The 72,089-nt window shown below is 36.4% G+C and overlaps 3 protein-coding genes and 1 non-coding gene across 4 annotated transcripts; 1 reads left to right on the top strand and 3 right to left on the bottom strand.

Annotated features, from left to right (window-relative positions):
- The first annotated feature begins 23,726 nt into the window (after positions 1-23,726).
- LOC122291899 (probable apyrase 6) lies at positions 23,727-57,634 on the top strand. The gene is made up of 8 exons (XM_043099937.1): positions 23,727-24,600; positions 25,512-25,624; positions 29,123-29,230; positions 30,129-30,183; positions 30,833-30,991; positions 46,904-47,001; positions 56,403-56,599; positions 57,166-57,634. Exons 1-8 carry the CDS (start codon positions 23,976-23,978, stop codon positions 57,434-57,436), a joined length of 1,626 nt encoding a protein of 541 aa, XP_042955871.1. The 5' UTR covers positions 23,727-23,975; the 3' UTR covers positions 57,437-57,634.
- LOC122293077 lies at positions 33,734-33,861 on the bottom strand. Its single transcript, XR_006237134.1, has one exon. It is a non-coding gene; the product is annotated as a U11 spliceosomal RNA (small nuclear RNA).
- Positions 57,635-59,617: 1,983 nt separating the features above from the next.
- LOC122292866 (2-oxoglutarate-dependent dioxygenase DAO-like) lies at positions 59,618-61,152 on the bottom strand. Its single transcript, XM_043101408.1, has 3 exons — positions 60,761-61,152; positions 60,262-60,576; positions 59,618-60,143 (listed from the first exon to the last, which is right to left on the bottom strand). The coding sequence occupies exons 1-3, from the start codon at positions 61,118-61,120 to the stop codon at positions 59,895-59,897; spliced, it is 924 nt and encodes a 307-aa protein (XP_042957342.1). The 5' UTR covers positions 61,121-61,152; the 3' UTR covers positions 59,618-59,894.
- A 7,157-nt stretch (positions 61,153-68,309) lies between these two features.
- On the bottom strand, positions 68,310-68,849 carry LOC122291050. Its single transcript, XM_043098702.1, has one exon. The coding sequence runs from the start codon at positions 68,847-68,849 to the stop codon at positions 68,310-68,312; it is 540 nt and encodes a 179-aa protein (XP_042954636.1).
- Between the last annotated feature and the right edge of the window lie 3,240 nt (positions 68,850-72,089).

Genomic DNA, 72,089 nt, shown 5'->3' with positions numbered 1-72,089 from the left:
ATGAATATAGTGATTTAACATGTTACGAAGCTTAGTTTTAGAATGTTATTAAGTGCTAAATCCGAGTAAGTCTCCATTGGTATGCAATTAGGCCTAAAATCACACTTAGTGTAACTTAGGGTTTTAGGTGTTTCGGCCATATTGGGTTTTTTATAATAGATGAATGATTAATTAATTTCTAATTTCAAAAATGGATTTAGAATTTTAAAAACAAAAAAAAAAATACATGAAGTTTGGTAAAGTTTGGGGCTGAACTAAAATTATTCAAAGTTTAGGGACTTATTTGTAAATTCTAAAGAGTTAAGGAGCAATTTTGAAAATAGTGCTCTATGAGTGTCGGGTTTTGATTTTTATTTCTTAATGAGATTTCTTAACCTTAGTATATCTCTCATTTAAAGCCACGTCAATTTATTAAATGTAAGGATTTTGTAAGTTAGCTTCTAACTTACTTTTGATATGTAACGCCTTGATCCCGCAGGGGTTTGAGAGTTACTTCCTACCACTGAAACTCATATTTCAACAATATAATTATAAATTCTAAATTCCCAATATCATATAAAAATTGTGATTCAAACTAATTTCCTCAATATAATTAATATCCCAAAATGCTAAGTCATCAAAAGCACAACAAAAATTTCTTGATAAACTTCGCCAATACTCATATAAAAATTCTCTATGCTTAATTCACCATTCTTAAAACATCTCACCCAATCCTTCATAATCTGACCATCAGCTGAAATATCCAAATATCTGAAAATATTATGGAGATCAGGAGTGAGTTATCAACAAGTTAGTAAGCAAAACACATATACTAGTATGTAAATATAAGCATTTACAGAGTACAGTATATAGAAAAAAATATTTTTCCAAAGTTATCATACATACCAAACATATTTTCAAAAGTAACAGAGCGATGGTTTTAAGACATATAAAACCTAGAGTACTTTGGCATAACATAACCTGAGTATCATCATCATATCAAAACAGAGAATCTCACAAAGCAGAGACCATGTTTCACCTCCGTTGATGTGAATCTGCGGAATTGGAATACATTGAACCCATAATCAATTTGAAAACTCACTCAAGAAATCCAAAATCAAGTCAATTGGATGGAAGAATCTGGATCCATTGAGGAACTCGTTTCAAGAATCTAGATTATATTAAAATCTAGACCATTGAAGAACTTGTCGCAAGAACCTAGATTACAAAGGAGGAACGCCACAAAGGTTGTAATTTACTTTTGATAAGTTCAAAATCTCAATTAAGAATAAAATGAGATAAACTCAACTCACAATGAATAAAATTCATCAATTTTCATAAATTTTTATATGTACATTAAAATGAGGCTATAAAGAGTATTTAAACTAAAACCTCACAAAACCTTAGGTAAAATAAAATCTCATCTTCCAAAAATGCCCCTGAGTGAATAGTATCACGACTACCGTGCATGGCTACTGTGATGACCCGCTTTCACGTGTTTTTTTCACTGAAGGGTTATTTTTAATTTAATTAATATATTGTTTTATTTATTTTAAATTATTGCGTTTTAAATTTGGTTTTTATTTGTTGGATATTGTGTTTCATTTATTTATTTGTTTTACGGTTTTTAATCTCATTCTCGGCGGATTTGTTTTGTTGTCCGGAGTGAGGATTGGACCTCATTTCCTCCTACATCTCTTTTTTTTTCCTTTTTCCCTTTTTCTCTTTACTTTTTCTTCTTTCTTTTTCTTTTTCTTTTTCTTTCTTTCTTTTCTTTTTCTTCTTTCTTCCTCTCTCCCGTGCGTCGACTCTCTCTCTCTCTCCTCTCCCACGCCAGAAGCCATCCCAGCCCCGACCCACCGCCGTCCGGCCACCGTGGGTGACACCACCCCCACCGGTTGAACCCCCTCCCTCCGGCGCACCATCCCACCGAATCTCAGCCCCATCCGGCCAGCTGTTTGGCCGGAAAATGCCCAACAAAGCCCCACAGATTTTGCCCCGATCCGCCGCCATCGCTCCACCTCCGGCTACCACCTCTTCACCACTTCATCACCGGTTCCCTGCCATCCTAACCCACCCATTTCCGGCCTCTAATAGCCAACGGAACAGCTCCCACGAGCTAGCTTTCTATTTTGGGAAATCCGGCCATCAACCACCGTTTTCGCCGCCACCCACGGCCAAACTTCACTTCCACTAGCTTCATAATCATCCTTAGACCATTCCCTATCAATCTCAAGCCTTGGTTTGTCCCCGTTCAAAAGTGGGTATTTTACAACCCACGGCCACAGTGAATTTTCACTTTTACATTGCTTTTTCTCCGTCGTTTGCAACGCCGCAAGCTTTCTAAAAATATCGTATAGCGCTGTAAGTATTTTCCAAACCCTACTTTTAGATTTAAATATATTTTGCTCTTACAATAAATTATTGCTGCTGGTTGGTTGATTCCGGACTGAGTCCGAGGAGTTCGGGGGTCGGATGGATGGAGGACGGAGTTGCTTGATTTATTGATTTGTGGTTAGTTGATTGTTTTGTGCATTGAAATTGCATTTACATGGTGCACGCACGTGCATTTTATTTTATTTGAGAAATCCTGTTTTGCTGGCGTGAATGGATTTTCGGGTGCGTATATCTCACGAGCCCAAGTCGGGATAGGTTATTATCTCGGTGGAGCTCCTCTGGTCACTCAGGAGTGGATAATACTGAGTGACATCCCCTAAGTTGTCGCTGGGCGACGACGGGAGCGGGGCTAGAGGATGGCCTAGCCAGGTACGCACTGGGCGCGAGTCTGGGCATTACTCTACTCACCGACTCCGTGGCCCTTCGCTGGCGAGGGCTAGAGGATGGTCTGGCCAGGTACGCGCTGGGCGCGAGTCTGGACATCACTTGTTTAGGTATCACATGCGTAGTCGTTACCTGCGGTGTGGCACAGAGCCAGGGTGTGCGGGTAATCCCTAGGGGAGATCATGGTGCATGCATAACCGGATTGTTTTTATGGTTTTCGGATGTGGGCCATTTTCTGGGAAAATGGCGATGTTGGTTTTCGAGGCATTGATCCATTTTCTGGGAAAATGGTGGTTTGGGCCATTATCTGAGATAATGGCGAGGTTTGGTTTTAAGGATATGTTTTTATGGGCCAAATGGGTTTTTGGCGTGCGTGGTAAAAATGTGGTTTTGCGGGACATGTGCATTGGCTTTTCTTGCATCCATGTTGTTTGAGTTTTATATGTTTTTATCTAGTGGTGTTTGGAGTCTACTTACCTGCGGCACCATTTTTGGTACGGTAGATTTTGATGCAGAGATCGAGGATGAGGAGAAGGAGGCTGAGCCCGAGGATGCAGCTCCGCCGGGATGCTGATGTTATGTTTTGTAGTTGATATTAAATTATATTCGTGTCTTGTAAAATTTATTTATGTATGTTTTGAATAGCTTTGTATTAAACAAGAAAAATTCTGGTACTTAGTTATTGACTTGCTTTTCGCTGCGTATTTCTCGTGCATATTCGTCACTTATACACACACTTGGCACACGTCGATAGGGTGATGACCCGTGATGTCATCATCCGGACGTCTCGATTTTCCCGTGTCCGTGCATGGGGATTTGGGGGCACCACAGCTACAGTACCGCTACAGTAATTTTACTTTTTGAAACCCTAATTCAACAAAGTAAAACATATATGGGCCAAGTATTTTCAAGCCCAATTATTCTAGATTAATTCCTATAACTAATACAATAAGCCATTTTAATGAGATAAATAAGTCCAATTCCTTCAATCACATAAACATAATAATAGACCATAATTTATGTTGCACTCTTTCATTGCTTGTATCACGTGAATGAGAACTATATCTCCTTCTCTCAAGCCCATCTTGAATATTAGGCTCTTGCTCGACTAGTCCCAAATGGATTTCACTCATCGTTGCATAGCTTCCTTGATCTTCCTAACTCTTGATTTTGTAATTGACTCATCTGGAACTTGCAAAAAATCTTTACGACTTGGTACACTTTGGTGCCCATCATTCTCCCTCTTCTCAAAAGGATTCGACCTCTAATCTTCACCTGCATCAATGAGAAAAAGGTTAGTAACATTGAAAATAGTAGAAACATGATACTTACCTAGAAGATCCACTTTATATGAATTATTGTTAATTTTATCAATAAGTTAGAAAATTCCATCCAAGCTACTTCTGTCATCAATAAGTAAAGGCATTAAATCAAAAGGAATAAGTGGATTAAAGCCATAAACAACTTCAAAATGTGAATAAGAAATAGTGGCCCTATTATATGCAAACTCTAATAATGACAAATGATACTCTCGCAAACATTCATACAACAATTTAAGGAATGGAAAATGATACTCCCATCAAATCGAAATTGCTCCTTAAATCCGAATAAGACTCCATTGGTATACAATTAGGCCTAAAATCACACTTAGTGAAACTTAGGGTTTTAGGTGTTTCGGCCGTATTGGGTTTCTTATACTAGATGAATGATTAATTAATTTCTAATTTCAAAAATGGATTTAGAATTTTTAAAAAAAAAATACATGAAGTTTGGTAAAGTTTGGGGCCGAACTAAAATTATTCAAAGTTTAGGGACTTATTTGTAAATTCTAAAGAGTTAAGGAGCAATTTTGAAAATAGTGCTCTATGAGTATCAGGTTTTGATTTTTATTTCTTAATGAGATTTCTTAACCTTAGTATATCTCTCAATTAAAGCCACGTCAATTTATTAAAAACAAGGATTTTGTAAGCTAGCTTCTAACTTACTCTTGATATATAACTGCCCGGTCCCGCAGGGATTTGAGAGTTACTTCCTACCACTGAAACTCATATTTCAACAATATAATTACAACCTTTAAATTCCCAATATCATATAAAAATTGTGATTCAAACTAATTTTCTCAATATAATTAATATCCCAAAATGCTAAATCATAAAAAACACAATAAAAATTTCTTGATAAACTTTGCCAATACTCATAAAAAAATTATCTATATTTAATCCACCATTCTTAAAACATCTCACCCAATGCTTCATAATCTGACCATCAGCTGAAATATCCAAATATCTGAAAAATATTATGGAGATCAGGAGTGAGTTATCAACAATTCACTAAGTAAAACATATATACTAGTATGTAAATATAAGCATTTACAGAGTACAGTATGCAGAGCAAAATATTTTTCTAAAGTTATCATGTATAACAAACATATTTTCAAAAGTAACAGAGCGATAGTTTTAAGTCATATAAAACCCAGAGTACTTTGGCATAACATAACCTGAGCATCATCATCATGTCAATCTCACTTTCTCTCTCTCTCTCTCTCTTTTTTTTTTTTATCAATCTCACTTTCTCACTTTCTCTTCTGATCAACCTCATTTTCACTTTTTCTTTTTTGATTAACCTTACTTTTCAATTTCGGTTAGTCCTCATGGACCTGTATTGGAGTTAAAGGAGCAAGTTTAATTGTTTTTCCATCTTTTTCAAAATTGTACATGTTACTGAACCCATCATGGATTACTCTCCTATCATACTGCCATAGCCTCCCCAACAAAATATGGCCAACATGCATAGGCACTACATCACAAAGCACCTCATCCTTGTACTTCCCAATTGAAAAAGAAACTAACACTTGTTTATTTACCCTAACCTCCACACAATCATTCAACAACTGCAACTTGTATGGTTTAGGGTCTTTCAAGGTAGATAAATTCAAATTTTCAACTAAGGTAGTGCTAGCAATATTAGTACAACTCCCTCCATCAATGATCATACGATATACCTTGTTGTTGATATGGCATCTAGAATGAAAAATGTTCTCTCTCTGTTACTCTGTGTCATCTACCTTGATTTATATATTGAGAGCACGTCTGGCAACAAGAGACTTATTATACTCTTCATTCTCATACTCATGTTCAACACTAGGCTTACGTCTTCTTATATCTCTCACACTTTGCAGATTTCTAATCAATGCACATTATTGATCCATCCTATCCTTTACTTCCTCTAATGCCAAATTTAACTTTTCAAACTTTTGTTGCACGGACTGCAACATAAAGAATGAATTGTCTATGACCCCTTCGGTGTTGAGTCACTATTATGAGACATAGTAATGTGCTACACAGAAAGAATGCTAGTGGTAAAAAGCCTCACACACTCTCTTACGTGTTTATGCTTGAATAATGGCACTTCACTCATGTTTCACTAATAATTGGCTTTTTCTCGATAATGATCTCATATTCTCTTGCCTTTTACTTCAAGAGTTTTCCCACTCAAGTTCTATAAGAACTAATTGAACTCAATCAAGACAATAAAACATTGTTTTATTCTAACTAGTAATTAGGTCCAAAAAATAAGAGTAAAAAACAATTAAGGAATAAAATAACACGAGACTCAAAAATATATGAGGGAAAGAGTAATCACAAGATAAGATACCGACTATAATGAAATGTATGTAGCCCCTTGATGATAAGGCTCGATCAATTTTTTATTTTTTTTAAATTTTCTTTTTCTTTCTTTTTCTTTTCCTTTCTTTTCCTTTCTTTTCTTTTCTTTTCTCACTAATTCAATCACAAACAATAATATTCAATTGTGTAAATCAAATAATTGAATTGAAACACACAAGAATTGACAAAAGTAGAAGAAAAGAATGAAACGAAACTTCAAGCAATTGACAATTCAAATATGTAAGAAGTCCTAGCATTTAGAAATCCTAATGAAGCAAATTTCAGCAGCCCAAGAATAAAGGATTTCTGCACTTTTTTTTTTGTTAGCAACCCTAGAACAATAAAACTCTAGAATTATATTTAAAAATGCAGAAATGAAAAGATAGAATCAGACTTAGTTGGAATCCGTTGAACCCACAATCAATTTGAAAACTCACCCAAGAAATCCAAAAATCAAGTCAATTGAATGGAAGAATCCAAACTCGTTGAGGAACTCGTTTCAAGAACCTAGATTATATTAAAATCTAGACCGTTAAAAAACATGTATGAAGAACTTAGATTACAAAGGAGGAAAGTCACAAAAGTTGTGATTTACCCTTAATAAGTTCAAAAGTTCAATTACGAATAAGAGGAGATAAACTCAACTAACAATGAATAAAATTCATCAATTTTCATAAACTTTTATATATCAGTTAAAATGAGGCTATAAAGAGTATTTAAACTAAAATCTCACAAAACTCTAAGTAAAACAAAGCCTCATCTTCCAAAAATGCTCATGGGTGAATAGTATCGCGGCTACCGTGCACGACTATAATACCGCTACAATAATTTTGCCTTTTGAAATCCTAATTCAACAAAGTAAAACATATGTAGGCCAAGAATCTTCAAGTCCAATTATTTTAAACTAATTCCTATAACTAATAAAATAAGCCATTTTAATGAGATAAACAAGTCCAAGGCCTTCAATCACATAAACATAATAATAGGTCATAATTTATGTTGCACTCTTCCATTGCTTGTATCACGTGGACAAGAACTAGATTTCCGTATCTCAAGCTCATCTTGAATATTGAGCTCTTGCTAGACTCGTCTCAAGTGAATTTTACTCATCCTTACATAACTTCCTTAATCTTCCTAACTCTTGATCTTGTAATTGCTCCATCTAGAACTTGCAAAGGATCTTTATAACTTGGTCCACCTTGGTGCCCATCATTGATAGGGTTGTGCTAACCCTGGCAGCCAAACAGGCAGAGATAGAGATGAAATCTTTCCCTTATTATTCTCGGAGCCTAGAGTGTGCATACAGGAAAGACCACATAATAACCACTTTTGTTTCCAAAATGGGTGCACTCAGAGATAGAGAAGTTGGTACCAACCCAAACAAAGCAAAGAAAAACAGAGTAGAGCAGAGCAAAGCAAAGAGAGTCAAATATAAAATCAATACACCATGCCAAAGGTTTTCAGATGCCATATCAACATAAAATAGAGTATCAAAAATATTTAGATCTTTCTCACATACTGAAAAATAAGGTCGGAGCATCTTTCTAAATAAATGCACAAATTTTCATATTTTTCATATCGCTTTTTTCCACATTTCAGAAATAGCATGACAAAAATATAACTTATGTCTATACAATGCATGTCAGAAAATATTTTCCCCTTTTTTCATACCAATTTCATGAGTAATGCAAAGAAATGACCAACATTGTTTTTCCCAAAATTCTCATTTCATAACAAAACATACAAAGTTTTCAGAAAGTCAACCTCAGTCTCAAATATTTGTGTAAAACCTAACATATGAACCTCCTTACCTGTACTTCTTAGCTTTTCAGCATTTACCCACAACAGTGCGAAAGGAAAATCAATCATCACCTATAAAAATGACAAGGAACTTGAATAAATTTCCAATTGAACATGTTACCTCTTATTTACACCTAAAATACTCAAATCGCCTATTTAATTCCTTAAAACCTAAAATCCTCTTAACTCTAAAAAAATACCATCACTTTCTAAATTTCTCAATAGCTACTTAATATAATTCATACAGTAAGAAATAATTGAATAAATAATCCGTTTAATATGATTATCAATTAATACTAAATAATATAATTAAACCTTTAATATTTTCTGCTAAATCAAGTATATGGGCTATTTAATTATCCGAGTAAAATTATACTTTATGAAAAAAATATTAATAAATAATACCAAGTAACCGTAGTTTCTTGCTATAATAAAATAAAGTCTATTAAAAGTTGCTAACGTTGTTTCTGAAAAAATGCACCAACCAGCTTTAAACATCAAACTTATAAAAGAAAACCCGTTAAAAGATATTCCTATAGTTTTTGAATTATAAAAACTCAACTCAACATTAAAACAAAGTTCATTTAACAATATGGCCAACTGATAGAACTTGAAAAAACATCATTCACAAATATTTGGCTAAATCTTTCAAAATAAAAGGGGCATCAAAGTAAATTAAAAACCACCCTCTTGCACACTAGGGTTACAGAAGTAAACGACAGCACAAATAGAGGAAAACGTTTGAGCGGCGGTAAAACTTACCCATGCAAATAGACTTTACGGACACCATACGAATTCTGTCCTAGGCAGCCATACTAAGGTCAGCAACAGTGGCCTCCGTGTGTGGTGGTGGAGCTGAGAGAGAGGGAGACAGAGAGAGAGGAGAGATGAAGAGAGAGCTTGGCATGAGAGAGACAAAAACTCACTGTGAGACAGCGAGGAGGCATGCGACAGTATGGGGTGGCGAAAAACAGACTGGGGGTGCTAGGAAGTTTGTGGTGGCATTTTTTGTGGCAGTACTGGTGGCTGAAATGTCCGTTCAGTGAGGGCCGTGGATGGCTTTGGGGTGCTTTATTTCGGGTGTAAGAAAAACAGAGGCTGGGTTGGGTTATGCATGATAGAGTTCTGATGGTGGTTCTCGCTACATGGTTGTGACGAAGGAAAGGGTTGGGTTGTTTTCATAAAGTCTTTGACTTGAAGCAGCGCCTTGCGAGATGATTGAATAGAGGAGAGATGTTGTTGTCTAGTTCGCGGAGGAGGGACGCTAGACAGTGCTAATTACTTTTTGGCATGATCTTGTTTGGTTTAGCGGAGGCTAATGAATGCGTGGGATAGGTTCTCGTTGAGAACACAGAGGTGCTGGGCCGTGGGGGTTGACCAGTGGTGGTTGGATGGTGGCATTTTCAAGTGCCTTGTGACTATGTGCAGAGAAGATATATATATATATATATATAGAGAGAGAGAGAGAGAGAGAGAGAGAGAGAGAGAGAGAGAGAGAGAGAGCATCTACAAGGTGAAGTGTATTGAGAAATCGAAATGCCTGGCATCGAAGGAGTGCGTGGGAAAGGGAAAATAAAAAGGGGAAATGTGGTTACGTGCAAGGGGGCAATGGTTACCATGTAGTTGCCAAGCTTGATGCAAGGAATCCCCTAAGGGGATGCTTGGAGAATGAGATGAGATGATAATTTTATGAATAGTAGTACGATGGTTTATAAATAATAGTAAGATAGTTTGAGTTACATACTTATTGGGTTTTGAAAAATGAGAGAGAAAAAGTTTAATAAAAAAATTATAAATTAAAATATTGTTATAATATAATTTCTTAATATTATTTTTGTTTTAAAATTTGAAAAAGTTGAATTGTTTTTATTTAAAAGTTTGAGAAAGTTGTAATAATTAGTTTTAAAAAGTTGTAATAGTTAGTTTGAAAGTATTTGTATTTAAATGATGCTTGAGAAAGAAATGAGATGGGATGAGATAAGATAGGATGAGATAAAAAAAACTTTTCCAAACATCCCCCAATTGACAAAGAACTATCAACGGGCATCAAATGAGACCAGAAGGTTTCCAAAGTGAAGTCATAACACCTAACGCTGATGAGTGCAAAATATGATGCTTATAGTGAAAGCGTTATGATCTGCTAAAGTAGCTAAGAGTTTTTGGTGAAGGTGATTCGATCTATCAAAAACTAAAGGGTAATAATGGTGAAGGCATTACGATTTGCCTGGGTATTTCTTCTTTGTATAATGTATTCACAATTGATCAAGGGGCTTGTGATGTGGTGTAGGAACTAGCAAAGCACACGTTGTATGGGGAACCTCAAGGCATCCACACTCTGTAAGAACAAGAACAAGAATGAATGATATTTGACAAAAGCAAGCATGTCATAAATGCATGAAGTTTCAATGATGAAAGTAAGCATGTCATGAAATATGAAATTTCGATGATGATATTTATTTTAAGAAGCAAGTTCATGTCAATCATATATATACATCATGGTTATTATTGTGCATGCCCTGTAAATTGTTAGTAGATTACTAGTATAACTTGCTGAGATATGTGAACTAGCATTTTCACCCAGAATGGTAGAAGCTTTACCATGTTATCATGAAGAGGGATGAACTAACCTTGACGAGACTGATTAGTGAGAGACTAAGCCTAGAGGAACTCTAGGAGATGATCCTCCAGTTTGTTAATTTCATTTTATTGTAGATAGTTGAGTTATGTGAGTAGCTCAATCTGTAGTTAGGAAATTATATAGACATCTGTAACTAAGGAGTTCCTACTCCAGTACAATGCTTCTTTTGATGTGAGACTATGCTTTTGCTGGATGTTGAACTAGTATCTATATTAATGTTATGAAAAATATTTTTAGATCTTAATGAATTTTGGTACAATTTAAAAATGTATAAATTTTTCGCTGCGATTGTTGTATATTGCTAAATGTATAATAGGTGCATTGCATATTATCTATCATGAACGAGTGTATGACCCAACGCTTCAATTTTCATTAAATCCCAAGCAGAAGGTGGGAGCATCACATTTTATCATTTCACTTGTCAAACCTACTCTTTTAAAATATAAATATCTAAAAACCCTCGTATTGTGTACTACTTAAAGCCAACCACATTGAGTCCTTACTTCTACCTCTTTAGATATTTATGCTCATTGTTTATCAAACCTACACACTACAACATTAACCAACATAGGAATGAGTTTTGAGAAAAAATATATATATACTTTTGTGTTGCAATCGCAAGTCTTACGCAATCAATTATATATATATATATATATGTATATATTTTTTCAACACAGCATGGGTCATCGAAAGGATCTCTGAGACCCACCAAAGCACAAAAGTTAGGATTTTTAGAAAATGAATTTCTATTCAAAGAGTGCATAACTGCATGGATAAGCTCACATTCATCCATGAACTACCATCTCCCACTTTGCACTCCTAAGTACTAAAATATTTAATTTATCACATAGATCAGTTGACTCTTCGACCATAAGTCCATCATTCCAAGTGACTATAAATACATTGACGTTTCAGCAGTACTCTTGAGTTTTCGAAGGGAACAATTCTCATCATTCGATTAGGGCAATGTCAACTTAATTTTTAATAACGTTTCATTAGATTTCCTATCTTTATTAGCTTTAAGCCCATATATCAAATAGACTGCCATAATTGTTAATTTGATAAATCATATCACATGAAAAAAATATGTAGGAAATATAGTGTACCATATACAATTACATAAAAAGAAATAAGTCAGCTCAATATACGTATGCAATAGAACAAAATATAGGCTTGCAACCCGATGGCCCAGACCTGAGTTGGGACCCAACCCGAAATAGTTAGAAGAGACCACCAAATTGACCCAGTATGGCACGATCAAATCGGTTCAGGTCAAAATTCAAGCTTATCCTTTTTTCTTCTTTCGCGTGAAGGAGAAAGAGTAGGATACTTGACTTTTTATGTTTTTGAGACATATCATTACTTGCAAGTTGACACCCTTCATTTTAGTTTTCCTAGCAAACTAGTCACTCTTGAACCCTTGATTTAATACGGATGCAAATCTTGGACACTAAAAAATTAAAAAAAACTAGTTTTCCTAGCAAACAACTAGACCACTCAAGAAAGAAAGGAAAAAAAAAAAGATAGAATGTTAGAGAAGAAAAAAAAATTAACCACCCATAGTTTTCTCAACAAACAACAAGACAACTCATGAAGAGAGAGAAAGAGAGATGATAGAAAGTCAAAGAAGGAAAAAAAATTATGAAAAAACTAAATATCATTGAAGAAGTATAAACCTAACCCATCACAGAAGAAAAGAGAGCAATAAGAAATCGTTATGCTCCAGATTTGACTGTCAATCAAAGAGCGAGGTTTGCTAGCAATGTGAGGAAGGGTGAACCAATAAAAACTACATTTAAATCTAAAACAAGGAAGAAAAGCTTTTTAAAAAAAACCCAAGAATAGAGCCAATAGGACCTACAACTTTACAATGAATGGAGGTGGCAACAACTACAAAGAGAAGATAGAAGTTCGGTAGTGGGGCCAAGAAAAGTTGGGTCTAGGGTTGGTGTAGGCATAAAAAAATGTTTTTACATGTCGATTCCATTCGACATTTAGTGGGTTGGATGATATTCAACCTGACTTTATCAGATTAGGTTGGATTGGATCGTGCAGGTAGATCAAACTAATGGCTTTTTTGCATATGCCTATATGTAAATAGTTATTTGCTTCCCCTCTTTATGTCACAAAATTGATTAATTATGATAAATGAAGAAATATGTATAATGGAATATGAAATATGATGTGCACTCAATGGAAAGATATGTTCTGTATATCAAATATTGTAAGAATATGAAATCTATAAAAAAATCGAACAAAACTCATCCAATACAAAACAAATCATTTTCATAAGTAAGTAAAATTGAACCAAATTCAGAAAAATAAATTCAAAGATCTTCGCTAAATTCTAAAATCTATATTCTCTTTCAAGTATCCAAGATTAAAATAGATCAACAAACCAAATTGTTTGACCTTGACAAAATGTCATATAAATTTATAAATGACCTTATAAAAAACCAAATTGTTTGACCTTTTTTATTTAATTGTTCTTTTACCTTTTCTTCATCATTATTTTTCTCTCATTAAAATCTTAAAAAATTAAATCTATATTCTTTCTATTCTAAATTTATTATTAGTATAGTATAGCTTGTTTTTATCTTAAGATTACTTTTTTATTTTTTTTGTTTAATGGGTCAAATAATCTTTTAAGTGTATTTTTTTTTTTTTTTTGGTTGTCTTTGCACCTTTTCAATTTTCTAGTTTATTCTCCTTCCCTATTTCCCTTTTTCTCTCTATTTTCTCTAATCTCTTATTTTATATCCTATTGTGATAATCGAGAGAGAATATAACTCTAATTTAATACTTGACCGAGTAGGCTCAAAATGCAGCCCACCGATCAATAAAAAAAAAGGGTGCAATACACCATATTGACCGTAGGGTTTGAGTTTTCCCTTTCTTTCCCCCTCCCATTTCTTTGTTTTGAGAAAAAAAATAAAAGAACAGAAGGACAATGTTTTAATATGGGAGGATAATCTTCTTGGGATGAGAAAATCTTAAAATCTTCCTAGAGTAGAACAAGAAGAATAAAAAATCCAGGTCCATAATATTCCCATCACAGTAGAAATCATTGTGTGAGCATTTTAATTTCTTGTAATTTATCAAAATGAAGGAATCGGTTTTGTTTGTAAAAAGTTTTTGTTCGTAACTTTTGATAATCATAGTAATTAAAATATGGAAGGCCATAAAGTTGAGAAAATCTTTTCAATAAATAAGGACTAATAAGGACTCTTAAGGGTAATAATTTGTTTAATGGTAACTTTATCAAAGTCAATAATGGGGAGTTCATGAGAAGAAGGTTGAGGCTATAAACTACAAGGAATTTTAGAGATGATAATTGAATTTGTGTCCACCAATATGAATTCATAAAAATGTTTGGTTTTCTTAATATCATGTGAGATATAGTGCCAGCCTAGCAGAAGAAATCCCCTTGGTGATATAATTTTCCACTATTTTTGTAAACATTAGCAATCATAGTTATTTCTTGAAAATGATTTAATATTTCATATTCAAATAATCTATCAATATTTCATTCATATAGTACATCTCGTGAGATAATAGATGTAAAACATTTAGTAGACATACTTGATTTTATTGAAATCATACTTACAAAGAAGATTAATTCACAACGTTAGGAGTGGAAGACATGAAGGTAGAAGATTACCAAGAAAGTATGTGTTTTCGGAATGATAGAGAAGGGAAGAGCATAAGATGATATTTTTCCAAATACCCTCATTTGATTACAAACTATGATTTTATAGACACCTAAATAGTAACTTTATATATTAATGTGATAATGGACGCTCAAAAGTCCTTTGTCTCATGCATCGGCGAAGATAATGCTACTCCAAGTGGGAGAAACCATAAAAATTGATGCTGTTAGTAATAACGAGATATTATATAACTTGCAATAATAGAAGCTAGATTATAAATAATCTAACAACATATAATTAAAAAAAGAAAATACAGCTAACATGTAATAATAAATATAACATATATAATACTTATATCATAATCTTTAGAACATGTTCAAACGAGCTAAATCAAGCCCACATGAGCTTTTATTATGTGCTTAAATTGAGTTAAGTTAAAATTGTATGAATTTGTTTCGTTTAACACTCAAACCAATATTAGCATTCGCAAATAGTTCATTTATTAAAAGAGATTACTGATAATATTCTAAGCCTTTTATACCACACACTACTTACATGGTATGATTTAATTTGAAAGATAAATTTTAAAATTTAAATTTACAAATCAAATCTTAACATTTTTTTTTTTTTTGATAACAACTCTCATTCATTCATAAAATAGAGTCATCTAGAGAATTACAAGCTGGCCTCATGCCAAACAATTTGGGAAATACACTCGGGAATTGATTCCCACCAAACTGTTAAATCCTCTACAAATCTTGCTAGTTTTGCTAGACCATCAGCTGCTGCATTGTGCACTCTGCCGGCATGTTGGAATGTCACCTTTGGTAGCTGTTTAGAGAGGCTGAGTATGGAATAGATCAAGTTACCATGGGGAGACATGGACTCCCCTTCTGCTGTTAAGGCTCTTACACTGAGCATTGAGTCTGTTTCCACAATCAACTCACCAATGCCCAACGGGATACACAGCTGTAGCCCCCTCAGGATGGCAAGAAGCTCCACTTCCATAGGGTCAGAGAACTCAGGTTCTTTTTTACACGCAGCCAGAATTACCTTTCCTTTTTCATCTCTCAAAATAACTCCCACACCTGAGGTACAGCATCCCTGAAACATAGCCCCATCCGTGTTGATTTCTAGAGCTCCTATAGGGGGGGGGGGGTTTCCACCTCATATCCCTTACCATGTTCCGTTTAGTGCTGGCTTGAGCTTCTCGAGACTCCTTAAACAAAGACATGGCATGATCCACAGACTGTTGTGGGTGCTAAACCTGCTCTTCAAAGTAAAAAAGGTTCTTTCTATACCAAAAGGACCAGGCCATAAGAAAAAACTTCTCAAGATCTCTTGGCTGCCCTTCCTTTGTCACTCTCATGGCTATCTCCATAAACCCCTGCTGGTTTCCTCCCCGAAATAAAAAACCAAACAAAGACTTCCATAAGGGTAAAATGGATGGACAATATATCAGAGCATGACTTGTGTCTTCCCTTCCCTCATGGCAGAACTTGCAGGTATCTTCAGAAACAACCTTCCTGACCCTCAGGTTTTGCAAGGTGGGCAGTCCATGCTTGCATGCTCTCCAAGAGAAGACTCTAACCCTGTGTGGTATTGGCATTGACCATAACTGCTTCTAGAATCCCCGCAGTGCCTGATAGTTTGAGCAACCCCCTTCTACCCTATGGTTCTTTATAGACCAGAACAGCCTATAAGCACTCCTCACTGTGTATTCTCCTGAGTTTTCATAGTGCCATATGAGCTTATCCTCTCTAGGTGAAGGTCCTAGGGGAATCCTCAGAACATCAGAAGCTTCTCTTGGAGGGAGAGTTCTCCTAACTATCTCAGTATCCTACCAACCTGTCTCCCCATCAATCAATTGTGCAACACGTTGACAACTGCTTCTACTTTCTTGATATAGGCCTAAAGGGGTTTGATTCTGTCCTGGTAGCCAGATATCAATCCAGATATTTATGGACTCCCCATCCCCTACTCGCCACCTGCACCCCTTCACCATTAGTCTTGTAGATTCCCATATCCCTCTCCATGCATATGATGGGGCATTTCCCAACTGTGCGTGCTGGATGCATGAATTGGGGAAGTACTTGGACTTGTAGATTCTATGGAGGAGAGAAGACTTTTCATTCATTATCCTCCATGCTTGCTTTGCTAATAGGGCCATATTAAAACTATGCAGGTCCTTAAACCCCATTCCCCCATCTTGCTTAGGAGCACACATTTTTGTCCAGCTCACCCACCTGATTTTGTTTTCCTCCCTCCTTTGGCCCCACCAGAACTTTGCCATCATATTCTCTAGCTCTTTACACAAACTTTCAGGTAACTTGAAGCAACTCATAGAGTATGAAGGGATTGATAGTGCTACTGCTTTAATTAGTACTTCCTTCCCCCCTTGTGAGAGTAGCCTCTCCTTCCATCCTTGAAGCTTCTTCCAAACCCTGCTCTTGATATTTGCAAAGGCCCTTTTCTTTGATCTTCCTACCACTGATGGGAGGCCAAGGTACTTTTCATACTTCTGAGCCTGTTGTATCCCCCAAGATGCCATAATTTCCTGCTGCAGTTAGGGGTTAACATTGGTGCTGAAAACCATTGTTGTCTTCTCTTTATTGACTTTCTGACCCGATGCCAGTTCATACTCCTTTAGAAGTTGGTGGATATGTGCATTAGTTTGCAAAGTGGCCCTGCAAAAAAACAAACTATCATCTGCAAAGAGGAGGTTGTTGATCCTTGGGCTGCCTCTACAGATTTTTACTCCTTCCACCCGCTTGTTCTCCTCTGCTTGTCTTAGCATAGCTATCAACCCTTCAGTGCACAGAAGAAAGAGATAAGGGGAGAGAGTGGATGGTATGTGGATGGTATGTTTTCCATTTAAATCTTAACATTTAAATAATGTGGATGGTATGTTTTCCACACTGACTTGAAAATAAAATAACTCATTAAAAAGGAAAATTTAAATTAAATATATATGAGTTGAGCTTGAATATTGAACAAATTACAAAACATCATCATTTTACGAATCTTCATATCTCTCTCCCCTCCTAGGAACTTGCAATTTCGCACTTATATTTCATTCTTCTCTCTAGAAAGGTTGAGATGAAGTTAGTAGGATCGCTTAGATTCTAACAGAATTGAGGTGGATGTGAGGCAGAGTTGGTTTTCTCTGTAGGTAGCTCCTTAGCTAAAAGAATCAGAAGGTGGAAAATTTGGTGCAGAAGGATGAATGAATTAGAAAAAAAAAAAACAGAGAAATCTCGTTTAACAGAGGAAGAGGCTCTGAGAATAGAGTTTGATAACGATTTGTAGGAAGAATTAAATTACAAAGGAGAGTAAAGCTTGGTAGGGAGGGTTTGTGTTGAAGGGAGTATCAACCAAGAAGTGATTGAATCTACAATGGCTAAAGTGTTAAGGATAAGAAAGAGAGCAAAGTTTCCTAAACTCATAACAAAGACTTTCATTGTTACATTTGCTATCAAGCTTATAAGAATTGTGTATAGGAGGAGAGGCCATGGCTGTTTGATACCATCTATTTGTGATAATGATGTTTGATGGTTATATTCCACCCTAGAAGATGAATTTTAATCTGGAATGATTTTGGGTCCAAATGAACAACCTACCACTAGCTTGTATGAACAAAGAACGTGGGGAACATATAGGAGTTACCATCGGTAGGGTGGAAGAAGGGGATGTGCAAGAGGATGACAGTGGATGGAAATTTTCTAAGGGTACTTATCATTCTAGACCTGTCAAAACCTTTGGCAGGAAGAAGAACTATTAAATTCAAAGAGGAAAAAGCTCTGGATTCCTCTCAAGTATGAAAAGTTGCTATAGTTTTGTTTTACATGTGGGTGAATAACCCAAGGGTCCTAAGGATGTCTTAGGAAGAAGGTAGGGGAAGCTTAATTTAGAGTGTGGTTGAGAGCGAGGCCTAGAGTTAAGAAGAATGAGTCACCTAGAAGCTCAAATTGGGAACAAGTGAAAAACAAAGTAAGTTTTAGAGATAAGAGTTGGGTGATTTAAGAAGGGGACGCATTGGTGGGAAAGAAAATTTGGGTGGGGGGTGGGGGGGACAGAGGGGATTAAGTGAAAAGTTAGGTATGAGATTGGTAGTTGTAGATGTTAGCCGAATGGTGAAAGGGAACATGGGAAAGGGGAAAGTACCATAGATTTAGAGGTGTGAAATCAAGAGATATGGGGAGCAGTTAATGAGGTACTAAGCATAATATGGAAAAAGAAAACAAGACAAAGTAATGAGAAAGGCAAAGGAGTAGATGATGAAAAGACAGGATGTAAGGGGCTTTGCATGAGTTCATAGTATGTTATGTTAAATGATGTAGTGAAGGAACATGAAGTTGCATTACCACCAAACACATGTGACACAAACAAAAAAAGCCCAACTTAAAGGAGCATGGGAGAGACGAGCTAGAGAAAAAGGTAAAGGAGATGCAACTTTAAATGTATGTACTCTTTTAAAAAGAATTATGAGTGTTGATATGGGTAGGGATGAGGAGAAACTGGGTAATAAAAAGTTAAAGTGACTTGTGATGTAAATGAAGAGGCCCAATCAGATGTATTGGTAGTGGTTGTTGATTAGCCCCACCAATCCCAATGAAAACACTAAGTTGAAATTGCCAAGGGCTTGGAAACTCTCGGACAGTTTAAAACCTTTGTCAAATGGTAAAGGACAATAAACCCAATATAGTCTTCTTGATGGAGACAAAGTTGACAGTTGTGAAGTGCACTAGACTAAAGAGAAAGCTTAATTGTGAGGGATGTTTTGTGGTTGAACCATTTGGAAAAAGGGAATACTGATGTGGGATTAGATGATGAACGTATAAGTTTTGAATTACTCACAAAGACACATAGTACTGCCTAGATCACAAATGAGGACATGAATGTGAAGTGCTTGTTGACGTGGTTCTATGGACAGCATGATATTAGAAGGGAAAAGGCATGGAATTTCTTAACATCACTAAAATCTAATGGACACCAAGGATGGTGTGTGATAGGGGACTTCAATAAAATGCTAATTCATGATGAAAAAATAGGAGGGAGACCAAGACAGGAAAGACAAATGGTTTGTTTTAAAGAAGCTCTTGAGAAAGGGAATTTTTTTTACTAGGATTGGAGGAGGATAAATACACATGGAGAAATAAGCCTGAAGATGATACTTTTACAAAAAAAAAGGCTGGACAGGGTAGTGGCTAACTTGAAGTGGTTTGAAATTTTCAAAGAAAAATGGGTGGATCTGATGGTGGCAAGAGCTTAGACCATAGGCCAATACTATTATTTATGAATCAGACTGGGGAAAGAGGCTGGAAAGTGAGAAAGGTCTTTAGATATGAAGCAAAATGGGCTCTTGAGGAAGATTGTGAAAAGGTGATGAAGGGGGTCTGGCAAAAAGAAAAGGAAGGAAGAGAACTATTTCACAAGCTACAAAGCCTGTTGGAGAATTGCAGAGGTGTTGTAGTCAGATGGAGCAAACAACTTGGTGTGGAGAGGGGGAAAGAAATAAAAGAAGAGACAATCCTTAAAATAGTTACAATTAGAAGATGGCAGTTACAACTCAGAGGTAGGGGTGTAAAAACAATTGATGACCTGGTAAACTGGATAGGACTGGACTGGACCTAACCGGTGAATTTGGTCTGATACCAAGTTTGTTTTGGTCTGGTACTAGTTTTATTTTTCTTAAAATCGATCAAAATCTGTTCGGTTCTGATTTTTCTTTTTCTAAAACCGAACCAGACCAGACCGGTTCATATATATGTATATATTTTCATTTTTTATATTTTATATAATTTATATATATAATATATAATTATATATAAAATAGTTTTGTATTATATGATAAATTACTAATTAATATTATATTAAATTTAAAAATCTTATATCACTATAGTTTATTAGATTAAAAATTTTACTAATACTATATCACTATATATTATAATATATTATGATATATCACTATATTATATATTATAATATATCACTATAGTATTATATACTATAATATATAATATAGTATATAGTATATTAAACATGAAAACTGGACCAAAAACTGGTAAAAACCGGAGTACTGGTTTAGGAGAGCAACCAATACGTAATCGATTTTGGAAAATATAAAACCGGTGTATACCGGTTCGATCCTAAATTTTGTCCAAAACCGAACCAGACCAGACCGGTTACACTCCTACTCAAAGGAGATTAAAATAGTTCAAAAGGAGATTGGGGCCATGCTTGACAAGGAGGACTTAAAATGGAGACAATGAGCAAAGAGAAATTGGTATTAGCATGATGATAGAAACACTAAATTTTTCCATGCCTGTGCTAACCAAAAGAGGAAGAAGAACACAATGAAGCAGATTGTTTATGAACAAAACAGAAGTCTCACGAGTCCTAAATAGATTGAAGGGGCTTTCAAAACCTATTTTGAGAAGTTATTTACTACCACACAGCCAGGCATAATTGACATTGGAAATTGTTTAAAGAACTTAGAGCCTATTAGTCTATATAATGTCATTTGCAAAATTACATCAAAAGTATTGGCTAATAGATTAAAAAAAATGATAATATATATCATATCTCCCAATCAAAGTGCATTCATCCCAGGGAGACTAATAACGGATATCATGGTGGTTTATGAAGTTTTGAACTCAATGAAGGCAAGAAATAAAGGAAACATGAGAAGTATGACCATTAAGCTTGATATGTCTAAAGTTTATAATAAAATAGAGTGACCATACCTAGAAGCAATCATGAAGAAGTTGGGTTTTTGCAACAAGTGGATATAATTGATTATGAATTGTGTTTCTTCATTAACCTATTATGTGTTGATAAATGGCAAGCCAGGTACAAAAATCTATCCTTAAGGGACTTAAGATATGGAGACCCCTTATCACCATACTTATTCATACTATGTGCAAAAGGATTAAGTTCACTACTCAATAATTCTGACCTCACGGGTGAGATAAGAGGAGTAATAGTGGTGAGGGGAGGAACCAGAATAAACCACCTATTATTTGCAAATGATTGTCTATTTTTTGGAAGAGCCAAAGTGGAAGAATGGTTAAAAATGCAACACATGCTCCTTAGGTATGATAAAACTTATGGATAGTTTTTGAACAAAGAAAAAACTACATCTTTTTTAGTACCAACACAAGAGATGAAGACAAAAGGGAGATCCTAGAAGGAGGGGGGCAGCACTGGGTTAAAGTTATGAGAAATATCTTGGATTATCAACCATGGTTGGAAAATTGAAGTACAACACCTTTAGGTGTATAAAGTACAGAGTGTGGCAAAGAATAAACACTTGGAAGAACACTTTCCGTTCTTTAGCAGGCAAGGGAATTTTGATAAAGGCCGTGCTTTATGCAATCATCACTTACACAATGAGTATGTTCAAGCTTCCTAAAAATTTGTGCAAAGAATTAAATGTAATGCTTACAAAATTTTTATGGAAAAATCAACAAAAGAATAGCAGTGTGTAGTGGAAGAGTTGGGAGAAGATTGGGAGAACATAAAGGGAAATGAAGCTTGGGATTCGGGGACTTAGAAAGCTTCATTTCAGCCTTGCTAGCCAAGCAAGGATGGAGGTTTATCAATAGTCCCACAACTTGGTTGCAATGATGTTTTGAGAGAAATATTTTTAGAACATCTTTGCTGGAAGCAAAACTGGGCAATAAACCATCTCTGATTTAGAGAAGTGTATGCAATACTATAAAGTTATTAAAAGAGGGTCTAAGATGGAAGGTTGGAAATGGCAACAATATTAAGATATGGGGCCATAAGTGGTTATCCTCCCCAGTTTCATTCAGTGTACAATCTCCTAATAGAGCGTAGAATTGATAAGTATTTTTAAGGAGGAGGAGGCAAATCAAATTTGCAATTTTCCATTAAGCTAATCAAATGTAGAAGATAAACTTATTTGGGTTCCTTTAGAAAAGGGAGTATTTTCAATTAAAAGTGCGTACCATGGGAAAATTAAAAGGGAAAAAGCCATACAAGGTGAACCTTCAGGAGAGAGTGAGATGGGCAATAGATGGAAGAACTTTTGGCATATGAATGTGCCTGGGAAAGTGAAGATTTTCTTAAGGCAAGTGGGGAGTGACTTGTTAGCTACAAGAAGGAACATGTTTCATAATAAAATTGTTGAAAATCCTCAATGCCTTATTTGCCTTCAAGAAGAAGAGACTAAGATTCATGTGTTATGGCAATGCCTTGCAGCTAATGATGTTTGGATAGTGGCTAGGAATCCAGTTCAGAAATGGAGAATTGCATAAGAAGATTTGCTTAATCTATGGGTGAAGCTAAACAAATCAGAACTGGAAGAAATAGCTACAATAATGAGAAGCTTATGGATAAGAAGGATTAAGTTAATTTTCGAAAAGAAGTTCCACAGTCCTAGTAGAGTGATCAGATTAGCAAGGGAAGGACGGTAACAAGTCTAGTTATCCCAATAGTTCTTAAAGAGTCCCAAAAGATCAACAAATGCAGAGAAGAATGATCAGCAATGGAGAAAAACAAGGGTGAGTTTTATAAAGGCTAACTGGGATTCAGCTCTGGACCAAAAAACCTAAAAGAAGGGGATAAGAATAATCATTAGAGATGAGAAAGGGGATGTGATGACTATAGTTTGTAACCAAAGAGGCAATGTACGTATATCAACCAGCCTTAGCAGAGAGCTACGCCTTATGAAGAATAGTGAAAATTTACGAAGTTCAATAGTGTGATTTTATAAGGGGATGCAAAAATATCATAAATGCAGTTAATGACGAAAATGAATACCTTTGTTACCATGGGAACATTATAGAACACATAAAAATTTTTTTGCATGATATAACTGATTGGCAATTGAAGTTTGTATATAGAGACAAAAATACAGTAGCACACACTTTAGCAAAAGCAACATTACACTTGACTCTAAGGCTCTGTTTGAATATTGAACTGAGTTGAGTTGAATTGAGATGAAAATTAAATAAAATAATATTAGAATATTATTTTTTAATATTATTATTATTTTTAAATTTGAAAATATTAAATTGTTTATTATATTTTGTATTGAAATTTGATAAAATTGTAATGATTAAATTAAATAAATTGAGATAAGTTGAGTGGAGTTTGGACGTTGGGTTAAGATGAGTATATTTGAGAGTGTAGATAGAAGAGGTTCGGTAGATAACAAGTTGTCTGGAATAAACATTTTAAGGAGTATACCGTGCGAATACAAATGGTTGTTTACCTAAAGGTTCACAATTTTGATTACTAAAGAATTAAAAGGTTCCAGTAATTGTCTTTTCTTTTTATTCTTCTCTTTGAATGGAATTAGCCACCTAACTCTTGTGGTATTCCTGGTCTACTCAAGAATGATATTCTACTCGTGATTCAAAATCGGAGTAGCCGGTAAATGGAAGCCAAAATCTGAATTATGAATCTCTGCAAAATCCTGGGCAAAATCGTTCGATGCAAAAAGCATACTCATCAATGGACGTTTCCAACCTCCAATCTAGATCTTCCACCTCCTACATTCCACCCCATCGCACCCAGCTTCACCCTCGCATGCACCTCTTCTCCCCTGCTCCCCCTAATCCTAAACCTTCCCATTCCCAAACCAAATGGCTCCTCCTCTTCGCTTCCCTCTTCACCCTTCCTTTCCTCTTCTACCTCTTCAACACTGCCCAGAAGATCCACAAATCCTCCAAATTCTCCGAGCCCAAATCCACATTCTTCGGCGTGGTGATCAATGCCGGCTCCACAGGTTCCCGCGTCCGCGTGTTCCAGTTCCTAGGTGAGGGCCGGATCCCGCTCATGGACGGGACTGGGTCGAGCTCCATGAAGATCCGGCCGGGGCTCGCTGGATTCGCCGACGACCCAGAGGTCTCCGGGGAATCAATTGGAAAGTTGATCAGGTTTGCGAGGCGTCGCGTCCCGAGGAAGGAGTGGAGCAACACTAAGATCCAGTTGATGGCGATTGCGGAGTTGGAGAATTTGGGTACGGAGCTTAGGGAGAAGATTATGGAGTCGTGTAGACGGGCTTTGAGGTCATCGGGGTTTCTGTTTAAGGACGAGTGGGCGCGTATCATTCGAGGTAATGCTATTTATACCGGTTTGGCAGCATGGATGATGTATAATGTAATCTTTGATTGAATTACTACTCATTTGCCTCAAATACCTGTATAATTCTTGGGTTGAGATCAGATTCATAGATGTTAGGTGAACAGACTAAGATGATTTTGTTATTAGGAAATTGTGAAATTTGAGAACTTCTATGCATGATGGAATACAGCTCTTATTAGTCTTCTTTTCCCTAAACTGAACTTTCACGAATTGAATTTACTGTTATAGCAAGTATTTTCAAACAGTTAACTTCTTGTGATAGAGACCTGGGAAGAAATGGTTCCTCTTCCTTAGAAACTTAATTTTGATAACACCTAATGGTCTTGGGAATCGAGCTTTTATGAAGATGTAGTAAGAAATAAATCATTGATTATCTCAATCAATCGAAAGAGGGATGTTTATATGGATATATTAGAATGCATTAAAGATCATTGTGTTGGATATTAAATTATTCGATGAAATGAATGCTGATACATGTAAACTCATCTCCGAAGTGTCATCATTCACTTTCAACCTTTTAGGATGCAGCACCCTGCCCATAAATATTTTAAAAATAAGGAATGAGTCCATTTATCCAATTATCGTAGGTATCAGCTGATAAACATATCGGACTTGTTAAAGTGAGTCCACTTATGCATATCCTAATTGATTATGTTATGTATCATGCAAATGTATTGTGGCGTGATAAATTCAGCCTGTTTGGTTACCAAATTTATCAGCCATATTTCAACTTCTATTAATATGTTTCTGTATATTTTGTTTCAGATCATCAGTCTATAGAATGATATTTTGTTATCCTAGGTTGAAAGGCCGTTGCTTTTTATGCTTGGTGTTTAGGAGTTACCTTTCTTGTAAATCACAAATGAGATGATCTGGAAACAGGTGAAGAAGAAGGTTTTTATGCCTGGGTTGCGGCAAACTATGCTTTGGGAACCTTGGGAGGTGAACCTCGTGAAACCACAGGGATAGTTGAACTTGGTGGAGCTTCTTTGCAGGTTATGCACCAAATGTTTATTGACCTCAAGTTTAATAACTTTTATATGTAAAATGTATGCTTGCTTATATGGCTATAAGTGTGGTACCCTTCTTCTTGTTGACAATTGGCTTGTTTAAGTCATATTCGGAGGGCTATTATAACTTGTCCAACACCTATATATATATAGATGCTATGAGAAAGAGTCTAGCTGTTATATAGAAAATGGGCAATATTTATATGCTGTCTTCTTCTTGATCAAGTATGTAAATTTTTTTTTCTTTGTTTTGACTCCTGTGTGTTTATGGAAAGTTAGCTGTATATATGTTCAGTATGGTACATCTACAACATCCATGCACTTTGTCCCTAAATATGCAATTTGTGGAGCTGGCCTGATGATATAGCTGCATCTAAGATTTTCTATTTTGGACCGAATTACTTTGTTTACATAGGATATAAATGAATTTTTGGTCCACAACCAGCACATGGTAAGAAACTCGTTTCAATATGTTGAACTAAAACCCCATGGGGTTGGCCCAAGTGGTGAAGGCCTTGGTCTTGGGGTATCACTCCTATCAAGTTTCAAGGTTCAACACCTCATGGGTGCAAACAATCCTTTAGGGCCACACCCCCTGGTAAAAAGCTAGCAATTTAACCAGTTCCGTGGAGGGAAACTTTCGAGGGTGTGGTGCACGGGACTGGAATTTACTCTGCAGGGGTGGGTCCAAAGGGCCTTGCCTTGGAGAGGTTCCCCGATAAAAAAAAAAAAAATGTTGAACTGAAGTAGTTATTATGTCTTCCTATTTTTATTGGCTGTAACCTGAAATAATACTTGGTTATCTGATTTTATTTATCTTTAGCTTTCTTTGCTCCTCCAATTTGCTTTGTTATGATCAATTTGGCATGTGGATGTATCTTCTGCAGTTTTACTTTATGTTTGAGTTGATATAATTTTGTTCATGGACCTGCATGCTTTGTCTTTTGTCTTTTTTCTTTTTCCTTTCTTCTTTGTGATGTGGATGGTGGCTATAATATTTATTAAGAGGATGCATCAGTTCCTCTTCTTAGTACAAGAATTATTATCTTACCCTGGAAACAATTGCATGAAGCTGTATAAAGTTCTGAATTGCAATGGCCAAAAGAAGTTCACATTCAAACCCATAATAGTGGAGCAATTGAAAAAATGTCCTTACCATCCTGTTAGTGAGTCTTTATTCACCAAATTACCCCACTTTTCTTAAGTATACCACCAAAACTTTTTATCACTGCAGCTCACCCCTTATCAGTGTTTTAGTTTCATTTAGCCCCTGTCAAATTCAATAGATAATTTGGATTAAAATGTGGTAAACTTGTTGCATATGCATCTGGAACTATTGTGGGGATGTATGGGTGCGGTGAGGATGGTAGCACATCTTAGAATATGGTCTTTGGGCTTTTTGGGGTAGTTTGAGTTTATGCCCCCTCAAATGGTTGATCTTCTTCCATGTTGGAAAGGGCAGTTTAGTAAAAGAAGTATTCACCAAATGAACCATTGTGCCCATCATGCTTATTGTGGAGTATTTGGAGAGAGAGATGTGCATAGCTTTGAAGATTGCAAAAGGTCAGCGGTGGAGCTCAAGTCATACTTTCTTAATACACTCTTTCAATGGGCCCCTCAAAATTGTTTATCTATTTTTCTGATTCGACTTTTCTAAACATCCTTCTTCTTTTCCCTTTTCTAGTTGGGTGGATTTTGTGTATATGTCTTGTCTATTGGGATTCATGCTCTTGCTTGTCTCGATAAAGAAATCATTTCTTATAAAACAATATGCATATGAGTGGCTATCAAATCATCAAAAGACCCAAGAAGCACCATCAGCTACGATGACTCACTCCAAAATTTGTATTGCCCAAATTTCTATTCAGGAAATTTATAAAGGTCTTGATTGTCTTTATGCTGGCAGGAATCTATTTGGTATTGCAGAATGGAAATCTTATTACGGGAGTCTAAAGACTTGGTATAGAAACCAATTTGGACCAGTCAATAAGTTTGGCAATTATTACCTCAGAAACATAACTGGAATAAGGCTACCCGCTTCCTCAAGATTACTTTGGTCAAGAACACTCTCTCCAATTTGCCAATATATTTCCTGTCCCTATCTCCCTCCCAACTAGTGGGGTCAATCAAATAGAGAAACTACAACGAGATATTTTATGGAGTGGGCCAGCTGATAAGTATAAATTTCACTTAGTAAAATTGGGCGTTCTCTTCACTTTTTGATGGAGGTTTGGGAGTTTGAAATTTGCTTTCCTTTAATCAAGCCTAACTAGGGAAGTGGCTTTGGCATTACTAATATGAGAGTGAGGCCTTGTGGAAAGCTGTGGTGGATTCGAAGTTTGATTGTGCTTAGGGTGAGTGGTTTTCGAATGATGTACATGGGCCACATGGTGTGAGGTTGTTGAAAAATATCAGAAGAGGATGGGAGGTTTTTTCAAGTAATACTAGACTTAAGGTGTGGGATAACTCTAGTATCAGATTTTGGCTCTGCTTTTAGTATGAAGACGAGACCTCAAGGAAGCTTTCCTAAAGACGTACAGTATTTGCACATATGCAGGATACTTTGGTGGTAAACCTATTAGAATTCACTAGTAGCTCCTCAATGGAATGCCAGTTTCTTTAGAGTGGCTCATGGCTGGGAATTGGATATCTTCACAGAATTTCTCAATAGAATTTTTCAATGTATTGTACTCTCAACATTTTGCCTTGAAGATGTACATGAGACCCTTTGAACCCATCCAAGAAAAAGAAGTTTACTGTACATTCTTTCTATCATATCTTTATACCTCAGGAGAAGAACTTTCCATCGGAGGGGTGATTGGAAAACTAAGGTGCCTAGAAAGGTATTGTATTTCCCTTGGATAGACTCCTTGGAGAAGTTCCTGAGCATGGATAACAGTTTTTTTTTTTTTGATAAGTCCTGACCATGGATAACCTAAGGGAATGTCATATTATAGTGGCTAATTGTGCTGTTAGTGCAGAACTAGTGTGGTCTGTAGAGCACCTTTTAGTCCACTATGAGGTGGCAAGAACCTTGTGGAATGACTTAATTGGCAGTGTTTGGGTTATGCCAAGAAGGTTAGTAGATTCTATGTAAATTAGAGAATGTTATATAGCTGTTTTCAAATTACAGCGATGTGAAAGATGGCTACCATCTATTGGATGTGTGGTTTTTGGTGGGAAAAGAATGATAAAAATTTAGAAGACCACTGGCAGATGGTGCAAGAACTTAAAATTTTCTTCTTCAATACTCCACTGTGGGTAGCCGCTAAAGATTTTAACGAGCCTAGTCTTCACGATCACCTGTGTTGGATCATATGTGACACATGTAAACCTTGCCCCCTCCCCACCTTTTTTTAAATAGTATGACTATGTATGGTTTTTTTAGAATTTTATAATTTATGGAGTGCTGCTTCATCTGTATATGAGAAATTTTATTACATGTAGAGATGTTGAATTGATATTGGAACTACTCAATTGCAGGTTACATTTGCTACAAAAGAAACAGAACGACTACAATCTACAAGATTTGTCAAACTGTCTGGAGTTATTTATTATCTCTACACTCAAAGCTTTCCGAAATTTGGTCAGGTGTTTCCCTTTATTACAATTGTAAAAGAAAAATACTTTAACCTATTCTGATTAGTTTATTTTTGTGTGTGCATGTGTGTGTAGAATGGTCTCTCTGACAAAAGTCTTGGGCTGATGCTTGTCACTTGGTCCTTCATATAATAAAAGGAAAAAAAGGAAACAAACCCGTGAGTTGAAACTCCTTGATGGAAAGAAAACAGAAAAGAAAATCCCAGTTGTTAAATGTTTTCAACATCTTACCTATATAAAAGAAAAATGTTTTCAACGTCTCAAAAACGCTTTGTATTTATCCCTTTCCTTTAATATCTTTCATTTTTTTTTATTTATTTACATAGATCTAATTTTCTCTATTTTATTAATTTTTTTTAATGAATAATATTGTTCCTGTTTGAAGATTATATGGGCTTAGTTGGGTGATTCCTTGTTGGGTGGTAGAGCTGTTAGCTTGTTGGATGGGGTGGGTTGGTAACAATCATAGTGAGACCCTGTTGAAAATGATCCCAATGTTTGAAATTTTCTCAGTTTCTTTAATCAAGCATTGAGTTGATATTTGATGTCATGGAACTATTAAGTGCAACTAAAATGTTAAAATGTTTGAAATTATTGATTATTTTCTGTAAAATTAATTACATTGCACTTTTACTTGTATAAAGGGTGAATGTAAGCTTTTATTTGTGTGATGTACTTATTCATCAAAAACTTTGTGTGATGTACTTGAAGCTGGAAGAAAGCTTGGAGCTGGCATAATAGCAATTTTTGTTAGGGATGTAATGATGTAGTTTTGACAGCTGAAGTAAGATACCTAGTTCGAGTGACCTTTGGATACTTGCTATTTTTTGATAACATGGGTATTGGAAGGTTCTTTTACAAAAAAATCTAACCATGCTTTCTTGTATAGGATGCTGCTTGGGAATCATTTCATGAGGCTCACAATTCAAGACAACTGGCATCATGTGAGTTGAAACTTCCCTTTTTATAGCACTGTGAAAGAAAACATGAGTTCGGCACTTGGATATTGACATTTAAATAACTGCTATGGGATAGTCGCAAGACCTTCAATTACTTGCATGATAATTAGTCCTGAAGCTTGGTTTAGACTTAAGATTGATAAAATATTTTGTTTTGCATATGAGGGAGGTTGGCATAATGTGTGAATATTATTCTTGTTCTTGTTCACCTTCTTACAGCCCCTAAATGGTCAGAAGCTTTTCTCCGTAGTTTTTCCTCTTTTCTATCCTCAAATTAAGCCCTTTTTGTTACATAGAAAAATCCTAAGGCCAACCATATGTTCTCAAACTTGGCTGTTGTCCTGGTATTCCTGCAACCTATTTGCTTCGAGAAACAGCTAATGTTTATGGGTTCCCCATTACCCTAGTCAATCTTTGCATCCAAACGCTGCCTTCCAAAATCCTGAACCCATCTACACATTCTCTAACATTTAGCCCACCACAATCACACATGGACAGATGCCCTAAATCTATCCCTTTTCAAATCATCTCAAATGAACTTGAAACTTAGATGTCATGCATAATGTTCTATTTGAGGATTCAATAATGTTAATAAATTGTTGCTAATTGTTTATTTATGTGTTTTGTTATGCAGTTTCAACTTCTAGTGATGGCATTGCTGTTAACCCCTGCATTCCCAAAGGATATAAGTTATCCTTGAATGCCAGCCATGCAAACCTTTTGGATCTGCATCCGGCTGGAAACTTTTCTGCATGCAGATATGAGGCACTGGCATTGTTGAAGAGAAAAGAAGGTAGCAATATTTTTTGCTATTTCGGCACGATGTACTTGAATTTTTGTCATTCAAATTTGATTTTCTTCCAAATATTATTTTCTGTTGACCTGAAGTTTGAATCTTTGATTTGATACTTTGGCTGAAGATGGGCCTTTATCCACCCTTTCTTTATTGCTCAAAAATAGTGTTTTAATGTGTAAAGTAACGTCCAGCTGGTTGTTTATTCCCCCTTTGGCAGAGGTATTATGATTTAGAGACCTTATTGATAGAAAATTAAAGAGAGGAAGTGAAGTACTCACATAATGTGGTCAATGTTGATGACGAAAACAAAACTTGTCTAAGAATTTGCCTCATGCTCACTGCCACTGTTTGGCTTTTCTTTGTTTTTAGCTTATAGAAGGATATTGATGTTGTGGAGATGGAACATTGCTTAGCTTGTTGGAAGCAGCTAACTTATCCAAAGGCGGGTAGGTTACTTTATTAAAAAGTATTCTTTCTAACTTGCCAACTTATTTCCTCTCTCTTTTCCCCATCCCTGTTTTTAGCACCTCCTTTCTATAGGGTTAGGAATATCACATCATAACTATATATAGCACCAGGTATAACAGATCCATATTTCTAATGCCTCAAACATAACTGAAAGTTTTTTTTTTAAAAAAAAATTAAAAATCATAATTTCAAATGTAGCATGCTCAAATAAGTTGAAACTGACAAATTCCCTCAATTTCATCATTTTCACATCAATCGAATTATAAGTGCTATGTGTTGAACACTTATAAGAGCTTAGCTTGGTTCTAATCTCTATTACTTCTGGTCTGCAGACTCATCATCATCATCACTTAGGACATTAGGAAAAAAAAAAAAAAATCTATAGCAGCTGCCAAAAGAACAACATTTGAAAAAGAAAATTTTAAGCTCATTCTGTTTGTGATTCTCAAAATCAATATTGTTCATTTCCCTCCAAATACAGTACATCAAGCAGTTAGGGACCCATCTTCCGCATGGCTGCTGTGGATATCCACATAACCCTCCAACTAGCAATGAGGTTGCTATCCTTCTAGGAAAAACTCAAACCAACCTAATTCCACCCAGGAAATCATTCCATGAAGCTCTAGCAATCTCAAAATGGAGTAAAAAATGGTTTGCCGATTCCTCACTCTTTCTGCACATACAACACCAATCAGTAACAACGATACTTCATTTTCATTGGTTATCTATAATGATGACTTTCCTTACGGAAATTTTCCGAACAAAAAATGCTTCTCTTAGGGGTGGCATAGTCTGCCAAATACTCCTTCAAGGAAAAAATTACTATCTTGATGCATAAGGACGTGAGAGAAAAATCTAACTATGAACATCCCCTTCTTAGAAGGGATTCAAAGATTTTTGTCTACACCTCCAAGACAAAGTTATTGGAGTACAAAAGATCGAAAATTCTTTGAAGGCATCGGACCTCTCAATTGTGGGCTGCTTTGAAGAAGCTAACATTCCTCTGGGAGAGCCTTAGATATTTCCATTATGTCAGCCACTGGGGCCTCTTGCACACGTGATGCACTAAATATCTAGGAAAGCCTTGTGCGCCTTGCCTCCACTTTGTCAAACCATAATTTGATTTAAGAACTATCACCCACCACAATTCTAGTATGACTAGAGAAACCTGCAACCTCTTCAGATGTTTTTCTACAACCCCACGCCGTGGGGTCCATTAGCTTCATTAAGACACCATTTTCCCCAAGCACAACCAAATTCTGAATTCTTAATCACTTTTCACAAAGCCTTCCTTCCATGTTGGTAGTGCCAAGCCATTTTCCCTTAGAGAGCCAATTGAACAAAAGCAAATTTTGAACCTCATACCTCCTTTAGAAATTGGAGAACATACTTTGGTCCCACTTTACTAGGTGAAAATTTGAACTCTTTACCTAGTCTGCTCCATTAAAAGTCCCACTATAGCTTTCTTCTATTGGCGACACTGGTGGGAAGCAGAAACAATGACAAAATATCTTGGTAAACTATAGAGAGTGCTCTTGATCTAGGTCTTCCTACCACTTTTAGATAAATACATTTTCTTCCGACAAGCCAAGTGGTGCTCAATCTTTTCTATCACCCCATCCCAAATAGACATGGCATTGAATGAGGCTTCCAAGGAGGCATGATATTTCATGGGTAAAGAGGATACCTTACACGCTAATATGCTGGCCAAGCTATCCACGCTAGGAACGTTACCAGCAGGAAGCAGCCTTGACTGGGGAAAATTCACTTTCAACCTAGACACAGTTTCAAATCATAAAAGGAGTGCTTTTGAAGATCAAAGATAGTTTTGATTTGGCGTACAAAATATCAAGATATAATCTACAAACAATTGGTGGGAGATGTTAAGGACACCGAGAATACTAGCCGCTAAAAATTGTGAGAGAGAAGCTCTATTAAATGTAGCTGATACCATTTTACCAATAGTCTCCATGATGATAACAAAAAAAATTAGTCAAGACAATGGATAACCCACCTTAAACCATGAAAGTTGTTGAAAAAACTAGCAGGAATCTCTCTTAACATTTTTCCCAAAATCCATGCATATTGAAGAGATACAATGTGCCATCCAAGATCATCATTTTTCCCCAAAACTGCATCTCCCAAGCGAATACAAAAGAAACTTGCAATTTTCATGATTGTATTCCATTCTAATATCGGACTTGTAAAGTCCCCTGGTTTACCTAAGGTGAGCCTATTGTTTAGGCATTCATTAGCATTAAGCACCAGGTCTAGAATTTGCCAATCTCTAACATATGCATTCTCTGGCTTTAAAATTATGTCGGCCATATGTCTTGATAGCCATACAGCACTCACCAGTCAAGGGCGAGCGTGGCGTAATTAGCCAACCGACCCTTTTATTCTCAATAACCTACTCCATTGATAAGCCAAGACTTCAATAATTATCTTGTACACTCCACTCACCTGGCTAACGATTATTTAATCTTTAATATCCTCTTTGCCGTTGTATACCCCCTATGTACTTGGGCTTTGCCTATTATTATGAATAAAATTTCTTGATTACCAATCAAAAAATAAATAAATCCTCTCTGCTGCAGATTTTTAGATATGAGGGTCAGGGAATCTCTCCAAGGCATGGTCCTTCGGACCCACCCCTGCAGAGTAAACTCCTGTCCCGTGCACCGCACTCGTGAAAGTTTTCCTACATAGAACTGGTTAAATTGCTGGTTTTTCACCAAAGGGTGTGGCCCCAAAAGGACTGTTTGCACCTGTGGGGTGTTGAACCTTGGACCTTGAAGGGAGTGATACCCCAAGACCAAAGCCTTCACCACTTGGGCCAACCCCTTGGTTGAACCTTTTTTTGTTATTTGTATGAAATTGTGGAATTCCCACATAACATCAGCTACTTTTAAAAAAATTAGTTCTTTATTCCTTTTTAAACTCAATTTTGATATAGAGGCTGGTCCATGATGAGAACGTCACGTGTCTTCTACAACAAGGAGATATTGTTGCTGCAGTCTTGTTCTTTGGCAATAGTTCAAGTGTTGATGTGATGTTTGTTGAGTTTACTCCCTACCATCCAAATGTTTCCTTTTTGGATATACTCTCATGCTGGCTGCTTCACCCATTCCACTCCCAGTTCAATCCCTACTTGGTATTTTCTACTCATCTAGAGTCATCTCCTCCATCCTCTTCACCTACTCCACATACGCATTATCCTTATGGTCTTTAGAGCCCAGTGATCTCACCTAAATTAGACTCCTTTCCAATTGATATTTAAAAAGATAATTGTTTTTGTAGCATGCAACATCCTATGATTTATTTTGTATATACTCGGTCTTTGTTTTTTTGCCTTTGCTGCTTTGTTTCACATCTCTAGTGTTTCCATTCCAAAGGCTATAGGATGTCTTACCTGACATATCGGATAAACTCCTTCCAGACCCTGCGGATTTTCTTCCATAACTCAACCCATAGCCCGGTGCTAGTAAAAAAATAATAATCAAATTAAAACTCAGCCTCATAGCTTCCATTCATCTCATTAGATCTCCAACCACTCCACATACTACTCCATATTCATCTCTTGTCAAAGACATTTACAAATTGCGATTATTGTACTTTATGGTGCTTTCTAATAAGCATTTTTATAATGTCAAGTGGTAATGAATTTGAATCATTGTGGAATCCAAGGGGTCAGAGATTTCAAAAAATTCCTCTGCTTGGTCTTTATTGTATCTTGCAGTGCAGTCCTATTTAAGATTCTTGAGAGTGGCACATCAGATTTTCACTTCAAGCATGGATTGATATCCATGCCATCAAATAGCATAACTTTCATAAAGGAACATACTGCTTTTTGGATGTGCAGAGATAGATATATAATTTAAACTTTTTAGCAAATTAAGTATTTTCTTGTTTTACATTGTTTTTTGAGTTTTGATTTGGCTTCTTGAATATGTGCAAAATACATTTCCCACGGAATATATGACATTGATGTTATTAGGGACCACATTTTAAAGCAGAATGTTTACATTTAGATTCTGCTTGGTAAGTGAGATGAAAATTTTGAGTTTAACATAAAATATTAAAATATTATATTTTAATATTATTATTATTTTGGGATTTGAAAAAGTTAAGAAAAAGTTAAATTATTTATTATATTTTGTATAGGGATTTGGGAAAGTTGTAATGATGAGATGAGAATTTTAAATTTGAGATGAAAATTTTTATCTACCAAACGGAACCTTAGTAAACTCTATCCTAATTTTGAATCCGGAGGTATTCAGTGATGTCTAACTATCTGAAGACTTAAAGGGCATGGAAGTGATTTTGATAGAAATATTGTTCGATGCTGAAGAGAAGTTGTGGACAAAAATGCTTATTGGTGATTTGGAAAGGAAAACCTTGATGGAGAAAATATGTTGTAGACAAAAATTGAGAGTGTTATGGTTTCAGAATAGGGATAAATGTACAAAGTTTTTCAGAGTGGTCAATTCACCAAGGAACAATACTCCTTTCCTGTTAATAGCATAGTTTCTTCTGATCCTTTGGAGATTAGCAATCACATCATGCAATTTTATAAAAATCTGTACTTGGAACAGTTCACTTGGAGACCTAAGTTGGATGGACTTCACTTTAATTCGCTCGAGGAGGATGAAGACTGGTGGTTGGAAAGACCCTTTTGGGAAACTGAGGTGTGTGAGGTAGTGACAACCATGAATGGTAAAAAGGCAAATTCAGTGGAGTCCTTAATGCCAGTGAATGTCTGTATAGTAGATTGAAATCAGGGGGAACAAGGACTGTTGTGTAAGTTGGACATTGAAAAGGCATGTCATCTTGTGTAATGGGGATTGCTAATGTATATGTTAAGAAGGTGAGGCTCTGGGGAGAAATGGTGTGGTTTGATTGCCTGATGTATCTCCAGTACGATTCTTAGTTTTGGTATAGTACTCCCATGGGGTGGTCTCTTTAGCAGCTTGAGAGGTCTATGACAAGGGGACCCCTTATACTCTTTGCTTTTTGTTAGTGTGATGGACGCTTTGAGTATGCTACAGTGCAGAGAGGGTTGATATTGGGCTTTCATGTGGGAGCAAGGAATGGATTTCGACTTAGCATCTCTAACTTAATATTTGCTAATGACACTTTCTTTAGTATGCTGTGAGGCAAGTCATGTCATCTCTGATATTTACACTATATATTTCTATGCTTTGAAGCAGTTTTTGGTTTTAAGATCAATTTGGCCAAATCAGAATTGCTTCTAGTTGTTATGTTGAGAATGTAGCTAGTTTGGCAGATATCCTTGGATGTAGAATCTCGATCTTGCCAATGATTAATCTGGCTCTTCTCTGGGAGCTTTTTGAACGGGTCATAGACAAGATGGACCGCTACTTGGTTGGTTGGAATCGCTTGTGCTTGTCAAAGGGTGGACGGAACACTTTGATCAAGAGCATGTTATCCGATTTACCTACGTATAATATATCATCATTTCCATTTCCTGTCGGAGTTGCAAATCATCTTGAGAAGCTACCATTTGAATTTTTGTGTGGAGTCATGAGCATAAGATATATCTTGTGAAATGGAGAAAAGTGTGTTCATTGGTGTTAGAAGGTGGGTTGGGGGGTGAGAAACTTATTTCTTTTAACTGAGTGCTTTTGAGGAAATGGCTATGGTGATATGCTTATGAGAGAGATTCTGTGGAGGGTGCATATGGACATAAAGTGGTAGTTTGGGCAGCGGTTGGTGTTCTCTGAAATAAACAGTCTTTTGGAGTGGGGCTTTGGTAGAACAATAGAAGGCGTTGGGGGGAGTTCTTTCATCTTACTAGATTTGTGGTGGGAGTAGGGTCCAAGATTGGCTTTTGGCATGATTTGTGGTGCAGGGACTGACTCTTGAAATATGCATTCCCAGATTTATTCCAAATCACGCTTTTAAGCATGCTTTGTGATATATCTTTATCAACTCTCACATGATTGTCTCCATTGGTGTTAAGTTGCTAGAGAGGCAAATGATTGGAAAGTGGATCTCCTCATTGCTTTTTGATTGGTTGTATTTGAGTCGGGTGGGAAGCAACAATGACGATAGATTGGTATCAGGCCCATCTAAGAAAAGAGTGTACATTGTGAAGTCCTTCTACAATGTTGACCTCTTTCCCTTGGAAGCTTATTTGGAGGAACAAGGCTCCCCCTTGGATGAAATTCTTTGTGAGCAGTGACATTGGGGAGGATTCTTACATTGGATAATGTGAAGAAGTGGGGTATAGTAGCAATTAATAGGTGTTGTATGTGTAAGAAGAATTAGGAAACATTGGATCACCTTCTCTTGCCTTGCTTTATGGAACACTTGCCTATTTGGGATAGAGTGGGTGATGCCTTCTTGGGTAGTGGATTTCTTAGCATGTTGGAAAGCACAGTTTAATAGCTAGGGCTGAGCACTGACTGAACCGGAGTCGGTATTGGAGCCATCCGACTCCGACTCCGACTCCGCCTTCGACGGCGTTAGATTCCGCTCCAACTCCGCCTCTGACTTGTTGGAGCGGAGTCGGAATGGAGTCGGAGTTGGGCGATGGCGTTGATTAGTTGACTGCAACGGCACCGTGCGATGACCCACCCAGATCTGCGACAGCGTTGGATTTGGTTGACTGCGACGGCACCGTGCGATGACCCACCCAGATCTGCGATAGAGTTGGATTTGGTTGACTGCGACGGCACCGTGCGATGACCCAGATCTGCGATGGTGTCGGATTTGGCTGACTGTGATGGCACCGTGCGATGACTGATGACCGTCTGCCTTCTTTGCCGATTTGGGAAGTTGGGAACTGCCGCCTTTGTTGATTTGGGAAGTTGAGAACTGGACCGTATGGGACTGGCCGACTAGAAGTGGGGAGTGGGGACTCGGGGTGACGGGGACTGCTAGACTAGAGAAAATTAAACCCTAAATCAAAGCTGAGCCCTGAGAGTGAGGGATCGGGGGGTGGGGGCCCCCGGGGGGGGATAAACTAGTCTTGAGTCCTTGACTGAAGTAAACGGCGCTGTTTACTTCCAAAACGGCGCCGTTTTATTATAATGAATTATGAATTCTGTTTTTGTGACCAAAACAGAGTCCAACGACGCCGTTTGGGCTCTGTTTTGGTATTTTCAGCCCCCCCCCCTTTTTTTTGTAAACCTTAAATCAAATATTATAATATATATATAATAAAATAAGATATTTTATTAAAATAAATAACTTCTATATATAGTATATAGTAACTTATATAGTAACTATATAGTCTATATTAACTTATAGTAAATTAGTAATGTAAAATATAAAATAAGCTATAGTAACTTATAAAATATATAAACTATACTATATATAAAATATTATAATATATAAAATAAAATAAGATATTTGATATTAAAATAAGTAACTTATATATATAGTATATGGTAACTTATATAGTAACTATATAGTCTATATTAAATTATATAGTAACTTATAGTAAATTAGTAATGTAAATTAACTATATAAGGTATAGTTATATAAAATATATAAATATATATGATTAATGGATAAAAAATACATAGTATATTACTATATATTATATAAGCCCTTAATATATATATATATAGTATATATATAATCTATAATTATATATAATATAACTATATATTATATATTGACTTATAGTAAATTAGTAATGTAAAATATAAAATAAGCTATAGTAACTTATATAGTAACTTATAGTAACTTATATAATAACTTATAGTAAATTAGTAATATAAAATATAAAATAAGCTATAGTAACTTATATAGTAACTTATAGTAACTTATATAATAACTTAATAGTAAATTAGTAATGTAAATTAACTATATAAGGTATGGTAACTTATAGTGTAACTATAGTAACTTCTAGTAAATTAGTAATATAAATTAACTATATAAGGTATAGTAACTTATATAGTAACTATATTAACTTATAGTAACTTATAGTAAATTAGTAATGTAAATTAACTGTATAAGGTATAGTAACTTATAGTGTAACTATATTAACTTATAGTAACTTATAGTAAATTAGTAATGTAAATTAACTATATAAGGTATAGTAACTTATATAGTAACTATATTAACTTATTTTAACTTATATTATTTATTATAATGTTTATGTTATAAACCATCTTGTATTGTATGACCACATTTAGCCGTCGTAATTGACCAAATCGTAGTCGTCAATTAAGACTTTTGTAATCCTATATATATGGGTGTTTCTAAGTTCATTTGATACCATTAATAAGAGAACTTCTCTCATTCTCTCTCAACCTCTCTGAGCTCTATCTCTCTCTCTTTTGAAAGATTCATAACACGTTATCAGCACGATTCTCGTCTTCCTTCTCTCTCCAAAATCTTCATCACCACCAAGTTCTGGGCTGCCTCTGTCGAGCATGATCTGGGTGTCATCACTAACGAGGCCACTGGCAATCCGTACTGCTCTCAACCACATCGAGAACCTCATCACCGATGTCACCAAGGGCTACCGGTACAAGATGAGGTTCATGTATGTTTTACTTCTAGATTTGACAACCAGAAACTATGGCTTTGCCAACCGAGAGAGAGGAAGTGAGGTAGACTTATCCAGTTATATTCCTCTTTCGATTTGCAACCTCCAAAGCTGATCCGTCACAAGCGACCGAGTCAACGCCGGTGTGGTCGATCACCTAAGAAGAGCTCGAAGCCATTGCAGAACGCTGTCCTCGCGATTGATCTGCTGAAGTAACATATCTCCAAGCCCCTCTCCCCTACCGATCTTCTACACAAGCTTCGGTTCGAGGACTCGATCAGACCGGCGCTCGAGAAGTTCTACTTGCTTCTTAAATGTGGTGTCGGGGCAGGAACCGACGCCCTGTTGCGGCTCCAATCTTGGAACGAGTCGCAGATTCAAGCTCTTTGTGTGATTGCGTCTGTGATCGCCTCCGCTTCTTGATCTCCGTCACCAACGACGACGACCTCGACCACATGATGCACAAATCGTAAAATGGTCCAAATTTTTAAGTCCAAGTAAATCGGTTGAGCTGTTGGAGCATTTTCAGTTTCGCCTACTGGGGGTTTGGTTTTACACAGTTTCTTTTGGTTTTTTTTTTCTATTTTAGGATGCATTACTTTTATTGTAATTAGTATTTTTGCAGCTTACGTCCTTGTAAGGTCTTCCTTGGCCACATATGAGGAAGATTTATTAATAGAAAATAGAAAATATGAAAGCAGCTGCCGACTTGCCATGAAAGCAGAGGTATAGATTGGAGGAGGGGATCTCGAGGACGCCAGTAGAAGATCGAGCTACAAATCCACCAGTAGCATCCGCAAGATCGATCTAGTACCTTTATATGCGATCTTCGACCTCCGAAGCATCGCTGAGAGGATGATCTCCGCTGGTTAGCTCCGCGAATGCTCTCAGGGAGCGCCTTAAGCAGAAACAGCTCTCTGCTCGACACCAATATTGCGGGTTATGTGATATCAAAGATTCATAACACGTAGTAATAATAATGAATATAATCATAAATATTCACCTTAGTAATTATAAATAATATATTAAAAACTTACTTGATGTCCAGCGTCATTTTGATGGAGAAATAGTTGCAGTAGATATAATAGTAATTTTCTGTCTTTTGCTAGCAACTTGCAAAAATGAGTAGAAAAGCTTTATGGCAACATCCACCCACTTTCTCAATCGCAACACCAACTTGCATGTGTGGGTCTCCACCATCACCAAATAAAACCAAGCTTCTCTTTTTATTTTCAAAGTTGTGGATCCCAATCCACTCTCTCAATTGCAACACCAAGTTGCATGTGTGGGTCTCCACCATCACCAAATAAAACCAAGCTTCTCTTTTTATTTTCAAAGTTGACTTTGATCATTGTTTGACTTGTCTTCTTCCAGCAACCATTTTAGACTTATTTCCATATTTTCTCTGTAATGGAGTGAAATTCCCTGCCGGCACCGCCCAAGTGTTCTACAGCAAACCAGATCGGTGGGTCCGAGGCTGATCGAGATACGAATCTTTGATATCGCATAACCCGCAACATTGGTGTCGAGCAGAGAGAGCTGTTTCTGCTTAAGGCGCTCCCTGAGAGCATTCGCGGAGCTAACCAAGGGAGATCATCCTCTCGGCGATGCTTCGGAGGTCGAAGATCGCATATAAAGGTACTAGATCGATCTCGCGGATGCTACTGGTGGATCTGTAAACCCAAGCTTTTCTTTTACACCCTGCATTTTTTCAAGATATAATATTATAAGTGAGAAAAATATAACAGTATAATAAAAGTTGGTAGCCTTTTGAGGCCTTCATAGAAATAATAGGCGGCTTCTTCCAGCAACTTGGTGTTGCGATTGAGAGAGTGGATTGGGATCCACAACTTTGAAAATAAAGAGAAAAGCTTGGTTTTATTTGGTGATGGTGGAGACTCACACATGTAACTTGGTGTTGCGATTGAGAGAGTGGATTCGGATCCACAACTTCGAAAATAAAAAGAGAAGCTTGGTTTTATTTGGTGATGGTGGAGACCCACACATGCAAGTTGGTGTTGCGATTGAGAAAGTGGGTGGATGTTGCCGTAAAGCTTTTCTACTTATTTTTGCAAGTTGCTAGCAAAAGACAAAAAATTATTATTATATCTACTGCAACTATTTCTCCATCAAAATGACGTCGGACATCAAGTAAGTTTTTAATATATTATTTATAATTACTGAGGTGAATATTTATGATTATATTCATTATTATTATTTGATAAATTCTATGTTTATTTACATAGTCTAGATACAAGTTTTATTTATTCTTTTTATACTTATTATAAATTATTGATGATATGATTTATCTTAGAATGGAAATGGAGCATCCTTGAAGGATCGCCCTAAATCAATAATTTTATTGAGTATCTCATAGTTTAAATGAGTGATACGTGTACCAAAAGCTCATTATGATTAATAGACCTGAAGTTGCATAATTGAAATTGTGTATAGAAAATTCTCTAAGGAATATATATTTAAATGAACGTCTCGAATGTGCTCTTGAAGTAGCAATATCGAGTATGTTCCTGAAGTAGCAATATGAAGTGCAAAAGTTCACAATATATTCTAAATTTATATCTGGTATTTTAATGGCTAAGCAAAATAATGAGTTTTTGATAAGAAATCATTAGTCACGTCTTATTAGTTCTACATCATTCTCTGAAGTGAATGATAATGGATTTATATCATTTTATTCCCTGAAGTGAAAAGAATGATGCGTTTTATTCAAAGAAACTAAAAGATTGGAGGTGATAATGAATATCTTTTTCGGGCTAGAAGTTCGTATTAGAAAAGCTATAAGCCTTCTTTTTGAGATGATATTATACAATTATTGAATCAAATATTATGATACACCAAAGTGATATGATTCAAAATATTTGTATCTTTTCATGATTATCTTGATCATCCAAAATGAATTACGATAAGTCAAATGATTTTCATATGGACGTCCATAAAAGAACCAGAAGATTCTTTTACTATAAAGTCTTACCATCATAAGTGGAAAGAAAAATTTGCTAGAAGCAAATAAGATGAAATAATTTGACGTTATCTTGATTATCATATGTGAACTGGAAGTTCAGATGATAATTAAATTATAGATGCAATAAGATAAAAATGTTTCATATTCTAGTTGCTAAAATCCCAGCGAGAATTGAAGTCCCTGTAGGACAATTAAGAAATTCAGCAATCTAAAGACATGTCTAAAAAGCATGTGAGACCTATTGATACAAAAGATACTGCATCTCGAAAGAGAAATGTACAAATAATTTGGTGCTCCTGAAGAGGCCATACCCACAAAACAAGTAATAAAGTCCATCCAAATTTTCTGAATAAAATTCTCCTGTATAAACTCTTGAAGAGTATAAATCTCTTGATAAGTGCCTCATGAAGAGATTTTTCATAAAAATGTCTTCCCTTGAAGAGGGACAAGTACCTGAAAATAACGAGATCTCGATAGATTTTATAAATATTGGAGAAATCTAGAGCAAGTTATTATTGCAGTTTATATATATGATTTAAATGTCATTGAGGCTCTAGAAGAGCTCATGAAAACTGCACATATTTGAAATATAAATCTGAAACCCTTGCGGTTTCAAGGGGAAGATGGATGATATTATTACTTTTGAAATACCATCTTTTAAATACAATTAGTATTTCAGATTCATATTATGAGTTTGATAAGAAGTGTGCATTATTAAAGAAGAAATAAGAGGGAGCACACAAAACATCTACCAGAAGATAGAAACACAAATATGAATTTGTGAAATATTATTTTATTATCTTGAAGCAAAAATTACAGAAATTTGAGGCACTTTGCCTCATTCTTCAAACGCTCTTGTTTTTCAAGAATCTGCATGGCATCCCTATCTAAAGGAGTGGGCAATCGAAAAGAAGATTTAAGTAAGAATTTTAAATTCTTATTCTCTTGTTTTATTGCTCCTATCTTCATGTTGGACTCCAGAAGAAGTCGTTGAAGGATAGCAATATTCTCGTGGAGTTTATCAACTCCACAAGTTCTAGATTGTAGTCGCTGAGAAAATGTGACAATGGATGATGAGTATTGGGTACCGAGACTCACAAGCTCATAGATAGTTTCATTATTTGACTTATGAGTTAGATCATTATTATATTGCATTATAGCACCTGTGCTAAAAGCAGGAACAGCTGATGAACGAGGTGCAGAGTACCTCATATATTGGCCATGAGAAGATTGCTGAGCCATTGCAGAGTACAAATGCAGAAAGAGATTGCAGGATAAGAATGCAAAAAGAGATTGCAGAATAAAAATGCAGTATGATTACAGAAAAGTGAAGAAGATGAGATGCGAATGAAGATGAGCTGAATATTTATTTTATAGAGAAAATTATGACAAATTACTTCACAACATCTCTCGTGAAGCATCTCTCTACAAACGACAAGAAGATGTAGCATCATAGCTCTGCAGCGCCTGATAGCTACAGAAGAGTTGAAAATCCGCAGTGCTTGTCTGATCTAAAAAGGCTGGTCACCGTTTTTATTAAAAAATGAGGTTAGCGGTTTAATATTGATGAATTCTTCACTAACTGTGTTATTTACAAGAACTCCAGAAGAGCACAACTCTAGAAGAGTAGTGAATTCAATGTTAAAATGATCTTAAATCAATATAGTGAATTTCACTATAAAGTCTTGAAGTACTTTTATATGGACAAAACTCATCCCCTGAGTACTCCAATGGTTGCTCGATAATTTGATGAGCAGAAAGATCCATTTCGTCCTTGTGAAGACGATGGAGAAATTTTTGATCCTGAAGTACCTTATCTCAGTGCAATTGAAGCCCTAAATATGTGATTATTTTATCAACATGGATCAAGTCCACAATTAGTTGGATATACGGGTATAAATTATCTTTCAGATCCACACAAGAAGATCATTGCAATTCATGAGAAGAAAGTTGAAATTGATGTCAAGAAGATACGGTCAAGTAATAATCTAGCAGATTTATTCACTAAAGCATTACCAACTGCAACGTTTAAGAAGATTGTGCAGAATATTGGAATGCGGAGACTTAAAGACCTATTATCATGTACTTTTTAGGGGAAGTAATGTCTTGAAGACTTGTGCTGATTGTACTCTTTTTCCTTCGTTAAGGTTTTATCCCACTGGGTTTTCCTTTACAAGGTTTTAATGAGGCAATCCTAAAGCACTCGACGGTACACATGAATACTGTACTCTTTTTCCTTCGCTATTGATTTTTTCCCACAGGGTTTTTCCTTGGCAAGCTTTTAACGAGGCATATTCTTTAAATATGGTCATCCAAAGGGTAAGTGTTGTATTGTATGACCACATTTAGCCGTCGTAATTGACCAAGTCGTAGTTGTCAATTAAGACTTTTGTAACCCTATATATATGGGTGTTTCTAAGTTCATTTGATACCATCAATAAGAGAACTTCTCTCATTCACTCTCAACCTCTCTGAGCTCTATCTTTTTTTCTCTCTTTTGAAAGATTCATAACAGTTTATACATAATTATTTATTAGATGTTAATATATTGAAAACACATATTTTTATAAAATATGCACAATATCGGAGTCGGAGTTGGAGTCGGAGTGTCGGAGTCAGAGCGGAGTGGAGTCGGAGTGTCGGAGTCAGAGCGGAGTGGAGTCGGAGTCGGAACACCTCCACCTCCGACTCTGACTCCGACTTTGACTTTTCAGTGGAAAAAAACTCCGACTCCGACTCCGACGAGTCGGAATCGGAGTGGAGCCGGAGCTTGATTTTCGGATTTCTGCTCAGCCCTATTAATAGCCATCAATATGCATCATTGCGAAAGATGGCACCGCTTGATGTTTGTGTATTTGTAGGGAAAGACGTGAGCGTTTTTCCGAGGATTGCAAGAAAACAGTGTTAGAGCTCACGTCTTCCTTTCTTGATACTATGTATGATTGGATAATGGTCCACAATAGTGTAGAGTAATCTATTTTTACTTTCCATGGCACTTTTTCCCTTTGCTAGTTATTAATAGTCTTACCTCATCAAAAATTTTTGTATCGTCTTTTTAAATCAAAACATTAAGACTCCTGTAGAAGGGACTCAGATTTCAGCATGGTTGTGGTTACACTTTTGCATGTAAAAGTATGAAGTTACCACAAATTGTAGCTCCTTGAATTGCTTCTAATTTAGTTGGGGAGGGATGCGGCAGATGTGAGTTGTTTGTTCGTGATCTATGGATCTACCTTTTGTCTGTCTTACGTGGAAGTTTTTAGTTGGACAACATGCTCATCCTACTAGGGTTATTCAGGTAAGCTGACAACTTTAAAGACTACAGCCGAGAAAACTTCTAAACTAATTTTGTTTCATCTCTGAAAAATAGCACGTAGACTCTCATCAAAATCCGAGAATAAACACAAAGCATGCTCTTCGTAATTAGAATTTTATATTCATGATCAGAATTGAGAACAAAGTTTAATTGAACTACTGACTTTATTTTTATCAAATTGGGATTTGCTCTATGGATCATTCATATTCATCAAAGACTGCCATATGTATCATTTTCCACAATTCTTTCCCATCTAAAATAGTCTCTGGTACCTCATGACGTGGCATATGTTTCATCACAGCTTCTGTCCATGCTGAAATTGTAAAATTATGTGATCAATTCTTAGATTCACAACAATGGTACAAATGTTAATTTAGTAGATACCTTAATGGCATTTATGTCACATCCAATAGTATAACATAATTAAATCTTTATCTCAATAAATTTATAACTTGCTTTGTGATAATTATATAAAAATATATTGCCTTATAAACATTTGCATCTCCTTTTGTCACTATTCTTTTTTTCTTAGAAATTTTCTTTTCTGTAATTATTGGATTTTAGATTTCACAATATTCAAGTAGACTGTCTTCTTGACAGTTCTTCATTTTAATGCAGATAAATGCTTGCAGCTGCCTTGCAAAATTGTTTCATCTATCTTTTCTGAGTTACCAGGCAAGCCAATTTCTTCGGAAAACTTCTTATTTACTTCTGAGGTTTGTGACAATGACATAACGCAATTGTAACAATTTAGTTTATAGTACTTCATGCTTATTACATTCATAGTCAATGAATGCAACTTGTTGAGGTGAAAATGTCTTATTACCTAGTATAATGTAGATCAAATGTAGCCTATAAGTTATAGTTCATATGGCACCACCTCCCTCCGTAAGAATGCTGGACTGTGAAGGGTGAGTCCATAGGTTCAAAAGCCAGAGTAACTTATAAATCATTTAAAAACAAAACCCTCTAGTATTTAAGTTGAACTGTGTGGGCCTCTTATTTGATTGACGTATAGCATGAGAAATGGAACCCTGTGGATTCTTTTTTTATTTTTTTTATTTTTTTAAGTGTGGATTCATACCATAATGAGATCAGGTATTTATGTTCAACTAAAAGTTTTAAATACAGCAATTTTCAAATTCTTTTAAAGGAACCAAATATTTTTTTTGGTGATTTCTGAAATATATATTAGTAGTTTGGTTCAGGCTTGCAACATTTGATCTTTCTGCACTGAACTGTGATGCTATATTAATAAGCACTTGATCTTTTCATATAGATGTCAGATCTGTCTGACAGAGGGTTAGAGTTTTGACACCAATGCTGGAGCAGGATCTTTAGTTTCAGCAACAGAACACGAGTAAAAAGGGACTTCAGGGCAGGTTTAGGTAGAAGGCTATGGTGCTGTAATTATAGACAAAAGATCGTGATATATTTGTATTTGGGGGCTGGAATAGTCATGATAAACTAAAATGTAGCCAGACCAGAAGTTAGAACGAAAGGAGAGGATGAAGGAAACTTAGGCATCACAGCTGGGGATGCATCAATTTCAATGTATCACATAAATTTCACACTAAAAAAACAAAATAGGCTGAAATACTTTAGTTCTAATAGGAATTTGCCACCAATGGGACAAAGGGCGAGATCGTCAGTTCAAGACCCATTGGGTGTGTCTAACTGAAAAAATGAAATAACTGAAAAGTTACTACTGTTTCATTTTGCTGTTCCTCTACTCCTTTTCGTGACGTCCCAACAAGACTACTCCACTTGGTTATTGCTATTACTCAACTTCAGCAAATTTAATTTATTAAATGAGTCAGTTAAGACCACAAAATTATAATAAAAGCAAACGATAGAGCTTCTATAAAGCTTGGTGTTTTTTTCTAAGCAAGCTTGATGTATAATATTTAACACAGTGCTGCCTGGATGGAGAGGCCTTTCAACAAGACAGAGGGTTATGAAGTGGTGAGAAAGATGGTCAAAGACAAAGCACTTGGACCATATGGCTTCTCTATGGGATTCCTCCAATCCTCTTGGGAGGCAGTGGAGGATAATTTGATGAAGGTTTTCCAAGAATTTTTCTCATTTGGTAAGTTAGAGAAAAGTCTCGATGCCACTTTTATTGCACTTATGCCCAAGAAGGTTGGGGCTTTGAATGTTAAAGATTTTTGGCCTATTAGTCTCGTGAATAGGGTCTATAAGATTATCTCCAAGTTTTAGTAAACCGCTTCGAGTTGGTTTTGGGGAGGATTATTTTGAGACCCCAAAATGCCTTTCTAAAAGAAAGACAAATATTGGATCTAGTACTAATCGCCAATGAATGGCTAGATAGTAGATTAAAATCAAGAGAATCGGGTGTTCTATGCAAGCTGGATATGGAGAAGACATATGACCATGTCAACTGGAACTTCCTATTATACTTGCTTGGGAGTTCTGGATTTGGGGAGAGGTGGTTCTCATGGATTAGATATTGCATCTTGATTGTGAGGTTCTCGGTTTTGGTGAATGACAATCCAATTGGTTTATTTACCAATTCACGCGGCCTAAGACAGGGTGATCTGTTGTCCCTGCTTCTCTGTCATTGTTATGGAGGCACTTAGTAGGTTGATGTCCGCTATGGTAGACAATGGCTTTATGGTTGGATTTTTTATTGGCGACGCCAATTGGGGGGCACCCTTAACATTTTTCCTTTGTTGTTTGCAGATGATACCTTGTTATTTTGTAAGGCAGACCAAAATCAGATTTATTATCTAAGGGCTATCCTACTTAGCTTCAAAGCTATGCCAGGATTGAAGGTGAATTTATCTAAATCGGAGCTGGTCCCAGTTAGAAACATTTGTAACCACGGGCAATTGGCCAACATTCTTCAATGCAAGGTCTCCTCACTCCCCATGAAATACCTTGGCCTTCCTTTGGGGGCCTCTTTCAGGGCTAAATCTATATGGGATGAAGTAATAGAAAAGATTGAATGCAGATTGACAGGTTGGAAGTGATTGTATTTGTTTTTTGTTTTTTTTTTATATAACTAAACATATTATATATATATATATATATATCAATAGGAGTAACCAAGTACACTGAACGTATACAAGAAGACACCTAGCCCATACTACAGTGTCCCGAATCACCCAAAAGCTCGTGAAACACCTCTCCAACCCCAACCCCTTGTTTCCCATACAACTCATTCAAATCCCTCTAATTTCTTCCCTCAACTTGAACTACTTCCCTTAACGTCGTAGTTAATTGCCCATGAAAGATGTTTTAACTCCTTACTTTTCTTGAAACTTGATTTGGTTTCAAGCGCGTGGCTTGCCTCAATCATAGCGAATAGAGCTTAAACCCGTTAACTTTATGAAGAACCCAATCCGATGGTGAACCCACTATATCATTTAATAGAGGAAGAGAAACTAGGGGAGCAACATCATCCCCATACATAGTACCCAACTGCACTTCCAACTCTAAGCCTTCATCCACACTAGGCACCAACGACAAATCTTGAGTCTTCTTGACAGCTAAATGGTTGCTATCCATTGTTTTTGTCACCATAAAAGGTTCCTCCCCTACATCGATGATGGCATTGATAAAATTTGCTTCACCCCCCAATGATCCTTGTAGTTCCACTTTGTCAGACCCTATTGTCCCTCGGGAATAGAATAGGTAGGGGGAGCACTACCTTTCATTACCCCATTTGTATCTTCTAAAAGAGGCTCGATTATTTCTTCCAAAGTGCTAACCCCATTTGCAACTGGTGACTGTGGGCCTACTACTCCCTCAAGAGGCATGGACGACACGTTGCCGATGTCCTAGGTGACACTAGCATGGACAAAGATGCCAACGTTGAACGACCCTATCTATGCCGGTGTTGAAATGCCCTTTACCGACTCACTTGAGGCCTTTGAACCCGTAGGATCTACCCCCCTCCCTCTCTTGTCCTTTTTTGACCCACGACCGAAACCCACTACTAGGTCCAGCCCCTTATCTAGCTTAAACATTAAATCTCTCACATACTCCATAACTCCCGTCAACTGAGGTTTGACATCCCACAAGACCCCCTCAACTTCTCCCAATGTCACCTGACGGCCTTTGTCTCCAACAAACGCCTTACCCTTTCCTTCTACCACGGAGTTGATCTCAACTGGACTACCCACCTGTGACCTCAACACTGTAGCGTATGAAACACTTTTGATTGAGGAACACATTCCCACTGTCTTTCCATCAACAAACTCCCCATTGTTGTTTGCATGCTTCAAAATAGTGGTTTTGTACCTAGTAATGCTTCGAATGGATTGAAAAAGCCTTTCCATCCAATGCCATTAGCGCCTTCCAGAATCAGCAACAACCATTTCCTCCTACCATTTTGGAAGTCTGAGAGTTGCAGAAAGCTACCCCTTGTGTTAGCCTGATGTTGAATAATGAGAACTCCATTACCCATTCTTAGCTCTCTGAAGAATCCTTCATGACATTTAAGTTCTAAACAATCCTCTATCCCCTTCGCCGTCCATGAAATTCTCGTCCCACCTAGACACATGAACTTGCCAACCTTTTGCTACGTTCATAGATACGAAATCTATTTCCTCCCTCTTTCGAAAAAAGGAAAGTTTTTTATTCCACCTTTAACCACCTCTCACCTTCAACCTCAGATGAATCCCTATCGCATGTCGTCATCATCAAATCCCAAATCCCAAATCGCCACTGAACTTTATACAGATTCTACTCCAACTCCTTCCTTAAAGGTAGCACCATCATCCGAGGACCCATGAGTTTGGTTAGAAGGGTTTAGCCCTAGGACTTACGAATAACTAGCAGATCCACAGGAGAGGAAGTCCCTTAATTCAAACGTAACCGCGTGTTCCAAACCACATAAAGCAAAAGTGGACCAAGAAGGATTAACTACGATTTTCGGTGGATCTGGGAGTCTGGGTGACTGTCGAAGCTTTCTGTGGCTACCGATAGGTGTTACGACCTCTCTTATAGTGGTTGACGGTGGATTGCGACTTCCTATGTGATCGAGAAGAGAAGAGTAGAATAGATCTTGCTGTCGGATGAAGCCCAATAGACTTGCCAAAGGCCGGCGACTCTTTTTGTGGACTGCAAGGCTAACGGCACACTCTGACAGTCGACTGAGAGAGGCCCTTTCAAACTTTCTGGCCGCCGGAGGGAGGACTGTTGCCGAACGGCCTCAATAGAGTCGCCGAGGCTTGTCGGCCTTGTCTGCGATGTCACTCGCCGGCTAGTGTGGAGGGGAGATGGCGGGCTTCTCTCTATCTTACTCAGTTCTAGTTTAAAAAAATTATGCGATTGTATTTGTCAAAAGGTGGAAGGACCACCCTAATCAAGAGCACACTGTCCAATTTACAGGTTCACTTCACATCTTTTTTCCCAATCCCGGCTAGTGGGACATCCGAATAGAGAAACTCCAGTGTGATTTTCTTTGGAGTGAAGTTCCACCTGGGCAAATGGGATAAGCTTTGCTCTCCAATTTCTACTATTGGGTTGGGAATTATAAACTTGAGGGTAACTTATCAAAAAAATTTATAAACTTGAGGGTATTCAACCAGGCTCTTCTTGGGAAATGGCTGTGGCAATATAACAGAGGGAAGCTTCATGGAAGTTGGTGATTGATCTTAAGTACAGGTGCATGTCTGCCGGGGCCCCCCGGGGGCCGGGGGGGGGGGGGGTAGGCCTGTGCATTTCCGAGATTTCCGACTCCGCTCCGAATTCCGCTCCGAATTCGACTCCGACGGAGTCGGAGTTCTTGGAATTCGGAGTCGGAGTCCGGAGGCCTTGTTGACTCCGAATTCCGACTCCGAACTCCGACTATTTATACCTTATATATTATATATTGTATTATCAATATTACGTAGTCAAGTAGCTCAATGGTTGAGGCTCGGTTTTGTTTCTCCGGATCCTGTGTTCGAATCCCCTCATGCACCATTACACATTTTGCAACTATTTTTTTAGGAAAACCTTAAACGACGCCGTTTTTAATAGGATATATAAACATCTCTAACCGGCTAACCCTACAGTTCTGCTCCTCTCTTCCCAGTTCCCCCTCCAGCGCCTCCCCCTCCAGCTCCTCGACCCATTTCCGAACAGGTGGAAGGATCTTGGCCTCGCTGTTGCTCGCCAAGACGATCCCCAAGACAACGGGAATGAGGGCGAGGTAGACCTCGCCGGACTCCTTCTTGCACGGGATGAGAAAGGCGATCGCCGGACTCCTTATGCCGATCACCTGGTTAAACGACACGGGGAGGTAGCGGAGGGAGGTGCTGGAGTGGATGTGCTGGAGTGGATGTGCCGATCGCCTTGCTTTTCGATTTGTACGCTTTTTGGCTTCTGAAGGAAGGGATTGGGAACGCGTTTCTTTGGTATTGGACCCAGCTCGTGATCGTGAAACCCACCGGTTAAATGACTCGAGATCCACGGCCACCGGCGAACCGTGAAATCGGATGTGGGCATTCCGACTCTGTCGAACTCCGACATCTCAACTCCGATTCCAATCGGAGTCGGAATCGGAGGTGGTTTTGACATCCGACTCAAGTTGGAGTCGGAGGTCGGATGTGGGCATTCCGACTCCGTCGGAGTCGGAGCCCACCCCTGGGGGGGGGGGGCGGGACTACTAGGGAGGTACAAGGGGTGTATGGAGTGGGAGTTTGGAAGCACATATGAAGAGGTTGGGGGTTGTTTGCTTGAGACATTAGGATTGTGATGGGTGATGGATCTAGAATAAAATTTTGACATGATCTATGGTGTGGAGATCGAGCTCTTAAGGATACATTTCCTACAATTTTCAGGATCGTGTGTGAACAAGAAGCATTAGTTGTTGATCTCATGGAGATGTCTGGTGGCTCAATCCAATGGAATGTAAATTTTATGAGGGCAGATCATGATTGGGAAGTTGACAGGTTTGCTGATTTTTTCAGAACCTTGTATGCCATGAGATTGAGCACTCGAGGAACTGATAAATTGTGGTGGACACCAACTAGAAAAGGTGCTTTCTCTTCCCGCTTCTTTTATAGAACCCTCACCAATCCACAACATAATAGCTTTCCATTGAGAAGTATTTGGAGAAACAAGATGCCTCTTAAGGCGAACTTTTTCGTTTGGATAGCTTCACTGGGCAAGATTTTGACTATGGATAATCTACGAAAACGTCGGGTGATTGTTGTGGACTAGTGTTGTATGTGCAAAAAGAATGGTGAGACTGTGGATTATCTTCTGCTTCATTGTGAGGTTACTAGATCACTGTGGAATGATGTATTTAGAAGATTGGAGTTAGCCTGGGTTATGTCTGCTATGGTGGTTGAGCTTGTGGCTAGTTGGAAGAATTTGGACGGAATACCACAAATCTTACCTGTGTGGAAGATGATTCCTATATGTATTCTTTGGTGCCTATGTATGGAACGAAATCATCGGACTTTTGAAGATAAGAAGCAAACATTGAAGGAGATTAGATTGTTCTTTGTTAAAACTTTGATCCTATGGGTGAGTGTTGTAGATTGTAATGGCCTAAATTTTCATGATTTTGTTGTTTCTATATCTTTCTCTTAGCTAGGTGTAAACTCTTGTATACTCCCGTTGTGTACTTGGGCTATGCCTATTCTTATTAATGCAAATATCTTTTACTTATCAAAAAAAATATTTAACAGATAGAGGATTACATGAATAAAGGGTGGGGGACACCCGACAAATACCGCTTTACAATTAGTACAACACAAAAGGAGAATAAAAAGTGGGCACTACAAACAAATAAATGTTCCCGACCCTTCCCCACCAAGGGGAGCTGCACTAAGTGGCAGTTTTTGTACAATCCGACAAGCGAATTGTAGAGGCCATGGTGGTTGGTGTGGCTGCACTTCGTTGTTTCGGAATGGCTCTTGGGGAGATCCACTTTCACATCTTCATGATTTTGTGGCGAAAGATGACAGCTCTTATATTAAAAGGCCAGGTTGAAAACCAAACTCCATTGCATTATTTGTAGTTGCAATACTCCACATTCTCCCGAAGGAATAAGTGTGGTTCTTGCACCTGGGGCTGAAGTGAAAAAGTGTGGGGCTCTAGGGTTGTGGCAGAAAGAGACCATCAAGTGATTACGGGAGTGATGGTGATCATCGAATGGGAGCGGTTTAAATTTTTGACTTTCCTTTTTGGATATAAGGGTATCCCAGCTTTTAGGTTTAGGAAAATCAAGATAGAGTTGAATAATGGCTGATTACAGATTAGGCAAACTCGGGAGGCATCAGAATCTGCACCAGCGCTGCAACTCACACACCGGTCACATTGCGGCCTTGATGGTCAGATCTGGAATATTTGAGGGTGGGGAATCTTGTGGGCCGGCGAATGTGGCAGATTGGGCTCTGAGGAAGGGAGGTGTATGGGCCCCACATGCCACTTTGGGCTGTGCATGAGCAACACACACCCATCGTTTTGGCACACCCTTGTACGATGCGGGCATCTTGGTTTTGGCCAGAAAGCTGCAGATCAGTCTTTTTCGGCCTTGGAGGAAAAGGGACAACAAAAGCAACTAGAAAGCTGGAAAAACACTATGGACAGAGTAGAGAGATAGGAAAAGGGGAGGAGGGGGGAGCGGGGAGGAGGGAGCCAAAACTTCCCCCTCCTCTTCAGCAGAAAAGCTGGCAAAGAAAGTGGTTGAAAATGGGTCTCGGGGTTTTAGAGGAAGAGGGGTCTCGGGCTGGTCTTCACAACACAATCGTTCTGAGCTTGATTAATTTTGTGTTCCTATAAAGCTTGGTTTAACTTGTATAAGACCATATAAACTTGAATAATTCGTATTTATTATTTTTATAATATAAATTTGAAATTTAGGATGAGAATATCTTATGTATTTAAAAAAGATAAGATAAAATCATATTCCTATGTGATGCATGTCGTTTGGATCAATACTAATATCATCATTGATATATGCATTTAAAAATTATTTTAAGATATTTATTAAAAGCCAAAGCTTGTCACAATTTGTAGATGAAGTTATAGAATATAATATAAATAATCTATATTGTCAAAATTAACTAGCTTGTGAACAAGGTCGAACACATTTGAAAACTAAAAGAGGGTTAGGGCCAATCCACTTTACTGAGGGTTGCCTTTGTATAGTTGTCAACTCCAAATTAGCGGTTTAACCAAAGTCCGTACATTGCTGATACATGTGAGCAACATCATTTAGCCTGAGTTCATTCGTGGTGAGTTTCTCTTGTGCACCCAAGACTTTTGAGTACTTGGTATTGTGTCAAAGTATTGTTTTCAAAGTGCATGGATGCAAGAAACATTACCTATGTTGTAGTACACGTTGTAGATGTTCCTCCACTTTAGCAGTGCCAGGATAAATTAGAGGGAACTGATATTGATCGATAAGTAGAGGAACCAATGTTGTAACATTCGCACGAGCTAAAAGTGGGCTCAGTTTCTTTGGGCACATCTTCAACTAGGTGACGATGGTCCTTTGACCTTAAAAAATATCCCTACATATTTAGCCCACAAAACGTCTATTTTCCCATTCAGATTAGCAGTCATGGAAGCATTGAATGAAGATTCAGATGGGACTTAACTAGATGTAAAAGGAAATTAATTCGAACCTAGCAGCCATAATAATTGCCCAAACCACAACAGAAGTAGATAGTAGCGACAGCCAACAATGGGAACCTCCAGCTAGTATACCAGCCAGTGAGAACTCAAGAACCCACCTTCAACTGGATGGAACAAAAGGAAAACGAAAAAGCTTGCCAATAGAAACGAAGTTAAGGAGACATAGAACTACCAATAATAATCAGCAAGATTCAGATATTAACTAAGGGTTGAATTTTACGTGGAAACCAATAGATCAAACTAAACCCAGCTGGACCTTCAAACACATGTATGTACTGCTAAACCATGAAGAATGGGAGAGAAGTAAACTGAATCAGAGCAAAATCAAAACATTGTATCATTCAGTGAACAATTTGTTGGCATTGGCGATGAGACTTCTAATCTCGCTTAAAATAGCTGAGTTTACCGTGAGTGAACAATGTGTCAGTGCTAAAGCATATTTGCATATTCCTTTTTCCCTTCAATTTTTTAATAACCTTAATTGAGTACTTTTCCTTGCCTCTATGTTGTACAGTTTTTTGGGCTCTTTCCTACGGCATCTTTGTTGGGGTTGGAGGCAGCTGGTCAACACTATTGTGAAGATGATTGGAGTAAGCTGAGAATTCAGCATCGTTATATTGATGACTTGGATTTGTCAAGATACTGCTTCTCTTCAGCGTATATGATGGCACTATTGCATGACAGCCTTGGAATCCCTATGACTGAAAAGAGGTATCATTTCTTTTGGATGCAGACCAAATTGTTTTCACTTTTCTAGTGGCAAACTGAATTCATCCAGATGTTACTGATGGAAAAAAAGACTAGCATTCATACAGATGTCAATAACTAATACCTAATGCATAGGGTGGTATAAACTGATATGCCTAATACATTCATCTGTACTTTAAAAGTTAATCAAGTTGAATCAACTTGCAAGTACCCAGACTGTTCTTGGTATCATATTAAACTAGTTTAATTCTTCAGAATGAAAAAGTATTTGCTCACATTTCTCGTACATTGTACACCTTCTGAGTATTAGTGTTGAATAGGGATTTTCACTGGTCCTGCAAATTTGTAATGAAGATAGATAGCCAAGTTCTTTGTTGCTAGCTTGAAACTTTATTCAAATATGGTATAGATGTGTTCTGATGCTACAATTGTGGTTGGACTGTTGGAGCTTCTAGTTGGGGCCTAATTTTAGAAATGGTATTGGATTTGGTATAGAAGAGGCAAGTAGTTTTTTCCCCGCTATCAGAAATAAAAATCAGTGATATTGTGGTTAAAATAACTTTTCGTAGGGTTGGATTTGCAAATCACACTGGAAGCATTCCCCTCGACTGGACGCTTGGAGCTTTCATCAGCGAAACAATGTCAGAGCCACTCCAGTTGGAACCTGGTAGCCTGGGCCAGATTGTTGGAAATGAATCAGTCACATACTTCTCCTTGTTTGCATTTCTATTAATAGCTGTACTTGCCACATTCTTTGTACTTCGATGGCGGAAACCACAATTAAAGACTATCTATGATCTAGAGAAAGGGCGCTATATTGTCACTCGTGTCCCTAGGTAACTATCCACCCAACTTTTTTCTACTCTTTGTTCATTTGGAAGGAATCTCTGTAAATTCATTAGAAAATTTATGAGAGCACCATAGCACCAATGAGTTTTATTGCTTGAAAAGACCACAATGTCCACAATATACAGGGATAACTGCAAGGCACTCACTCCCTTATGATTTTGTAATGATAGTAATGCATTATTGCCGAAATTCAAGTGATTTGCTCTTTAGTTTGGGCAAGGATGTCACGTATGATTATATACACTGGTTGATGATATTTGCCAAGTTCCTCACGGTGATGCTGAAATTCTGTATTTCTTTGTAACAATAGCCTATTCTGATGTTGGGTAGTCGAGTTTAGGGAAGGCAAGAGAATGTTAGCACTTTTGGCTTTTTGAGTCGAGCTCGAAGGTTAGCTATTATAATCATATTTGTTGCTGTAGTGAAAGACTTCCGGTCATGTTAATCCCTTGGTTAGGTTTTGCGTTTCAATTTTCAATGGAAAATGATAGTTGGCGTAACACTTCCACAGGACCACAGCCATTTGACTGAGTTGATTAAATTTCTTTCGTTTTTTTTTTTCTTTTTGTTTATTTATTTATTTTTTTCAATTTTCTTCAAGCTTTTGCGTTTGTTTAGTTAAAAATGATTTTATAAATTAATTTTCATTTAAAAGAATTCCAAAACAATGCAAAATATAGAAATGAAATTAAAAAAAAAAAAAAAAAAATCTACTAATTGGATCAAACGGTTTTTCGAAATGTTGTTCTAAGCAGCAGCACCCATTTTCAATTGCGAACCACGTCTCATGACATTCATGGTCCGCCTTTGTTGTTTATATGCTTGGGTGTTTTAGTATGGGGAAGTTAGAAAAATTCTATTCATCATTCTTATGTTACACAATATTAAAATTTTTGTATTTTTCTTTTATCTTTAACCTTGACTAAATGTGTGGTGTATGAATGATGAGTAGAAAACTTTTTTTAGTTTAGCAAGGATAAAAAATAAATAAATAAATTATGTGTACTGTGGTGTGCAAAACTGATGAGTATAAGAACTCAAGAAAGTTATTGCAGTGCTTTGTGGGTTGGAGCCACCCACGAGGGTTGGCTCCTTTTTTCTTGCTCATTTTAACACTTCTTTCGAACGGTTAAGGATGGCACGTGCAATGCACATGTACAGTGTCCTAAAATCTAATTAGTGATGAAACTATTTGATACTGCAAAACTTACTGACACCTTTTTGTAGACATTTCCTTTTCCTTTCCATGTTAGCAACCTACAGATTTTGTACAGAAGGCAACCCAGGCAAACGTTCCCCATCGGCCATGCCTTCAACTATTGGTTCAAAAGGGTCAGCAGCCAGTCCCATACCCAGTAGAGACCTCTTGTCCATCAACGCAACCTATCGGCGTTGCCTCATCCCTTGCATTTGTTGATGAAAGTAGGGTCCAAGAGTGAGTCCAAGTCTAGGGCGCCTAACTATAACTTCTGCTAGCTAGTTGACCTCTAAAATGGCAGGTGGTTGATGGGTTTCCCTCCTACCTCTGAGGTTAGTATGGGTGGAAGGAGACGGGGAGTGTACCACCGAAGCGCTTCCCCTGCCTTGTCAGTTCCCAACCTTCACCATATATAAAGATGAACTTGCAGTCCCAATTCTTGATATGAGAGAACCAATGCTCCAAGTGAACGACCTGATAAACAGTGTGGGATTGAAAATTGCACTGCTTCCCACAATGATTCTGCACAACGTGTAAACAAGTTGGAGTCCGCCACCTTGGCGGGTTCAAGTGCCTTATTCCACACAAAGCATCAAGTCAACATATCCTCCATGCACTGGGCAATAACTTTGCCAAAGCTGAACACAAGGTAGTCCAGAATTTTTTAGACTGGACGGCAGAAAGAACCTCAGCCCAATCGAGAGCATTCCGATATAAAGACCAACACGACTAACAATTCCCTCAAAACTGACTATACCGCCGAGGCCAACATCCGAGATGCTGTACTATTCTCTCGTGGAGTTCAACTCCACTTGAGTAATCATTGTTGTGCATCGATTTCCCAATTTGGGCCATATGATCATGACGTAGTTTTCTTGGAACTAAAAATAATACCAGCCTATAAAAGCAATTGGGGTGGTGGTCAAGATGAATTATTATTATTTTTCAGCCTTAAGCCAAAGATTAAGGCTCGGGTGTTACAAAATTATTACGAAAGTAAATCATTATATATAATTAACATGTTGTAATCTCATCAAATAAAATGCCAAATAGAAGACTATTATAAAATGTCTTTCCAACTGCATGGATTCTTATTGATCACAACAATTTTATTGGTTTTTCTCCATCGGTTTTATTGTACTGAATATTTTAACTAGGCATATATATATATAACATGCCGGCTGACATGATAACATAGCTTGACATACAAAGATCGATAGTGGTGGAGATAAAGTCCATGTATGCAATGAATCAAGAGTGGGTGCGCAGCAGCTCGAGGGCCTCACCAGTTGCCATTCTTTTCGTCTGTCTGAGTTTCCTATAATCTTCATAAGCAATCGGGGCGTAAAGACGCGGGTGTTCAGTGTCCACAAGTTCAGGCGGGGCTTCCATTTCTCCCTCATTCGGTCCTAAGATAGATGAGGCAATTGAAAATCGGATACTTGATTCTTTGCATTCTACTCGATGCTTCACGTTACGAAACCTTCCATTACTCCATAGCTTCAACGTACGTACATGTCAATCGTGAACAATCATGCATGATGATATTTTTCAGATTAAAATTATATATATCGAATAAGCTGGCGCAATAAATGAATGAAATGGGGTTCTTAATTACCTTAGCAACGTCCCCAAGATTGACAAGGAAGGTGCCTGGCCATGGGCGGATTGGTACAAATTCACCAAAGTTGTCCATGGCTTCAAGACCACCAACATTTTCATCATCTTGAACTATGGTTAGAAACCCACAATCTGAGTGTATCAGTACACCTGAAGAGCCTACGGTTTCAGGAGTGAAGTGGTATTTGTTCATCCTAAGCTGGCAAGGCCAATCCTTGAACAAGTCGGCGACCAACCCCATGCATTTGGCCAACTTTTTCCCCAAATCAAGGGCCAGCTCGTGTATTGCTTTAGCATACGTCTCTAGTATCTCCTTGCCAATACAAGAAAGATAAGGCGCGCAATTGGTAAGTGTGCGTGCACTGTATCATATGCACTGTGTTTGTTTGTTTTTTTTATACAGGGGTGGGGGTTCTTTGTTTTCCATACGCCATATATCATCTGGTCCAAACGACCTTAGCATCATTCATGTGCATGTATGATATAGCAGAAACAAACCTTTGGTGAGGAGAGGCATCCAGCTGAGAAAAAAAGGCACCCAAGTCTTGAGGGGATCCCAAATCATGGAGGCCCAAGGACTCATAATTAGGATTGGCAACATTTGGTGCCAAGTAGCCGCTGCCCGTAATCAAATCGATGTTGTGCCTTTTGGTTTCTGTGGGAAGGTCAAACAATTCGCTCACCACCTTCTTCATTTGTGTCATGAGACCCACAGGGATATTGTGGTTGACGACCCTAAAACAACCCCATTCCTCGGCTGCTTCTCTGAGTTTCCGATAATGATCTACATATTCTTGATCAAATTCTTGCATGTCAATAATCGGTACTACATGCTTCGAGTTGTCGCCCTCCGTCATGTTTGCTCGCTTGTCCTCTTCCCTTCTTCAAATAAACATCCACGAATACAAATGAACGACAATCATGAGTACGTACTCAAATGGGGTGAGGATTAATTTATTCTATCCAATTCAACTAAATTAATGGAGTATTATGGTCATTACTTCATTTATCAGTCTAATCACTTTTACAAATGAAATGACATGCAAAATATAGTAATTTTTTAGATCAGATGGATACTATTCATTTTGAAATAGTCATCATGACGACGACCCTTCGGCCTTAAAAGATGCCAATATAGATTTGGAACAAAAAATGGCCATTTTCTCATTCAATTTAGCTGATTTCGTATGTAGTAGGGTTGAATGATTAATTAGTTGCCTTAATTAGATTTAAAAAGTGACTAATTAGGAATAAAAAGCCATAACAATTGCCCCAAGCACAATTAAAGCATGAAGTGGACATCATGTCCAACCAAAGAGAAGAACATGATCCAACCAATAGACAGCAAGCTTCAAATATCTACTAACTAAGGTCGAGTTTTACCCAAACTAAAGTAGTGCACATGACATGATCAAACCCCGAAACGTTATCCAAAAATCAAATAAAAACTAAACCCAGAGGGAGCTGCTTCAACGCATTTATGTATGTATGTACGTTCTGCTAAACCATGCATGCAGGATATGAGATAGTAATTTAAACAGACTCAGAGAAATAAAGACAAAACCTGCAACCTGAAACAGCTCAGGCAACAGAAATGAACTTCTTGGCCGAGAAGTGTAGCTTCAAACTGGGAACAATGTGTCATTGTGCAAAGCATATTTGTAGACTTGTTTTTCTTTGTTTTTTACGCGTAATTCATTGATTAGTTCGTCGACTTCTTTGCACGATCTAGATTGAGCCAGTTGGTCAAGATTATTGGCGAATGCATGCTGCCTACAATTAAGTTATGAGTTTTGCTAAGTACAATTAAAGTTACGTATTAATTTACGTATTAATACTGATTTTTTAATATTTAAAATTTAAATTAGTATTGTTTTAAATAAAATTTATTTTTTGACCAATCATATTAGATTTGTGCACATATTAGTATGTAGTTATACTTGTAATTAGATTTTTCCTTAAGTTACCACATGAAATTGAATAATTGGGCAGTTTATGCCAACCATTTACGTTCAGCCAGCCGCCCAAAATAATCAAAGAGAGAGCTATCTCTTGGATTATTTTATATTAATAGGCCGATCGACATGTGCCATTGAACATAAATTACATTCAGCTTATAATTAAAACGTTATAAATTGTACAATTGTGGTTTCCCCAACATTAATCGCTCTATTAATACGAGGAATACATTCCAAGCTTGAAAAAGTAAATTTGATTAGACACCTTAATTTTGATAATAAGTTGATATCAATTGTGGTCTACGATTTATGGAACTACAATTTCACTTTTGATTACATAAAAAACATCACTTTATGTGCCTCTCTCTTAGTAGGAAATGGTAGGAAGTATTTATTTATTTTTTGTACTAATTATAAGAAAAATGAATATTTATGACGAAGTATATATAATGAGAATGACTATCTACGATTAAAATATATTTATTTTGATAAAAAAATAATCATTCTTACGAGAAATACCTGGAGAAATGCTATATATTATATTTTCATATTATTAAGTAAGATGTGACACATTTATTATTATTATTAATAAAGAAGAATATAATAAATAATTATTTAATAATAATAAATATGTCACACTATATTTAATAAGATAAAAATAAGATAATAATATAATGTATAAAATTTTGTTTTAAAAATTAATGTTTGTCAAACCTCTACGCCAACTCCCTCCCAATTATAAGGAAAAAGTCTTTTAATTTGTTGTTTGGGGTTGACCGTTCGAGTTGACCGATGGGTAAAAATTTTTATTTTTATTTTATTTAATAATTAAGAAAGTGATTTTAAATGTATTGGTGTATTTTTTTTTAATTTAATAATTAAAAAAGTGATTAAAAAAATGTGAAAAAAAAAAAAAAAAAAAACCCGCTGAGCATACCGTTTGGGGCGGCATAGTAGCCGGACCCAAATTATAATATTTCGTCGATCCCCGCGTGATCTGACAATTAATGCCTAATGAATGAATAGGGAGGCATCACTTAAATGATTATTCATACAATCATTATTCAAACTTGATAATTAATGAACCCCACCAACGTGCAAGTTGCAACGTACTAATCAGATTGTCTCGTTCGGGTTGTTTAATTATAATAATAAAAATTTTTATATACAGTAATTTTTTAATAGGAATGATTAAGTATTAAAATAAGTTAATGTAATCAATTATATTAATAAAATATAAAAAATATATAAAAATAAGACTTATAAAGTAGCGGGTATTTATATAACTGATGCATTGACTTATATAATTTTATAGAAGAATATTAGAGTTGTCATTCAGTTTGTATACGATAAATAAAAGAAACTAAATGCAAATCTATTATTTATAAGAAGTTGAAAATATGTAAACAGTAAATCACGGAGATAGAGATCTTAACAGCTATTTAAAGAGAATCATAATGGAGATACGTTTATACAACATATGGTTTAAAAAGTTTTTAAGTTTGGTCAATTGGGTTAAGGTCATTTTTTAAATTTGGTCATTTGAATTATACTTATAATATAGAAAAATTTATTTGCAATCATAATTATGTATTAATATGTACATCAATTTAATATAATTAGTTAAAAAGTAGATTTTATTATAAATAATACTAATTTAAATTTTAAATACAAAAAAATTAATATTGATACGCATATTAATACGTAATTTTAATTATATGTAATAAAATTCTTATAATATTTACGTTGATTGTGCATTTTTTAACGGGAAAAAGTTTGAATGTTGCTTGGGCTTGAATATCCTAATTAAACTTTGATTAAATTTTTTTATTTAATAATTAAAAAAGTGATTTTAAGTGTATTGAAATATTTTTTTTTATTTTTTAAAAATATTTAAATATATTAAAAAATATGAAAAGAAAAATTCTTTTAGACAGCCAGGTCCTCTTTTAATCCCGACTGTGAATCAATATGACACATGTCCTATTCTTATTAGTTAGATGGAATTAGAAACGGGCCACATCTAAATATGACACAAATCCCAACGCCAGCTTACGACTTTTAAATTCCCAAATTCCAGTTTATAAACGTGCCACGTGACCCGAACCAGAACAAGCTTCGACCGCATGAATAGAGATAGCAATAATAGACAAAATGAGGGAAAGGAATTCTCCCACCCAACAGCTAATACAATTGCTAAGAAGTGTAAATAAAAAACTGACTTTTGGATAAATAAAATAGTCCTTACCCATCTTACGCATGGAAGATTCATGCATATTATTTTATGGAGAGATGCTTATACTTTATCTCAATATTTAAATATAAAAAATATAAATATTTTTTAATTTTTAATTTTTTAATTTAATTATTATTTAATTATTATAACTTTTTCGAACTTTTAAACAAAATATAAAAGATAATTTAACCTTTTCAAATCTCAAAATAAAAATAATATTTTAACTTTATAATATTTTGATTCAACTTTTTCTCTATCATTTTTTAAAATTTTATCAAATATTTTAACTCAAATCATTTCACTACTATTGAGAAACTATTTTACTACTATTCACAAACTATTTTAACTTATTTTATTTCATCTTAACTTACTATCTAAACCAGATCATAGTCAACCATTAAAAAAAAAAAAAAAATTAAAAGATCATAGTTAGTATGCATGCCATGTCACCATAAATACTTAAAATAGAAAAACATTAAAAATAGAAGCTTTTTTAATAATAAAACAAAGTTAAATCTTACAAAATCATCTAAATAAAAATTAAAGATGGATATATATATCCGCTTGAATTATGTATGATAGGTTAATGTGTTACGAGCTTGCATGTGGAGATTATTTCAATTAGCGATACGATTTTAAGGTTTACTGAAAGCAAAATGCTAAGTCCACCGCTCCCTGCTACCATTGCCAATTTTTTTTTTTTTTTTTTTTTTTTTTTCATTTCGTGATTTGGGAAATATTTTTTAAATGATATTGTGATTTTTTTTTTAAAATATTTTAAAGTGTTAAAAAATACATTTAAAAATAAATAGAATAAAAAAATTCATTTTTATACTAAATGTAGCTCCAGCAGTGGCTGTAGAGCCTGTAGTGCCAACCTTACTAAAATCAGGATGAACATTTGAATGGTAAAATTATAAGAATTAGTTATTGTTGTATAATGATGACGTTTTTGATGTTTTGTGGATATTAATTTTAAGGATGTAAATTATTATGAGGTCTTGATGGCTACTTAGAACACATTGGCTCAAATGATGGCTAAGGATAAATCTTCACCTGTTGCTCCAACAAAATAGTATTAGCTCAAACTTCTTTGCTTGACGGTTGCCTTGACGTGCCCCACTTCCTTTTTCGAGAAGTCATTGGAATAATGCTAAAATTTAATAAATAAAATTATGAACAATGATTATAAAATATAATAAATGAAACTTAGATAAAACAATTATATCTAACTAAAACACTATATATTAAATTATCCATTTTCCTCTATGGAAAAAACTAAAATATGTTGTATACTATTCGAATGTACACGTTCGTAATTAAAATTTACCATTTAAACGGTATACACATTTTGGGTTGAACGGTAAAGTAAACAAATTGAACGCTTCATGTACATATCTTAGAATGGTTCATCGATATTCGAACGGTAACTAGGTTGAGCTTGGTAATGGTTGAGCAAACTTAGCCATTGCTAAAACCGAAAGAAATTGATGGATTCATTTTGTTCTTCTACAAATCACAGCAATACAAAGATGGGATGAGCATAGAGGCATCTTGGCCTTGTTTTTCCAACCATCTACGGTGGCCAAAAGGTATTTTGAAAAAGAAATTCAAAACCTATTTTCAACCTCATTTATACCAAAATATTAACCTATTTACATGTAAAATAATTGAAGGTTATGTGACATACCTGTTGTGGGTTCGAGATTGGTGGTTGAAGGAGGCGTTGACAACGGCATGTGATAGCTCTCTTGTTGGGCGTGGCGGGGAGGAAATTGAAAATGTTCAAATGACGCTAGTTAGGTTTGACCCCCATAACCTGTTATACCCTTGATAGTGTTCAAACATCTTCTAAAAATAATTTACCTGTTTGAACGTGCACTTACCACTTTCAAACGGGCCAAAAACATTTAATTTGTTATTCTTATATATTATATAAATATACTATACTATACTATATATATATATACTATATATATATATACTTATGGTAGTAGTATATAGTAGATATAAGGAGAAAATGACATGTTCGACATGCAAAGAAATATGTAAAATAACCAACACCTTAATTAATTAATAAGAATATATAATTTAAAAAAATGATGCAAAACTTAAGGAAATCACATACACATTGATTTAAAAATATAATACACATGTTTATATATGTTGTTTGATATATTCTCGTGTCTTGTATTGTTATTGTATATTGTTATTGTGTCTTGTATATTGCATGTAAATTAATCTTAAACTCATTTAAGAGTTATCAGTTCACATCGGTTGATTGATAACTCTTGAATTGTCTAAAGTTGACAGCTGACTTTTATAATTTTACATATGAACATTATCAAGGATGAATAAACTGTCATCATATGCCAACTCATTTAACGAAAGATTTCAACCGATGACAGCTGATATGCCAAGATTAATGCAAGCTAGAATCAAGGACTGGTTTTCGTATTTATTTTTCTTTACATACTTTCCATACATAGTTACAGTTTCACATTGTATACTTTCCATGCTTAGTGACTCTGTTTTTGAATATAAACCAGTTTTGACAATTGAATAAAATTGTACAAAATTCAAGGCAGTGCTTATTATCTTTTAAATATCAGAGCTGAATTTGGCATTCGATTGATCAAGTATGTTGTGGCTTGAAACGATTATGGCCAATAGAAAATAGGCATATGGGCATCAGTGAGAAGAGTAAGACCTATTTCAACAAGATGGGGATGTCGTCTTTCAGACATGCCATTCTGTTGTGGGGTGTGGGGAGCAGTAGTATAGTGACTAATGCCATAAACAGATAAGTAATTTTTAAGAGCAATATATTCGCCTCCATTTTCAAAATATAGGCTCTTGATTTTAGTGTTGAATCTATTTTCCACAAGATTTCGAAATTGAGGAAATATAATTTGAACACATGATTTATGAGACATAGTATAGAGCCATATATATTTGATATAGTAGCCAACAAAAATAATGTAATATTTTGAACCATCAATACCAATGCCATGAGAAGGACTCCAAACATTGGTATAAATTAATTCGAGGGGAGCCGTGCTTTTTAAGCCATGATATTGAAACATTTGCTGGTGGGCTTTATTTTGAGAACATGAGACACAAAGGGATGAACTTTCTTTTTTATTAATAGACAAAGAAAAGGTGCGGATAAGATGTTGAGCAATTTTGGGAGAGGGATGGCCAAGACGTTTGTGCCATCATCTGCCGTCATACGTTCATGAACATAAGCAATTGTGGGTTTTGAAGCCATAGCCATTGTCTCTAGCAAAGGGCACAACCCATCCTCACATTCACCTTTGAGTAGTGTTGCCCCTGTGATCTGATCCTTCACGAAAAAAAAAAAAATGAGATGGATGAAATTCAAAATAGACATTATTTTGTTTGGTAAAATGATGAACGGAAATCAAATTTTCTTTTAATGGTGGGAACACATAGGGTATCTTGCAAATGAAAAATTCAACTGGGAGAGGTAAAGGATAATGACCCAATATGAGATACTTGCAAACCTAATCCATCACCAATCACCACTTCATCCGTACCGTCATATTTGGAATGAATAGAAAGATTTGAACGATCAATTGTCATGTTGTAGGAGGCTACCTAGTCCACTAACCAATTCTGATCCTTCCTTTTGGAGGATGCAACATAGTTTGTAGAGAAATCATTTTGAGTATGCTTTGGACAAGTTTTAGCCGTGTAACCCAACTGATCACACAACTGGCACTTGGGTTTATATTTGCGAAAACCTGAACCATTGGCGTTCCATTTGCTGTTGTCGCGACTTTTGGAAGAAGAACGCTGGCCATTCATTCTAGATGAGGTTTGCTTGCACTAAGTGAAGTTTGTTGTTGCAACCAACGATTGTGCAGCTTCTTGTTCCAGGCGACGTAGATAATTTTCATGGCTTATTAATAGATCGTGGAGCTCCTCAAACCGCAAAGGATTTTCACGAGCTCGTATGGGTGCAGCAATTTCCCTAAACTCTGGACCCAAACCATTTAGAATGTAAAGGGTTAGATCGTCATCGGAGACAGGATGATCAATCCGGGCAAGTTCATTAGCTATAAGTTTGATAGCCTGGAGGAATTCAGTGACAGTCCAATTGCCACGATTATTGAGAGTGAGATCTTCCTTCAACTGCATCACACGAGTGCACGATTTCCCTGCATAAAGACGAGTTAATTTATTCCAAGCTTCATGAGAGGTTTTACTTGAAGCAATCAACGGTGTGATGGTGGTGGATGTTGAGGCTAGCAGTGCATGGAGGATCAATTTGTCTTGACAAATCCAGCAAGAATTCGCAGCTTTGGAAGTAGCGGAATTTTCAACATTAATGGCAGGGCATTGAAGGTCACCGGTAACAAAATCCATGAGATTATAGCCAATACGCAAGGCTTCAAACTATGCTCTCCATTGTGGAAAGGTGGAAGCCGTAAGCTTCTCGTTGATGGTAGTAGTGGCATTAATGGTGATGAGTGAGTTGTCATAGGATGCGGAAGAAGACATGATTGAGGATGAGGAAACTTACTCGTTAGAGATTGTCTCTCTGATACCATAAAAGATAATAAGCACTGCTTTGAATTTTGTACAACTTTATTCAATCCCGTTCAGCATTCAAGAATGAAGCACATACAAATTGACTTTCACTTTGTTCGGGACCTAGTTCAAAACAATTCTCTCACTATTCGACATGTCCATACAAACAACCAGCTTGCAAATTTACTCACCAAACCTCTTTCTAGGAAACACACAGATTTTCTACGGACTAGGATCGGTCTCACCGATGGTAGCCCGTTCTTGCGGGGGTGTATCGAGGATGAATGAACTGTCATCATATACCAACTCATTTAACGAAAGATTTCAACCAATGATAGCTGATATGCCAAGATTAATGCAAGCTAGAATCAAGGACTGGTTTTTGTATTTATTATTCTTTACATACTTTCCATACATAGTTACGGTTTCACATTGTATACTTTCCATGCTTAGTGACTGTTTTTGTATATAAACCAGTTTTGACAATTGAATAAAATTGTTCAAAATTCAAAGCAGTGCTTATTATCTTTAAGAATTACAGTTGTCATACAGTTTGTACATAATATATAAAAGGAAACCAAACATAAATCTATTATTTACAAGAAGTTGAAAATATGTAGGAAATGAATCATGAAGGGAGAGATCTCAACAGCTATTCAACGAGAAGCATAATTCATGGAGACACGTACATTTGTACAACATATGGTTTAAAAAGTTTTAGATTTTGTCAATTGGGTTAAGGTCATTTAAAATTTGGTCATTTGAGTTATGCTTAAAATTTGAGCATTTTTTAATCTTTTATAATCTGACTGTGAATCAATATAACTCATGTCCTATTGTTACTAGTTTTGGGATGGAGTTAGCTAGATATGTGTCATTAAACTAACATATTTTTTTTATTAAAAAGAAAACATACTTTTGATAGAGGGTCCACATCTAAATATGACCCTAATCCCAACGCCAGCTTAAAACTTTCAAACTCAAAAATCCCAATTTATAAATCGTGCAAACCCAAGCAAAGTGACCTGAACCAGAACAAGCTTACATCATATGAATAGACAGCAATAATATACATAACGAGGGAAAGGAATTCCCCCAGCAGACACCCTCTTAGAGGTAATAAAATGCTAAGAAATGTTTAAAAAAAAAACTGGCTTTTGGATAAACAAACTAGTCCTCACCCATCTTACTCTTGGAAGATTCATGCCTACTTTGGATATAGAGATGCTTCCATCTCCTTTTAATATCTAAATATCATAAAAATAAACATTTTTTAATTTCAAAATTTCAACTATTTCATCTAATCACTATCTAATTATTATAACTTTTCCAAACTTAAAAAAAAAAAAAATCAACATTTTCAAATCTAAAAAAATAATATTAGAAAATAGTATTTTAATAATATTTTAAATTTATAATATTTTTATTCAACTTTTTCTCTATTATTTTTCAAAATATCATCAAACATTTTAACTCAAATCATTTCGCTACTATTGAGAAACCATCTTACTACTATTTACAAATTATTTTAACTCATTTTATCTCATCTCAACTCATTATCCAAATTAGACTTCAAGATATAGATGAAGTCGCTACAACAAATATGCTTTTTAGTGACGGTTTAGAAATCGCGATGGTCTCCAAACCGTCACTAAAATGCATTTTCTGTGATGGTTTATGAAAACTGTCACTAAATGTTGGGTAAAAATTTTTTAACATTCGAACATGTCAATTATTTTTGTTCGTTCGTCACCTTAACATTCGAACGTTATGTCTACTTACATGCGAACGTAAAAAATTTTAGCGCCAATGTTTGAACGTTATGTCTACTTACGTGCAAACGTAAAAAATTTTAGCACTAAAGTTCGAACGTTAAAGCTGTAAATTCAAACGTTATATGTTAATTTGCAGAAATTGACTATAATATATATTTGTTTAATATTAAGGTTATATAAGCTAATATTAAAGAAAATTGAGAATAGAAATTAAGATACAATACATATATTAAATAATATTATCCATTATATATGTAGAAAATAAAACAAAATATGATTAATTTTTACAAATGACATTCAGAACTGCTGGTTTACAAATAATCGAAACTCCGCGGTCAATGTTTCAAGTTTTCAACCTTATTGTTTAGCACATCTATATGATGTGCAAGATGTGCGATAGCTTGATCTATATGCACAATTTGTCTATCGATTTGTCAATTTATATGTGCCTTCATATCTGTCATTATTGCATCAATCCAAGAACGTCGCACATCCCCCACAGATGCAACCGGAGGCTGCTAACTACTACTTGCAGACGGGGGAGCAACATTGGCCCCAGACTCGGTTGGAGGAACAATATCTGATATAGGACCAGACTAGCACTGAGCTGAGCCTCTCCCCTGTCCAATGCTCTGACGGTGTGTGGTCATGTCGATGGGGCCTATCTAGTTTAGCATCATCTCCTCCGCCTAGAGTGGCACGCCCCGGGTTAGTAATAAGGCTAATGATGACTCCTTACAGGAGGTGGTCCGTTGTAACGATGTTGGCCTCATAACGAATCTGCTCAAATATAACGAGTGGCAAGTTAATGGGCTCTCCACATGCCAAGCAAACTAGAAACTATGCGCGAGCCTGATTGAATGTGTTCTTATGTGCCACAAGGTCTACATTTCTTGCAATAAAAATTTGCAACATGTGAAAGAAAGGCAGCAGCTGATTCTGGCTGAAGGAGTTTGGCCTATCGAGTTTCGTGTGGTCTTTACTAGTGAGGATGTAGAAATCCTGATCCCGCTCGTCATCATCGACCTCAATAGCAATATCCTCGCCCTCGGGCCAATCTTCTTCATAACCGGTTATAGTGTCAACAAGGCCCGTAGATGAAGCAAAAGTGGCTAGATCTACCTCAGATGTGCCTAGAGCAAATGTAGCTGCTATGTCACCAACCTGAGCAGTTGTCGCCTCAGGTAGTATATGTGAAATTTGGAGTAACTCAGCGATAACATCCGTTCAGAACTCAAATTGTACACCGCATATAGTGAGGGTATAGGAGAATGTATCATTAGGTATGGTGGCCATCCCA

Source organism: Carya illinoinensis, chromosome 13, assembly GCF_018687715.1.
Source record: "Carya illinoinensis cultivar Pawnee chromosome 13, C.illinoinensisPawnee_v1, whole genome shotgun sequence".
Classification (NCBI taxonomy): Eukaryota; Viridiplantae; Streptophyta; class Magnoliopsida; order Fagales; family Juglandaceae; genus Carya; species Carya illinoinensis.
Note: the sequence above shows the minus strand (reverse complement) of the source record. Positions and strands in the feature narration are given on the sequence as shown.

Bases quoted from the DNA above. Each gene is read 5' to 3' on its own strand.
- LOC122291050 (XM_043098702.1), bottom strand. From the start codon at position 68,849: ATGGATTTTGTTACCGGTGACCTTCAATGCCCTGCCATTAATGTTGAA.
- LOC122291899 (XM_043099937.1), top strand. From the start codon at position 23,976: ATGCAAAAAGCATACTCATCAATGGACGTTTCCAACCTCCAATCTAGA. The intron at 30,184-30,832 runs GTGAGTTGAAAC...TTTGTTATGCAG, and splicing joins TTCAAGACAACTGGCATCAT to TTTCAACTTCTAGTGATGGC. The intron at 47,002-56,402 runs GTTTGTGACAAT...TATGTTGTACAG, and splicing joins ACTTCTTATTTACTTCTGAG to TTTTTTGGGCTCTTTCCTAC.
- LOC122292866 (XM_043101408.1), bottom strand. From the start codon at position 61,120: ATGACGGAGGGCGACAACTCGAAGCATGTAGTACCGATTATTGACATG. The intron at 60,577-60,760 runs TTTGTTTCTGCT...TGTATTGGCAAG, and splicing joins ATGCCTCTCCTCACCAAAGG to GAGATACTAGAGACGTATGC. The intron at 60,144-60,261 runs GTAATTAAGAAC...CGTACGTTGAAG, and splicing joins ATCTTGGGGACGTTGCTAAG to CTATGGAGTAATGGAAGGTT.